The sequence below is a fragment of the Beta vulgaris genome, chromosome 9 (genome assembly GCF_026745355.1).
Source record: "Beta vulgaris subsp. vulgaris cultivar EL10 chromosome 9, EL10.2, whole genome shotgun sequence".
In the NCBI taxonomy this organism is placed as follows: Eukaryota; Viridiplantae; Streptophyta; class Magnoliopsida; order Caryophyllales; family Amaranthaceae; genus Beta; species Beta vulgaris.
The window spans coordinates 32,978,031-33,047,515 of record NC_079210.1 but is presented as its reverse complement, the minus strand read 5'-3'; the positions used below and the strand labels follow the sequence as shown (position 1 = coordinate 33,047,515).

General features: G+C 37.1%; 1 protein-coding gene, 1 long non-coding RNA gene and 1 other non-coding gene across 3 annotated transcripts; all 3 read right to left on the bottom strand.

Annotated features, from left to right (window-relative positions):
• Positions 1 to 14,905: 14,905 nt before the first annotated feature.
• On the bottom strand, positions 14,906 to 19,726 carry LOC125493421 (uncharacterized). The gene is made up of 4 exons (XR_007269979.2): positions 18,249 to 19,726; positions 17,223 to 17,386; positions 15,758 to 15,923; positions 14,906 to 15,109 (listed from the first exon to the last, which is right to left on the bottom strand). It is a non-coding gene; the product is annotated as an uncharacterized LOC125493421 (long non-coding RNA).
• Positions 19,727 to 20,732: 1,006 nt separating this feature from the next.
• Positions 20,733 to 20,839, bottom strand: LOC125493887 (small nucleolar RNA R71). The gene has a single exon (XR_007270214.2). It is a non-coding gene; the product is annotated as a small nucleolar RNA R71 (small nucleolar RNA).
• Positions 20,840 to 30,705: 9,866 nt separating this feature from the next.
• Positions 30,706 to 33,000, bottom strand: LOC104903391 (peroxidase P7). The gene is made up of 3 exons (XM_010691415.3): positions 32,618 to 33,000; positions 32,117 to 32,308; positions 30,706 to 31,483 (listed from the first exon to the last, which is right to left on the bottom strand). The coding sequence occupies exons 1-3, from the start codon at positions 32,825 to 32,827 to the stop codon at positions 30,923 to 30,925; spliced, it is 963 nt and encodes a 320-aa protein (XP_010689717.2). The 5' UTR covers positions 32,828 to 33,000; the 3' UTR covers positions 30,706 to 30,922.
• Between the last annotated feature and the right edge of the window lie 36,485 nt (positions 33,001 to 69,485).

The window sequence follows — 69,485 nt, the reverse complement described above, 5'->3', positions numbered from 1 at the left end:
GTGGTTAAGAAAGGTCAAAGAGGATAAGAACCTCATTCTTATTGGCTAATAAGGCTTTGGAAACCAATAGATAAGTGAGAAAGTCCTTGAGAGCCTTAAACATTAAGATTATGAAAATCGTTTGGAGATTGTTTTATTGGGTAGCGATGAACTTCCAGTTAAAGAGCCATTTGGGATTGAATCCGAGCTCGAAACCCAACCAAACTTGATATATGACATTCTTGGGATGTTAAGGTTAAAATGGTCATTTATGCCCAAGAATTACGTGGCTTAATAAGGTAAATTGCTTACATAGTAAAACCTGGCCAGCTGAAATTACAGCTCAACCTATCCTCAAAGAAAGCTCTTAGCAGCTACTTAAGTGTCGATCTCTCAAAGAACTTTTTATGCATGAAAGCCAACACCTTAGGCAACACCTCAAGCAAGAATCACCAAAAACTCCAAGAAACCGACCTTGCCCAGAAGAGGTTTCCCTCCCTGGGGTACCGCCAGAACAGACTATAAAAGCCTGTTCTGGATTTTCGTCTCTTTTCTCTTATTTCTTCCTCTTGGACACCCACTTTTCTTACATAGAACTCTTCTAGACATCCATACAAAGTAGTTCAAGCTTTGGTTCCAATCTTTAGACCTTAAACTCATATAGAAAACCTTGCTGAAAGATCACATAAGTTGCTGTAAGTTCAACAGTTTACACCTCTTGTATTTAAGCTTAGTTTTTCATATCTATAAGCTTGTTGAAACTAATCTTTAGCATTTTATACATTCAGGGGAAGCTGTAGGAGTAGTTAACCAAGTGGATTAAGGAATTTCGTGGCTTTAAGCATCCTTAGTTAAGGTACACACTTAGTTTGGTTTTACCCTAGAGATTTCCATACCTATGTTAGGTGATTGTTTCTTTCTAGTGTAAAGCATGTCTATGAAATGAATTTACTTATGATGTGTATTTTATTATGTGTATATTGAGTATATTACATGAGTATAACATGCTAAGGTTCATTAGAGATGTTTCATTTGACCTAAACAACACTTATACACTAAGTCATTACGATTATGATTCTTAATGGAATGTGTTTAGTACATGGACTTGTGGAGTAATTATGATGATTAAGGTGGAGTTGTTATGTTATTGTTGTTGTTGACTTGGTGGTTGTGGTGAATTGTTGTGGAGTTGCTATTGTTGTTTGCTCTGTTGTAGTAGTGTTGTTGGGTTATTGTTGTTCTGTCATTGTGGTTGTGGTGGAGTTGCTGTGAAGCTGTTGCCTATTGTTGTTGTATCGTTCTTATTGGATAGTCGTTGTTGATGATGCGAGGGAAGTCCTAATCTTAGAATTGGGAAACTTATAATTTTGTAGTTGGAGTTGATATGTATGAAGTCGAGTTATGAGTTATGGGAATGACTTCATTAATTTCTATTTCGGGATTCAGTTTTATTAGCATAATGGTTGCGTTAAAGAAGATAATTAGAATAGTTAAGATTGTGTTGTTGATTATTGTTATTGTTATGAGGTGATTATTGGAGGATGATTTTGGAATGGAGTATCATTCGGAATTATGAAGGAGATTATAATGTTGGAATTGATATATTGGTTAAGGATTTGAGTGCAACATAGAAATCAGTTTATTGAGGTTTATTTACGAGTCGAGCTAGCTTTATATTCTCAATATAATTGTTGGTAGCACAATTAGGTGCTTGATTTAGGTACAGTTGTGAGTTATGTTTAGTTTGTTTAGTTATATAATTTGGAATTATGATTATGAATTGGGATGCAAGTCGATGTAGCTAATATCATCGAAGTTATAGATATTAATTAAGGATTAAGGAAATTAGAATGTTAAAGGTTGATAATTTGTGAATTGGGAATTAGTTTAAGTTTGGTTATTGATTATTGATGTTATCGTGAGATGGTTGTTGGAGAATGGCTATGTAGACGTATATAATTCAAGATGATATGGGAAATCAAGTTATGATGCTTGGAGGTTTCGTATAATTGTTATAGAGTTGAGGTAACCTTTGGGTTCAGCAAAATATATTTAAATGCTCCGTGGGCTTATATTGAATTTTGGATATCATATATCGTTTGTGGTAATGGCCATGATTATAGATACATCTCTGTGAGTTAGTTGTGAATTGCTATTGGATTGTTATAAAAGTATCATTTTGTTCAATTATCGAAATCGTTCGAAAATACTATATTTCTCAAAATATGATTTGGTATGATAATGAGGAAATGATTCAATATGAGTTAAGACCAGATAAGGTCGAATATGGTGTTATGTTATGAGTATTGAGGATTCAAGTATAAATCATTAAATATCTTATTTTATAAATATGAAAGTGAGGCATGAATAGGCACCCCGAGTTAGGGCGGGTAGAGTCCCTAGCTGTTGCCTTCCAGGAGGGCGAATTCCTGGCGTTATAGGACATGTCGGGTAAGTCTTGCAAGCATAACAATAAAAGGCTGGGTGACGACCCTCAATAGTTTGGAGACAGCTGTACTGTGTGTACCCCTCTCCACTCGCGTTCATGCCAAACGATCTGATTTTGTGAAAATATATCAACTAAGTTGAGTGTGATTATCTGTATATAACTATGTGTTAGTTTTCAAAATACACCTAAACTTGTATTTTCTATTACACAGTGTGTACTCAGCTTTGCTGATGGTGTTGTCATTTTTGTGGCCTGGCACTTGGTGGGTGGCAGAGTCAAACATTGTTGCAGGTTTGGTGTTGTAAGCTCAGGATTATGAAGTGAAGCAAGATAAAGATGTCGTCGTAGCTTAGATTGAGTTTGTATTTTAGATAGTCAATTAGGAATAGCTCTGATATATTTCTTGATATAATATTTGGGAATATTAGTCGAGATATCGTGTAATTGAAGCTTATATAAAGGATTTTGTTTTGTGGGCCAATAACCCACATTCAGGATGTTTTGTAGGTTATGTTTCCGCTCGAGTAAATGTTTAATTCGAGGTTATTAAGCATTATTGTGATTAGTGAATCTTAAGTGTGTTTACCTAGCAGCTCGGGAAAACGGGCTGTTACAAATGGTATCAGAGCAACCCTGCGACCGTGCGCTTAGTTAGCCACATAGCGGGGTAAAAGATCGTTGGGAATGTGTGTCTGTTACTTTGGTAATTAGAGTTCAAGTTTTGAGCTATAGAATAAGAATAAGAGTCTAGATTTGTGTAAATCTTTGGGAATAAGATTATGGAATTCAAAGTTGTAATTTGAGGATATTTGAAATCTATTTGTGGGTATATTGAGAACTTTTTCATAGAAATTTAGTAAAGACTATCGGAGACTGTAGTGCTTGATATATGGTACTTAAGGTTGATCTATGAGTTTATGTTTTGAAGTTTCGAGACGAAACTTATTTTAAGGGTGGTAGTATGTAATAGCCCTGTTTTTAAGAACCTTTATTTAAAAGCTAAAAGTGGATAAGGTCATCATTCTTGATGGTTAAGAAAGCTTGTGGATAAGCATCATCATTCTTAATGGTTAAGAAAGCTTGTGGATAAGCATCATCATTCTAAGTGGTTAAGAAAGCTTGTGGATAAGCATCATCATTCTTAATGGTTAAGAAAGCTTAAAGAGGATAAGAACCATCATTCTTATTGGCTAATAAGGCTTTGGAAACCAATAGATAAGTGAGAAAGTCCTTGAGAGCCTTAAACATTAAGATTATGAAAATCGTTTGGAGATTGTTTTATCGGGTAGCGATGAACTTCCAGTTAAAGAGCCATTTGGGATTGAATCCGAGCTCAGAACCCAACCAAACTTGATATATGACATTCTTGGGATGGTTTAAGGTTAAAATGGTCATTTATGCCCAAGAATTACGTGGCTTAATAAGGTAAATTGCTTACATAGTAAAACCTGGCCAGCTGAAATTACAGCTCAGACCTATCCTCAAAGAAAGCTGCTTAGCAGCTACTTAAGTGTCGATCTCTCAAAGAACTTTTTATGCATGAAAGCCAACACCTTAGGCTAACACCTCAAGCAAAATCACCCAAAAACTCCAAGAAACCGACCTTGCCCAAAAGAGTTTCCCTCCCCTGGGGTACCGCCAGAACAGACTATAAAAGCCTGTTCTGGATTTTCGTCTCTTTTCTCTTATTTCTTCCTCTTGGACACCCACTTTTCTTTACATAGAACTCTTCTAACATCCATACAAAGTAGTTCAAGCTTTGGTTCCAATCTTTAGACCTTAAACTCATATAGAAAACCTTGCTGAAAGATCACATAAGTTGCTGTAAGTTCAACAGTTTACACCTCTTGTATTTAAGCTTAGTTTTTCATATCTATAAGCTTGTTGAAACTAATCTTTAGCATTTTATACATTCAGGGGAAGCTGTAGGAGTAGTTAACCAAGTGGATTAAGGAATTTCGTGGCTTTAAGCATCCTTATTAAGGTACACACTTAGTTTGGTTTTACCCTAGAGATTTCCATACCTATAGTTAGGTGATTGTTTCTTTCTAGTGTAAAGCATGTCTATGAAATGAATTTACTTATGATGTGTATTTTATTATGTGTATATTGAGTATATTACATGAGTATAACATGCTAAGGTTCATTAGAGATGTTTCATTTGACCTAAACAACACTTATACACTAAGTCATTACGATTATGATTCTTAAGGAATGTGTTTAGTACATGGACTTGTGGAGTAATTATGATGATTAAGGTGGAGTTGTTATGTTATTGTTGTTTTTGAGTTGTTGTGGTGGTTGTGGTGAAGTTGTTGTGGAGTTGCTATTGTTGTTGTTGCTCTGTTGTAGTAGTGTTGTTGGGTTATTGTTGTTCTGTCATTGTGGTTGTGGTGGAGTTGCTGTGAAGCTGTTGCCTATTGTTGTTGTTGTATCTTCTTATTGGATAGTCGTTGTTGATGATGCGAGGGAAGTCCTAATCTTAGTATTTGGAAACTGTTATAATTATTGTAGTTGGAGTTGATATATGAAGTCGAGTTATGAGTTATGGGAATGACTTCATTAATTTCTATTTGCGGGATTCAGTTTTATTAGCATAATGGTTGCGTTAGAAGAAGATAATTAGAATAGTTAAGATTGGTTGTTGATTATTGTTATTGTTATGAGGTGATTATTGGAGGATGATTTTGGAATGGAGTATCATTCGGAATTATGAAGGAGATTATAATGTTGGAATTGATATATTGGTTAAGGATTTGAGTGCAACATAGAAATCAGTTTATTGAGGTTTATTTACGAGTCGAGCTAGCTTTATATTCTCAATATAATTGTTGGTAGCACAATTAGGTGCTTGATTTAGGTACAGTTGTGAGTTATGTTTAGTTTGTTAGTTATATTAATTTGGAATTATGATTAGAATTGTGGAATGCAAGTCGATGTAGGCTAATATCATCGAAGTTATAGATATTAATTAAGGATTAAGGAAATTAGAATGTTAAAGGTTGATAATTTGTGAATTGGGAATCAGTTTAAGTTTGGTTATTGATTATTGATGTTATCGTGAGATGGTTGTTGGAGAATGGCTATGTAGACGTATATAATTCAAGATCATATGGGAAATCAAGTTATGATGCTTGGAGGGTTTCGATAATTGTTATAGAGTTGAGGTAACCTTTGGGTTCAGCAAAATATATTTAAATGCTCCCTGGGCATTATATTGAATTTTGGATATCATATATGGTTTGTGGTAATGACCATGATTAATAATACATCTCTATGAGTTAATTGTGAATTGCTATTGGATTGTTAAAAAAGTATCATTTTGTTCAATTATCGAAATCGTTCGAAAATACTATATTTCTCAAAATATGATTTGGTATGATAATGAGGAAATGATTCAAATATGAGTTAAGACCAGATAAGGTCGAATATGGTGTTATGTTATGAGTATTGAGGATTCAAGTATGAATCATTAAATATCTTATTTTATAAATATGAAAGTGAGGCATGAATAGGCACCCCGAGTTAGGGCGGGTAAAGTCCCTAGCTGTTGCCTTCCAGGAGGGGCGAATTCCTGGCGTTAGAGGACATGTCCGGGTAAGTCTTGCAAGCATAACAATAAAAGGCTGGGAAATCGTTTCCGCTCCGAGTAAATGTTTAATTCGAGGTTTAGGATGGTTTTGTAGGTTATGTTTCCGCTCCGAGTAAATGTTTTGTGGGCCAATAACCCACAGGTTCAGGATGATTTTGTAGGTTATGTTTCCGCTCCGAGTAAATGTTTAATTCGAGGTTTATTAAGCATTAATTGTGATTAGTGAATCTTAAGTGTGTTTACCTAGCAGCTTGGGAAAACGGGCTGTTACAGTTAACATCATAAAGTTGTGATTTTCCCAAGCTCTACAAACAATTTACTTTTCATGGCAAGTAATCATTTCAAGCGTGAAAAACAACAACTTTCAGATGTGGAAAAATCTAAAACTCATATCTTTCATCATCGATTGATTTATTGCAAATAAAAATTTAAACTTCTCTCTCTGAATAAAATTCATCCGTCAAGTGTTTATTCAATTCATTGATTATTAATGTTGCTCAATTATTTGTCTTTCAATCATCCTCAGGTGCGAAGCTCTCAAACCTCAATGAAATTTGATTTCTACATTAAAGTATAAACCTAATTCACAAAATTCTTCTTTTAATTTAAAAAAATCTATGTAATTCAGTTATTATTTGAGAAAATAATCCGACTTCAAAATCAGGTTATTCGGGTTATTTTCAGTTTCAAAAAGTCAACACAAACCTAACTCATTATATTTCCAGGTCGGGTTGGGTGGACCCATTATTTATTTCAGGTCAAAAATCTCAACCCAAACTCGAAATTTTCGCGTTAGTTTCAGGTCGGGTTATTGGATTGGATAAGCTTTTCCCTGCCCTAATTCAAGTGTTACTACCCATGTTACTTGATATATGAAATTTAATGTACTTTGTAGAGTACTAGTGATGTATGTATATGCAGTAAGCCCTAATTCCAGAAGCAGGTTCTGCTAGCAGTGCTGGGGGCTACAATCTACTTCATATGGCTTGCAAGAAATGATGCTGTTTGGAATTGTAAAGTTGATGTCATTAGTCATTATGGTCATAGAATTCAGAAAGTTTGTATAGATAGAATCTATAGTGTGATTCCTTACAAGCTTACATATAGAGATAGAAGTTGGTTAAGAGATAGAGCTAACTCTATGATGATTTGTAATTAGTTTTGTAGGCAAGCCTTGGGGGAGAGGGTCCAACCTAGTTGGTTTGTGATGGTTTGTAAAGTGGTTTTTGTGATCAATATACTTTACTTAATTAGCAAAAAAAAAAAGTAAACATCTGATGGACATGGCCAACCATATCCATTACCCTGCTAAAGAAAAATCCAGTAACATCCTACCACCATTATGTATAGTCTCTAAAGCACCTTATTTTCGATTAAAAGATGTGAATAGCTTATAATTGGGAAATTTATGAAAAAAAGAGTACAACACATGTACCTCAATTCGAAAATAACTGAATTACATGGATTGTTTTAAATTAAAAAAAGAATTTTGTGAATAAGGTTTATACTTTAACGGAGAAATCAAATTTCATTTAGGTTTAAGACCTTCGCACCTAATGATGATTGTAAAACAAACAATTGAGCAACATTAATAATCGATGAATTGAATAAACACTTCACGGTTGAATTTTAATCAGAGAGAAAAGCTTAAATTTTTATTTGCAATAAATCGATCGATGATGAGAGATATGGGCTTTAGATTTTTACTCATATGAAAGTTGTTGTTTTTCATGCTTGATATGATCAGTTGCCGTGAAAACTAAAATTTTTGGTTAGAGCTTGGGAAAATCACAGCTTTATGATCTTCACGGTCGTGATTTATTCTCATATTTTCTCACGTAACTCTTCATTCTCACCGGATCCCAACTATGTATATGTATATGTATACGTATACGTATACATATATGTATATGTATACGTATGCGTATACGTATACGTATATGTATATGTATACATATATGTATACGTATATGTATACATATATATACATACATAGATATATATACATACATATATATATACATACATACATAGATACATATACATACATACATATATATATATACATACATACATAGATACATATACATACATATATATATATATACATATATATATATATATAATATAGATAATACATATATATACATATATTTATATATACATATATATATACATATATATATATATATATCATACATACATACATACACATACATACATACATACATACACATACATACATACATACATACATACATACATACATACATACATACATACATACATACATACATACATACATACATACATACATACATACATACATACATACATACATACATACATACATACATACATACATACATACATACATACATATACATATATATACATACATACATACATACATACATACATACATACATACATATATATATATATGTATATACATATATATATACATACATAGATATATACACATACATACATATATACATACATACATATATATGTATACATACATATATATATATATATGTATACATACATATATAAATATATATATATATATATATCAAGAAATTTACTCAAAATAGAGCTCACTTACGATCATACAAAATAGAACTCGCTAACGATTCGCACAACTAACAATTCACTAATAACAATTTTCACACACAATATAGCTCTTGAGCAGTTAACTATTCACCAACTCTAAATTAATGAAATCTATAAATTCTATTCACGAATTTACCAATTATCAAGAAAATAAGTAATCTCATCTTTAATTCCAAGAAGAATAAATAAAGACTAACCACAATCGGAAAGACAAAACTTGGGCTGTTGGATGAGGTGGCTACGCAGCAATCTAGATTCCCGAAGTGGTAAAGACGACTTACCACTCCGATGTCTCGTCGATTTTCTTCATCGTAGCAGAAGAATATCTCGGACGCCACTGAGTCCGAGTTTGGCTGGCGTCGGTGTCGGCATATCGTTTCTTCCAACGCACTTATCTCATAGATTCGCCGGAGATTCTTACGACAGTTTCAGGAATCTCGCCGGAACTTTCGCTGCTCATCGCCGGAGAAGAGGAAGATGATGAGGAAGACGAACGAACTACGAACGAGGAGGACGAACGAACGACGAACGAGGAGGATGAAAGACGAACAAGGAGGACGAGCGAGGAAGACAGACGGGTATCTCGTCTGTAAAATGTTGCTGCGTGGTGTTGCTGCTGCCGGAGATTATTTTTGTCGTGCATTTGTGGACGTGAGAGAGAAGGAGGATAACGGAGGGGGGCGAGAGAGAAGGAGGAGAAGGGAGGAGGGTGATAGAGGAGGAGAAGAGACGTGAGAGATGAGAGAGAATGAGGGATAGAAAATTGCATTATGAGAACCCGAACTAGCTCGCTTAAATTTTGAAGCCCGCGAATTCATTTCATTTTTTTTCAAAAAAAAGCCTATAAAGGGCGGCGGTTTTTAAAAAACGCAGCCCATTATTACTTATAGAAAAACCGCAACCCTTTATTACTTATATGGATGCGGTTTTAAAAAAACCACATCCCTTTATTACTTATAGGGCTGCAGTTTTTAAAAAACCGCAGCCCTTCTTAGTGAAGGGCTGCGGTTTTCTTTCAAAACGCAGCCCTATAAGTAATTAAAGAAGGGCTGCGTTTTAAAGAAAACGCAACCCTTCCAGCGCATCCCTTCCTTTTTTAATCCCCTATTGATAAGTTCTTTAAATGTCTCTATTTTAATGTCAAATTTAGTTAATTGTATGCCGGAAAAGAACAAGGCTAAATTTACAAGAATTTTCTCTCTTCTGCTCAGAATATTTTCTCTTATAAAATTACTCATTTATTGCTAACCTTTCCCTCAAGAAGGAGGTCTAATCTGTGAGTATAAGGGTCCATTATAGTGGTATCAGAGTAATGGCACCCACATCAACCCAACGAGTTGATCAGTTGGAAGAACAAATGGTCGGAATTCGTAACACCATCGCAGAAGAAGTGTCTTCTGCGGTTGGCGTAGCGGCAGGGAGGATGCAAGACACGATAGCCACCTAACTCTCAACGAGTTTGGAGATTATCACAAAAAAATTCACAGAGGACCTTAATGCCATATCTGTAAGGCTTGAAGGAAAGATTAACCGGAATGATGGAGAGGTTGGAGTCGGGTCAACTCCAGTTTCATGAGGAAGTAAGGGCGTCGATCGAGGCGATTCGAGAAAGGCTACATATGGGTCCTCGAGTTTCAGAACCGGAGGATGGGATGAGTGGTCTGAATGGGTTGGGAGGCGGAGGTAACCTTGACAGAAACCCCAGATTCTAGGACCAAGGAGGAGGGTTCCGGGGAAGTAACAATCGCGACAGGGGTGGTTCGAACAGTGGAAACAGGAAGTATAGGAAACTTGACATGCCAATCTTTGAGGGAAATAACCCAGATGGGTGGGTCTTTCGAGCGGAGAGGTACTTCCCTTTCTATAATCTGATGGAGGAAAAAATGCTAGAGGCGGCGGTGGTGGGAATAGATGGAGATGCTCTCTTGTGGTATCAATGGGAGTATCGTCGCCAGCCGATTCAGAGATGGGAGGAACTGAAGGCCTTAATGTTAAGAAGATTTCGACCATCTAACGCAGGTAAGCTACATGAACAATGGTTGGGGGTCCGACAAACCGACATAGTGGCGGACTACAGGATATCCTTTATCGAGTTAGCGGCACCATTAAAAAATGTATCGGAGGACATGGCCTTAGGAATTTTTCTGAATGGGCTGAGAGGGGATATTAAAACTGAGTTAAGGGTCCAAAACCCTGGGGATGTGGACCAGGCCATGGCCCTGGCCATACGGGGGAAGACAGGATCAGGGCAGGATTCGCTTCTAGGCCCAAGCCCAACCACGCCACTAAGCCTTATTCTACTAACCCAAGCCCAAACACTTACCCCCACCTATCAATCACATCCCAAAACCAGAACTACCAATCCCCAAACTCACAACAACTATCCTACCCAAACCGAGCCACTCCATGCAACCCAGTTCCCAGAACCCAAAACCCCAACCATTCCACCAGAGCCATAAGTAGATTGACGGACCAAGAATTATGTACTGGTGTGACAACAAATGGTCGGCCAACTACCGATGTAGGCGGCGCGAACTCAGTGTCATGGTGACCATGGAAGGAGAAGATGAAGAGGAGGAAAACGAAGGAGTGGAGGAAGATAGTGGCGAGCCACCGGTGGACATAACACCACTAGAGATCTCTCTCAACTCGGTGGTGGGGATGTCGAACCCGAAAACAATGAAGATGTTGGGCACGATTAACGGGGAACAAGTAGTGGTGATGGTTGACCTAGGAGCGACCCATAATTTCCTATCCTTGGCAACCCTGGAACGACTAAGGATACCCTTACACTCCACTAAGGGATTCGGTGTTTCTCTCGGAAATGGGGAGGCGGTTCAAGGGGGTCGGAGAACGCAATGGAGTAACATTAGAGGTGCAAGGAGTCAAGATTTGTGAAGATTTTTTGCCCCTCAATCTAGGTAATTCGGATGTCATCCTAGGCATCCAATGGTTAGAACTATTAGGTGACATGATGACTAATTGGAAGCAACAGTGGATGAAGTTCAAATGGGGAGAGAAAATGGAATAGCTTAAAGGGGACCCCCCGTCCTTGGCCCGTTCGCAGATTTCATTGAACGCTATGTTTCGGGCCTTACAGAAGGAAAAGCTAGGGCTATGGGTTGAGCTGAATCACAGAGCAGAGAACCAGGTGAACACGGAGGAACGGATTGAGGTGGTTGCTCCCCCATATTTGCAGACCACTGTAAACTGCTACGAGAAGGTTTTTCACTTTCCGAAGGGACTGCCACCACGAAGGGCAGAGAGCACGCAATTTTGCTCAAACAAGGTCAGGACCTGGTGTTTGTCCGACCCTATCGCATCGACGCTATCATACACCCTTCCATAAGCCCATTTTATAGCCCAGTCTTACTCGTGAAGAAAAAAGATGGATCCTGGAGTTTTGGTGTGGACTGTCGGGCTCTTAACTGGGCAACGGTGCCCGATAAATACCCAATTCCCGTCATCGATGAACTACTGGATGAGTTACATGGCTCACGCATCATCAAATCCGGGTCAAGGAGACGGATATTTCAAAGACAGCTATTCGAAATCATGAAGGACACTATGAGTTTCTAGTAATCCCCTTCGGGCTTACCAACACTCCGGTCACCTTCCAATCTCTTATGAACGAGGTATTCAAACCTTATTTACGCAAATTGATACTTGTCTTTTTTAATGACATTCTTTTGTATAGTACGGATGAATCTTCCCACCGGGACCATCTTGCTACTGTTTTGGGGACTTTGGCACGCCATGAGCTGTATGCAAATGGTGATAAGTGTGAATTTGGGAAGGAAAAAGTGGCATATCTTGGTCACATCATTTCGGCGGGGGGCGTGGCCATGGACATGAAAAAAGTCTAAGCCATGTTGGATTAGCCAGCACCGCGTAATCTGAGGGAACTCCGTGGGTTTTTGGGTCGCACCGGTTACTACTGTAAATTCGTAGCAAATTACGCAAAGGTTGCCTTACCACTCACTGCTCAACTGAAGAAGGATAGTTTCAGTTGGCGGAATAGGCGAGCCTGGCATTCGAAGCGCTTAAGCAAGCCATGGTGACAGCTCCGGTACTGGCAATGCCAGATTTTCGCTGCGAGTTTATAATCGAAACTGACGCTTCAGGACATGGTTTGGGAGCGGTGTTACTCCAAAAACAGCACCCAATTGCATTTTACAGTCACACTTTGGGACCTTGGGCAAGGCTTAAATCGATCTACAAAAAAGAATTAATGGTGATTGTCTTGGCGGTCCAAAAGTGGCGCCATTATTTGTTGGGGAGAAAATTCGTGATTCAAACCGATCAAAGGAGCTTAAAGTTCATCATGGAACAACGGGTCGTGGGAACTGAATAGCAACATTGGGTGGGAAAGTTGATGTGATTTTAGTTTGATATCCAATACATCCCCAGGGCTTCAAATCGAGTGGCGGATGCTCTATCTAGGAAGAGGAATTTTGATATTGAGTTGGGATTGATTGATACGGTCTGTGGAATGCCTTAGGCACAAATCCAGCATCACATTTCCCAAGATGACTTCATGCAACAACTCATTAAGGGAATTCAGGAAGAGGAACAACAACCACATGGGTTTGAGCTTGTGGAGGGGCGCTTGTTGTATAAGGGGCGTATTATGGTACCATCTAAATCCCCTATCACTCATGTCTTGCTCAGAGAATATCATGACTCCCCCCTTGGAGGACATGCAGGAGAACTCAAAACATACCTTAGATTAGCCATCGAGTGGTACTGGGTGGGCATGCGTAAGGATATCTCTAAATACATACATGCTTGCGCCACTTGTCGGAAACAAAAGGCCTTGAATACCAGCCCAGCTGGACTCCTACAACCACTGTCCATACCCACCCAAGTGTAAGATGAGAGTACTATGGACTTCATTGAAGGCCTACCATGTTCACAAGGTATGGATATAGTCTTGATTATGGTAGATCATCTCACCAAGTATGCCTACTTTGTGGCCCTGCGCCACCCATTCACGGCCAGCACTATAGTTGCCACATTCGTCAAGGAAATAGTGAGGCTTCATAGGTTCCCAAGCTCCATTGTCTCAGACCGAGATAAAATCTTCCTAAGCACATTTTTGAAGGAATTGTTTCGCCTCCAAGGGACACAATTGAACCGCTCCACCGCATACCACCCTCAAAGTGATGGACAATCTGAGATTGTCAACAAGTGTCTTGAGACATATCTTCGATGTTTCATTAATGAACAGCCTCACCAGTGGACTAAATTTAGCTTGCACAGAGTTGTCCAACAATACATCCCCACAAATTTTAACATCCATGACTTCCTTCATGGCCTTGTATGGGAGGGAACCACCACCTCTAATTCGAGTAGGAAGAGGGCAAACCCTGGTGGACTCCTTAGATAAGCAGTTGCAGACCATAGATTCAATTAGGGATGAACTAAGGATGCATCTCTTACGAGCACAACAAAGGCAGAATCAATGGGCTGATTTAAGACGCTCGGAGGAGAGTTTTGAGGTGAGGGACTTGGTGCTGCTCAAGCTCCAACCATACTGCCAGAATTCACAAGCTAAAAGAAAATTCAAAAAACTTGCTCCTTATTTCTACGGGCCTTACAAGGTACTACAAAGGGTTGGGCTCGTGGCTTATAAACTGCAACTTCCTCCCTAGGCCAAACTCCACCTGGTTTTCCATGTATCTCAATTAAAACGCATCAAGGGACCTGTCACTTCCATATCCCATCTACCCTTGAAACTCACTGCTGACTTAAAACTACCCACTGCTCCTGACCAAGTCTTGGGGACCAGAGGGACTGCACCACTGGAGATACTCATTCAATGCAAAAATCAGCCCTAAGGAAGAAGCTACATGGGAGGACTTTGACACTTCACCACCAATTTCCTGAGTTTCACCTTGAGGACAAGGTGAATCTATGGGCGGCGGGTAATATAATAGATCCTACTAGTGGGCCAGCTGAATTAAGGCCACCAGTGAGATTCACCTATTCTAGGCTCCACGTCAACAGAAGGACACCTGGGCTGGTACATGATGTCATTACAAGGACAACCCGATGGCAAGAGCAGAGGGGAGTGCAATCATTGGCACGATCATTAAGGAAGGAGCAGGGAAACTTCCTAAAAGGGAGAGAAGTACTAGTACAGTAGTATAAACAGAAGAATAGGGAATTAAGGGAGGGTATCCAAAAAAATTTCTATTTTATATTAATCAAGGAAGGTGGGGTTACTCGAAAACCTCTTATGTGTAGCATTTCTTTTTGTTCATCAGTAATACAAGAATTCACTATCTTCTGCTCATAATATTTTCTCTTATAAAATTACTCATTTATTGCTAACCTTTCCCTTAAGAAGGAGGTTTAGTCTATGAGTGTAAGGGTCCATTACACAATGGCGTCATATAAGCACTTTGTTATGTCAAGTAAAGCAACAACCTCTCTATTTTCCACAACTAGTAGATGTCTAAATCTTCCTGCAAAATAATATACAAGATCATGTAAAAGTACTGATATATGTGGATGACGAAAAAAGATCGAAATATAGACAAAATCAAACAAAATTAAGGAACTTTAAGTCAAATGATTTGATATAAGAACCATGTAAAATATTAGCAGAAATATAAAATGGAATCTTGATAAATCATCCCTATCCAATATCATTAAGAAACTCATTCTCAATTCATATTAGTCGTTTGGATTCCTTATATTCTAACTCTAACATCACTAAATCTCTTTTATTTAACATAATCTATAGTTCAGTCTTTTTATGTATGCTCCTTTACTTTAGTATACTGTCTTTTGATGACGCAAAGTTCTAAGAAGACGGGATATATTCGAAAATAGAATGTAGTATGAGGAGTATCATCACCTTGAACCATTTTTTGCTTAGCTTCCATAACTAAAGTGTCACAAAGAACAAAACCATGATTTTTGGTCATCACTTTGAAACAGGTGTCTCTTCAAGATTTAATTCTCGAGCTATTACTCTTATAGCAATATCCTTAATCCAAAATAAGATTGTTTAAAGTAGAATCCTATAATTTACATGCAAAATGAAAAGAAAATAGAAGGACCCTCCTATTTTATTAGATAATTCCATGAAAAAGAAAATGATAGCTAACCTTGTCAGTAAGAATCCCAAAGTAAAGCATTGGAATAAGTTAGCAATAAGGCATCTACTCTGCGAGCAGCCATTATGTGACAAGCATCATAGATATTTGTGCTGTCCGAAACTGTAAGAGCCCTTGACAGTCGCAATCGCTTCACTGCTCCTTCTCCAGTTAATCCCTTTACATAAAATATCGACAATGAGGACCAATAATTTCCAAAATGTGCTCATGGTTAAGCACTTCCCGGAAAGTGCTTGTTGCATTCGGAAACTAAATTCATCATGTGTCAACCTAGAATCTTCTTAGCAAAATCTTAGAAATATAAAGCTTAAACAAATTCATAGTCAAAGAATAGTTATGAGCAACCATTGTTCATACAGACATAAAATGCACATATTTTGTAGCTACATATATGCTAACTGTAGAACATATTTATATATTTGACAATTGAATGCAACAAACCCTAGGAGGCAAAAGAACAGAAAAGTGGTTGATACAATCATTTCACTTTATGTTCTTTAGGGAGTCCATATCAAGGGATGAACAGTTTTGCAATGTAGATTGAGCAATGTTCTGCTTCAGCATTTTTCTTGCTAACATAAAATCCTCTTAAGCATAAACAAAACACACTATCCATATTCTACAAGCATAAACAAGATACAGTTTAGGATCTCACATGAAAGGAAAATCCCATATTAATCAAATAAAGGATGATATTGGAGTTCATTGTGACAACAAAGCAAAGCACAAACAGACACTTCAGATTTATTAACTTCTAGTTCATGTAATGCATACAAGTTTTGAAACAAGTAGTGATAGTGGGTGGCAATAATTATGGAGAAAAATGCTATAAACGCAAAGCAACAAACGGAATAGGAAAAAAAAACTCTTTGGACTCAGGTCCACGTCTGTGTCCAAATCCATGCACATATCTAAGTTCTCTTCTCTATCTAACTTTCACTCCAACTCTATCACAATTCACACCAAGTCAGCAACCATGTATCATTGTAGGAGGTAGGTTAAGGGTCAAGTATCCATCTTGCAATTAAATCAAAGGTTGGCTTCTATGAGGTTTCTTTGACCATTAATCGTGCATGGGAATTTAGAACTAGGCAGAAAAAATTAGGACCACTACTACATGTCGTGCTTCGAACATATCTACAACTATTGATCCTATCATGTCCTCATGACTATGGTCCATAATAATAGATCAATATCACTGTATACTAGCCCATATAAAATCTCTAAGACAAAGTACATTTGCTTGCCGACAATAATGTAAAGTTCACGCAACCTGAGACACAAGCTAACAAGTCTTCATGAACAACAACGTCCAACAACTATGCATCATTTATCCATATCAACAACAACGACTCCAGCAAGACTTCCCTCAGTGCAGTTTTAGTGCGACTAGTACCAATATATACAGTAATTACAAACAAAAGCATAGCTGGTACAAGGGTCTGTTATAATTTACCATATCATCTATCGAGAAGCCTTGCTTCTGCCCAAGTGATCAAAGTTCTAGAGTAAATGGATGTTTGTATTACAGGGAAGGAATAGGTAAAACCAAGTTCCCATTCTCTACCAGAATAATGTTGAAACTCTGGATCTTCTTGGGCGATAAACTTTGCGACCTCACTAGCAATACAACCCAAAAGATATTGTCATCGATAGTTATCGGTGAACATAAATCAGTCTAACAAATAAGAACTATCAAAGTGTGCCACACAACAAATCACATGTAGCACACAAATTTTCAAAGTTACGATCACAAAATCAATCGATTAGGAAATTGAAATTCAGAATGCTAGGCTCAACAAATTAGCATAATTCTTACCGATAAACTGATTCAGAGTAATCAAACACAAAGATCAAAATTGGCAAGAAATCAAAACCAATTGAATCATCATTTCTTCCTAGCTTTTCCTCCCATTTCTTTTAATGATTTTTGGATGCAGTTTTGTAGAAATCGAATATGTTACTAAGTGACAGATAAGATTTTTTCCACTAGTGATGGATTTAGAAAGTCATGGAGAGCTTGTCTTGACTCTATTATATTATAGTTGACTTTTACTTTGATAGTTGAATTTTGACTTTGTGTTAGTTTGACTTTGGTTTGACTTTTGGAGTTGGCTTTTAGTTAACTAAGGCTTTTTTTTCAAAGTTATTTATTATCATCATTTTCGCTACGAAATTTTGAATAAGCCGATATATTATTACACGAGCGATAATGCTTTGATGATTCTATATGTTTTATATATATTGAAAAGATATTTTGAAAAATAGAGAATTGTCGAGGTGGTACAATATATTACCAGAAAAAGATGGAAATTTTACCTTACAAAGATCTAAAGCCAAAACGAAACAAGTAAAACAAGAAGCAAAATGAGAATCACATTTTCCATTTCTTAATTTCATAGTAACAACATCAATATGACAATGAAACCCTAAAATTCAAGAAATAACTAAAACCTAGAAATTGGAAACTCCGAAAAATTACCTCTCTAAATGTACTTCGAGCTTCAAGGGAGAACTTTGAATCTCGTCCAAGCTTCAAATTGAGGACAAAATTGCTAGTTTGCTAAAGTAGGTCGAGCTTCTTGGAATCATGTTCGAGCTTTCAATGGAAGACAAAATTGTGAGCTTTTGCTACAGTTTATTGTATATATGTATGTCGAAGAAGCACAATAATTTTTTTGGATTAATTAACGAATTGCTAACTAAGATCTATATCAAACTCTTATTGTTTTAATATTGGTCTTTATTGTTGTGGTGCTCGATCCTTTATACAAATTGGATTATGTTGAATGGATGTTGTCTGAGGTGTATGGTCCTCATGGATTATTTTAAGAAAGTCGCATGGTACTTGATGTTATGATTTTATATAGAGTTTTTCTCCCCTATTTATATGCCAAAAGTTGTGGTTATGGTGCTCTTAGGAGCCATTTGGTACTAACTCTCTCCATCTAGTTGTGGTTTGCTGTTTTGTATTAGATTGTAGGTTTTGGGGAGCTATTACCTACTTTATATGATTGCACACTGGATTAGAGAGGTTGGACGCTGAGTTTCAAGATTCCGACGATGCTTTCCGGGACTTTGAGCAAAGAAAGAACAAGGAACGCGCATAACCTGACCGGCTCGAAAGGATCGGGCGGCCCAGCCTGATCGGGCGAAGAAGCAGGTTCCATGTTTCTGTTGCGGGTCCGATCGGGCGTCGGACGCCCAGTCGTGATTCGGTCTTCCGCCCGATGGGGCGACCTGGCCCGACGTCGGGCGCCCCTGCCAGCTGCTGCGTAATACTATGTTAACAGGCCGCCCGATGTCATCGGGCGCCCGTGGATTTTCGGCCCTTTCCTCTGCTTTGGAGCCCGATTCCATCGGACATCTCTGGCCCCATCGGGCGACTAACGACACGCATTTTTTAATGAATACGGGCCCATTTTTCGAGACTTTTGGTTATTGTTTTAGGGCTTGTATAAATAGGAAAATCAAAATTATTAGAATCATCTTGGTTTTTATTATTAGTTTTATCTAGATAGGATTTCAAGTACCTTAATTTTAGTGCTTTGTGATTTCAATTCAAGATCAAACCTTTTGCTTATTCATAGTTCAATATAATTCGGTAATCTTTCTTCATTATTTCTTTGTTATTTCTTCCATTGTTAATTAGATTATTTTCTTAGTTATTTGCCATGTTTCAAAGTATGAGTTTTTATATGATTTTGTTATTGTTTTCATGATTATGAGTGAGTAGTCCTATATCTAGAATTGTGGAGATCTGTGTATGCAACGAGGGATTGATAGATTAGTTTGATTATCTTGTATTTCAACTGTTTCCTTTGATTGATTTTTCATGCTAGAATTATAAGTTAGGTCTGATATATATTCCTATTGTTGCAATAATGAATCTACTTCGAGAGGGGAGATACTGTATAGGCTTTCAATTATTTGGCAAAGTGACCCTTGACTATGCGAGAGCGGCTGGGTGATCTTTGAGGGAGGAATGTTCGAGAGAAATTACATGTCCCTGACAGTTGACTTACTAGGTGGTTATTATTTATCCCTGATTTCCGAATTGTATGCATAGTGATCCATGATTCTAGTCTTTATTAATATATTTACACCTTCATATTAGTTCTGCTATTGTTTAGTTTAGTAACACACTCTTCATCTGATTTCGTTAGTGTAATATTAGAGTTCAGATACAATAATATAACTTCTCCCTGTGGATTCGATCCTGACTCCCTGACTACTAGTTAGTGGACCTTAGGTTATTTTTATTAGGTATACGACTTTAGCCTATCAAATTTTGGCGCCGTTGCCGGGGAGAGGTTTATTTTATTTTGTCGAATTTATAATTTAACTAACCTCTACTCTGAAGAACACCTGTTCTTTGGAGCATCTCACGTTTGTTTTAGTGTTTTTGGTGTATGAGCAGGAAATTGAAATCCCAAATCTCATCCCGTTCGATCCGGAGATTGAAAAGACCGCTCGTAGACTCAGAAAGAAAACTAAACAAGCTAAGCTGTCTGCAGGGACACCCTCCCAAAAGACACCTTCTCCACCATCTTCCCCACACAAAGAATCCCCCACCTCACCTATTACTCTCAACATGGGTGAGAATGTTACTCGAACCTTCAGAGACTACGCACAACCATCTCCTGATAACGTGCCTACTGGGGTACGGATGCCCACTATTGCTGCTACAAATTTTGAGATCAAGTCTCATGTTTGAATATGGTTCAGAATAATCAGTTTGCTGGGTTACACATCTGAAGACCCAAATCAGCACTGCAGAGATTTTTACAGTGTTGTGCTACTAGAAGCAAGCTGGTGTTACTCCTGATGAGATGAAACTCCTTCTATTTGGTTTCTCTGCGCGATAAATTTTTCTGGTTAATAACAAGCTGCCTTCCACCATCACCACCTGGCCAGAACTTTCCAAGATTTTCTTATCAAGTGGTACCCTTACCAGAAAACTGCAGATATGAGACATGCTATAGTTACTTTCACCCAAGATCCTGGTGAATCTCTATATGAAGCTTGGGAGCGGTTCAAGGATCTGCAGCGTCTATGTCCTCATCATGGGTTGGGCCAGTGGTACTTGTGTCAGATTTTCTACACTAGAGTTGATGCAGATACACGACGGGTAATTGATGGAGCATCTGGTGGGTTCTTCATGGATAAAGCAATTGAGGAAGGGTATGAACTTTTGGAGAAGCTAGCATCTAATCAAGCCTCTACCATTCGTTCCTCTTTGAAAAAGGGAGGTAAACATGATGTTGAAGCCATTTCCTACTGTCTGGGCAACTAGCTCTCTAACTCAAAAAGATTGATTCCCTGAAGTTAGGTAATGATTCCCCCCATATGAGTGTTAATGCGATGGCTAGTGCTTCTAACTATAATGTGCATATATGTGATGCTTGTGGAATATCTGGGCACAACTCTCAAGAGTGTCCTGCACTGGGAAATAATTGTGAGGTCATCAATGCTTTCCAGTCACAACCTAGGAACCAGTTCAACCCATATTCCAACACCTATAATCCTGGGTTAAGACACATCCAACCTCTCATATAGGAGTACTAATGTGTTGAACCCTCAACCTCAACAACCATATCGCCTCAACAACAGGGTCAACAATACCAACCTCCAAACAAGCTCCACCTGGTTTTCAGAGAAATCAAGCACCTCACAGCCTGCTCCTCTGCTGACCCAGCCATGACAGAGTTGAAGAATATGATGTTCCAGATGCAGAAAGGGTTCAATGCTTTTCAAGCTGACACAAAAGCTCAACTGGAAAATTTGGGCACGCATAACAAGATGTTGGAGACTCAACTAGCTCAGTTGGCTAGTTCTTCTGCTAGTAGGCCACCTGGGGCCTTACCTTCACAATCAATGCAACCAAGGGACACTGCCAATGCCATCACTCTTAGGAGTGGAACACATTATGATGGTCCCCAATGCCTAAGGATGGTTCGGTTGAGCCAGAAAAAAAGGCATACGTCACTGAAACTTCGGCAGCTCCTGAGGCTACCACCAACACAAATACAAAGAAGCAGATAGTACCTGAAAAAAATTCATCCACCACTCCTGCGATAAAGGTACCATTCCCACTCGTCTATCAAAGAATAAGCTGGATCACCAACTTGGTAAGTTTATGGAGGTAGTGAAAATCTTCAGGTAACTGTTCCATTTACTGAACTCATTACTCAAGTACCTGCATATGCTAAATTTTTGAAGGAAATTTTGACTAGGAAAAGAGCCTTTAATGCAGTAGAAACTGTTGCCTTTACTGAAGAATGTAGTGCTCTTTTGCAAAATCAATCCTCCTAAATTGAAAGATCCGGGGAGTTTCTCCATCCCTTGTAATATTGGCACCATATTTATTGACAAAGCCTTATGTGATTTAGGTGCTAGTGTTAGTGTCATGCCCTTGACTGTTTGCAAAAACTTGACATGGGAGATTTAAAATGTACCAACATTACTCTTCAAATGGCTGACCGTTCTGTTAAATACCCCCTAGGTATCTTAGAGGACGTTCCTGTGAGGGTAGCTAAATTTTTTATTCCTGTGGATTTTGTTGTGCTTGACATGGAAGAGGATACTCAAATCCCAATCATTTTAGGGAGACCATTCCTTCATACTGCTGGAGCTGTCATAGATGTTAAAAATGGGAAATTGACTTTGACTGTGGGGGATGATAAGGTACTTTTAGTTTGACCAATGCCTTGAAAAGTCCCATGCTAGAGGAAGCCTGTTACAGAATAAATGTCATTGATGTGCTGGTTAATGATGACATGCCTCAATCCCTTTTGCGGGATCCACTGGAGGCTTTGCTTTGTTTTACCTCTTCCACAGGTGATGATATTATCCGGACTACTGAAGTGGATGCTTGGGAAGCAGCTTTTACCTGTGTCGAGCTTGAGGTATACCACTCATGAGGATGAACGGTTAGTATGTGCTACTCACCGGTAGAGGTAAAGAAACCTGAACTGAAACCCCTTCCCCCTTCTCTGCGATATGCTTTTCTGGATGATTCTGAAAATTGCCCTGTGATTGTTAGTGCTGCATTAAATGATGGTCAAATGTCTCAACTTTTGTCTGTTTTGCGACAACATAAAAAGGCCATTGGATATAAATATTGATGATTTGAAAGGCATAAGCCCTGACTTTTGCATGCATAAAATTCATCTTGAGGATGATCATCGTCCTAGTATACAAGGTCAGCGTCGTTTGAACCCGAATATGCAGGAAGTTGTCAAAAAAGAGGTTATGAAACTTGATGCTGGGATTATCTATCCTATTTCTGATTCTAAGTGGGTGAGTCCAGTTCAAGTGGTTCCTAAAAAGGGCGGTACTACTGTAGTTAAAAATGAGAAAAATGAATTAATTGCTACAAGAGTAGTTACTGGGTGGCGTATGTGCATTGATTATAGGAAATTAAATGTTGCCACTAAGAAAGACCATTTTCCCCTTCCCTTCATTGATCAGATGTTGGAACGTCTAGCTTGTCATTCTCATTTTGTTATCTAGATGGCTATTCTGGTTTCTTCCAAATCCCTATCCACCCAGATGACCAGGAGAAGACCACCTTTACATGTCCTTATGGTACCTTTGCATATGAAGGATGCCCTTTGGCCTATGTAATGCCCCTGCTACTTCCAACGTTGTATGATGGCCATATTTTCTGAATTTATTGAGTCCATCATGGAAGTATTTATGGATGACTTTAGTGTGTATGGCATTGATTTTGATGCATGTTTGCTGAATTACTAAAGTACTGAAAAGATGTGAGGATGTCCACCTTGTTTGAACTGGGAAAGTGCCACTTCATGGTTACTGAAGGAGTGGTACTTGTCATATTATTTCTGAACGAGGCATCTAGGTGGACAAAGCAAAAATTCAAGTGATTGAGCAATTACCCCTCCTGTGAATGTTAAGGGTGTTAGAGGTTTTCTTGGTCATGCGGGATTTTATCGCCGCTTTATCAAGGACTTCTCTAAAATTGCTAAACCACTTACTCAGTTGCTCCTCAAGGATGCCCCGTTCCTGTTTACTGATGAGTGTCTAGTGTCTTTTAACAGGATCAAGCAAGCTCTGATTACTGCTCCATCATCGATCTCCAGATTGGACCCTCCCATTTGAGATTATGTGTGATGCCAGTATTATGCTGTGGGAGCTGTCCTTGGTCAGAGAAAGACAACATCCTCCATGCCACTACTATGCTAGCAAGACACTCGATGAAGCTCAAGTTAATTATGCCACCACGAGAAAGAGCTTCTAGCTGTGGTCTATGCATTGGACAAGTTCAGGACCTATCTGCTTGGGTCTAAAGTCATTGTCTACACGATCATGTGCTGTGAAGTACCTCCTCCAAAAAGGAGGCAAGCCTCGACTCATTCGGTGGATTTTGCTGCTCCAAGAATTCGACTTGGAGATCGAGATAAAAAGGGTGCAGAAAATGTAGTGGCTGACCATTTCCCGATTGCAGTATGAAGATATGGAAGAAGGCTACCCATTGATGACTCCTTTCCTGATGACAAGCTCCTGGCAGTCACTTCTGTTACCCCGTGGTATGCGGACTTCGCCAACTTTTGCGTGAGTGGACTCCAGAGCTGAGCTACCAGCAGAGAAAGAAATTTCTCCATGATGCCAAACAATCTTTTGGATGACCTCTTCTTTACAAGCTCTGTGCTGACACATCTTAAGGCGATGTATCCCAGAGTGGGAGGTGCATGAATTCTGAAGCACTCTCACTCCCTTCCATGTGGAGGCCATGCTGGGCCTCCAAAACATAGCAAAGGTACTTCAATCTGGTTTTTATTGGCCAACATTTTTCATGATGCTAGTACTTTTGTTAAGTCTTGTGATGCATGCCAACGAACAGGAAATATTTCCCGTAGACATGAGATGCCCCAAACCCCATCCTGAAGTTGAACTATTTGATGTGTGGGGTATTGATTTTATGGGTCCTTTTCCCTCTTCCTCAGGCAACAATTTCATACTTGTTGCTGTTGACTATGTTCTAAGTGGGTAAAGCTATTGCATCACCACCAATGACTCAAGGTTGTCATGAAAATGTTCAAAAAGATTATCTTTCCACGGTTTGGGTACCAAGAGTTGTCATTGTATGATGGGGGATCCCACTTTCACAAAAGAACCTTTGAAGCCCTACTCAAAAAGTATGGTGTCTACCATAGGACTGGCCTAGCATACCATCCTCAGACAAGTGGGCAAGTAGAAGTGTCTAACCGTGAAATAAAGTCTATTTTGGAGAAAGTGGTAGCTAAATCGAAGATTGGAGTGATAAGTTAGATGACACCTTATGGGTTATAGAACTGCTTTTAAGACCCCTATTGGTACCACCCCTTATCGACTAGTCTATGGAAAAGCATGCCACTACCTGTCGAACTAGAGTTATAAGGCTTTTTGGGCGGTTAAAGAGTTGAACCTTGATGCTAATTAGCAGTAGAAAACGCTATTGCAAATCAATGAGCTTGATGAACTTAGACTGAAATGCTTATGATAGTTCGCGTCTCTACAAAAGCGCACTAAGAGATGGCATGATAAGAAAATTTGAGCAGGGAGTTCTCTATTGGTGACAAGTTTTACTGACAACTCTAGACTAAAGTTTTTCCTGGTAAGCTGAATCTAGGTGGTCTGGTCCTTTTGTCACTAACACTAACAAGTTTGGTTCTATTGAGGTGATGAATGCAACGGTGAGAAGTTCAAAGTTAATGGACAACGTCTGAAGTTGTACTATACGGAATCCCTGTTGGATCTGTGAATGATTATACCTTCAACCCCCATCCCCTTCTGTTTGAGGGATGAAGCATTATGGTCGTGCGGGACCTTTATAAACCAGCGCTAATCGGGAGGCAACCCGATTTCTTTCCTTTTCTTTCGTAGTTTTTTCTAGATTTTGATTTTTTTTTACTTTGCTAATTTTTGTAGTTTGGTGAGAGAGTGAGAGGGTACTGATATTCCTTTTCAGGTTACATGTGTGCAGGATTGATGACCACCTGCAAAAGTGCATTCACAAATACGAGCCACTGCTTACTGGCATAGCCCGAGGCCATCGGGCGGCCCCGCCCGATCGGGCCCGCAACAAGAAATGGGAAAGCTAAAAAATCGCCCGATCGGGCAATGGACACCCGATTGGGCCCGCAAGGAATTCAATTTTTGCAGAACTTACGGACCGAAGCCCGGGTATCGGGCAACCTCGCCCGATCGGGCCCGCAACCGAACTGGCTGAATTTCCAGAAAAAAAAAACACGATCGATGACGTCGGGCAAGTCACGCCCGATCGGGCTCGGGACCCGGATGACGAGACTAAAGGGGTTTTTTCCCCTTGTTTCACTCACTTCCTCTCACACTTTCTCTCTCCTCCAAACCCTAACCCTCAATTCCTCTTCATCTTCTTCTCCAAATTCCCTTTTCACCATTGAAGACCCCCCCTCTCACCTTCAATCTCTCACCAATTTTTCTCTCTCATCACTTCCTACTCTTCTCTAACTCCACTTTAGTCACCTTTCTTCCACTCTATCTCTCCTCTCCATCTTCTTCTCCAACTATTCCACCATTAAAGTGAGGTTGAGTGATCCAAGCTTTTTGCTCTCTTCCACCATTAAAGAGTAAGTTGAAGCTTCACCCTTTTTCACATTCAAGCATCATGTTCACAAGGCGACGAAAAACTACAACGGGCTCACAACAACCACCACCGGAGATCCTCTGAGATGACACCTTCCCGAATGTCATCTTCTCCACAGAGGAATAAAGAGATCGATTTCAGCGCCTCAAGGGGCGCGAGGTAAGCCCAACAACTTTCCTTGACATCGAATTTTTAGATAAATTGGGAATTGCCACTGAATTTAAAGAATTTATGAAAATAATTGGCATGGAACCCCTTTTTACCGTTCATGTTAACACCTACCCCGTGCTTGTATATGAGTTTTACAGTAGTTTACATGTGACCCACCCTCACACGGTACCGATTTCTCATGTTTCCTATCGGCTCTTAAATCGGGACTTCACCCTCACCCTCCCGGAGTTTGCTCGCATACTCCGTGTCCTCAATCGGGGAGAGATTGGGCACCCCCTGACTATCATCACCGGGATATTTACTATACTATTACAGGGGATGAAACTGATTTCACCCTTCAACATTGTCATGCTAGGTACATCCACCAACCCATTTTTTTAAAATTTGGGTTCGTTTTATGTCCAAGACTTTGTTTGGGATGGTTGAAGGTCAGCTCATTCGGGGGGATGAGCTTTATCTGATTGGTAGTTACATGTACCCGGGCACTCCGCGCCGCTTTCACTACAATATGCCTCATCATGTTGCGCTCCAAATGGAGCGAATTGCCACCACTTACCCTAAGCGGCGCGCTGATGGCGAGTTGACCTCTTGCCCTATCGTGAATCGGGGGTTGGTTACTCTGTTTGCTCGGGCCATCTCTGATTTCGATGAGACTCGTTATCAGTCAGCCTTAGGTCCTACCTTACTGGACTATGCCTACCTCACCCGCCTTCACTGGTTGGAGCGGGGTGGGGCTACCTACCAGTGGCACGTCAACGGAAGGCCCTCCGTTGAACTGCCCAACCCTCTGGCCAAAATGAAACCTGGCCAACCTCATTACCTCTTTCCCATTGCCGGTTCTGGCTTTCCCGCCCCTCGTCCCCCGATACCTGAGCACACCTACCACCATCGTCCACCTCATATCGAGGATATCCCCTCCTCTTCTGATGCTCCCCCTCCCCCATATGCTATTATTCCTCCTTCTTTTAACTTTCAGGAGATGATGAGCATGCTCCAACGGATGGAGACTGGCATTACGGCCAACACAGCAGCCATCCAGGGCATCAGCCAGCAGGTTGATGCCAATGGTGTACTTCTTCAGAATCTTAGTCAGCGGGTCGATACATTGGCCAATGATCAGCACCTGGCTCTTTATTCGATGTACGACGAGAACTGCCGCCTTCATCACATTGTTGAGCATGATGCGCACCCCTCTTGGTACACTTGGAACCCGAGCTACAGTCAGCCGGGCTCCTGTAGCCGAGGCGGCGTGGTGAGTCTGATGGAGATGAGATGGTGAGGATACTCACATGGATGACTGATATCCATGTTCCTTTTTCCCCTTGTTGCAATGCGGTCATTGCCACGTTCAGCTTGGGGGAGGACTTCTGTAAGTACTACTCTCACTGTTATTGCTTTTTAGATAGATTAGTTTTATTGTGTTCTTAGGCTAGATAAGTTAGTTAATTAGTTAATTGTTTCTTTTTCATAAAAAAAAAAATTGAAATATTGCTGAAAAAAAATACAAAAAATACGATTTGACTAGATTGGTGTGGTTGCTTCCCTATGCCCCATGATGTTCTTTGAAAGTGTATTTGGGATCTTCATCTGGATAGCTAGACACTTAGATTGTGATGCTGAGATGTGAACTTTAAATGCCATGACCTTGAATGAGTTTTGACGATAACGCATTTATTTTGACTGCATACTTGAATTGGTTAGACTGTGAGGATTCATTCTTGCCAATGGATTCATTTCTATATCCATTCTGTTTCTTATGTGTTAGTTCCTCATTAGCTGACTGATCTTAACTTTGACGACGTACTCTTTGATATCTGATAACTTGTGGCAATTGCTGTGATAGAGGCGTTCTTTTGTCTGATTTTTGAGCCTCAAAGTGATTTTTGTGATATACCACTATCCTCCTTAGCCCTGCTTAGCCTAATGACAATTTCATGATACTAAACCTCATTACATGCCCATGACCTTTATTTTGATATTAGTCCCCAGCCTAGCTTGGGGGAGCATTTGTCTGAGTTAGTATGTGAATTGGTTTTTATGAGTTACCTTGGATGGAGATGGTTGGATTAAGGTTCAAAACGTTGATAAAAAGAAAAGAATAAGCAAGATGAAATTCATGTGATTGTTGGATCGAAAAGTGGCAATGAAAAAAAAAAAGAAAAAAAAAAGATTGAAAGATTGAACAAAAAGTTAAGAATTCCTTCCTTCACAGTTGCTTGCAAAGAAAAAAACCTTGTAATAAAACAAATATTCATCACATTGCTTCAAGGTCGGGTTTATTGAAAATTTGTTGGTTTATGGAATTGGGATATGGTTATTGACTATGTTTTGGTTGTTACTTCTAGTGACTTGTGCTCTCCCATTCTTGGTCTTTTCCACCACATTCCCTATACATATTTCCTACCCTTACCTAAGCCCCATTACAACCCTGAAAAAGTCCTCTTGAGCTTGTGTTTACATTGTTTATTGGATTGATATGGAGTCAGTTTGTCAAGGTTGAAAAATACGTTGCTACTTGAGTCGACACAATTAGGATGAGCGGCATTATGACCTTTCCAAACACATGAGAGTGTGAGTGGGACGGGTTATTATGGTTGGGATGGTGAGTGATCGGGCACACCTTTTGCCTGTCACAAAAATGTTGAGCGGAGTGACATCCTAGTGAGTGCCTTTTCGAGACTTGCATTTCATATAAGGCAGCCACATTTGATTGTTTATTTGGGCGATTGGCAATGAGAGTAATCTGAACAGTTGAACTTGAATTGTGCATGCTTGAATGATTTATGAGCCTTATAAGATTTTGATCTTCGTTTTCATATATAAAGGGGTGAAGCAATCATACATATATCCATATTCATGTTGTACTTTGCTTAGGGACAAGCAAAGTTTTAGCTTGGGGGAGTTTGATGTTATGATTTTATATAGAGTTTTTCTCCCCTATTTATATGCTAAAAGTTGTGGTTATGGTGCTCTTAGAAGCCATTTGGTACTAAATCTCTCCATCTAGTTGTGGTTTGCTGTTTTGTATTGGATTGTAGGTTTTGGGGAGCTATTACCTACTTTATATGATTGCACACTGGATTAGAGAGGTTGGACGCTGAGTTTCAAGATTCCGAGGATACTTTTCGGGACTTCGAGCAAAGGAAGAACAAGGAACGCGCATAACCTGACCGACCCGATAGGATCGGGCGGCCCAGCCTGATCGGGCGAAGAAGCAGGTTCCATGTTTCTGTTGCGGGCCCGATCGGGCGTCGGACGCCCAGTCGTGATTCGGTCTTCCGCCCGACGTCGGGCACCCCTGCCAGCTGCTATGTAACACTATGTTAACAAGCCGCACGATGTCATCGGGCGGGTCAGCCCGACCTCATCGAGCACCCGTTGATTTTTGGCCATTTCCTCTACTCTGGAGCTCGATTCCATCGGGCAACTGTGGCCCGATTGGGCGACTGACGACACACGTTTTTTTAATGAATACGGGCCCGTTTTTCGAGACTTTTGGCTATTGTTTTAGGGCTTGTATAAATAGGAAAATCAGAATTATTAGAATAATCTTGGTTTTTATTATTAATTTTCTCTAGAGAGGATTTCAAGTACGTTAATTTTAGTGCTTTGTGATTTCAATTCATGATCAAACCTTTTGCTTATTCATAGTTCAATATAATTCGGTAATCTTTCTTCATTATTTCTTTGTTATTTCTTCCATTGTTAATTAGATTATTTTCTTAGTTATTTGCCATGTTTCAAAGTATGAGTTTTTATATGACTTTTGTTATTGTTTTCATGATTGTTGTTGTGCTCGATCCTTTATACAAATTGGATTATGTTAAATGGATGTTGTCTGAGGTGTATGGTCCTCATGGATTATTTTAAGAAAGTCGCATGGTACTCTTTGTTTATTTTCTTTTTGTGTTTTGTTTTTTTAATTTTTAATTTTTAATTTTTAATTTTTGATTGAATGCAATGTTATTTTTTTTGAACAATTCTTTAATTATTTTGAACAAGTCGCATTGTACTTTTTGTTTACTTTCATGTATGTGTAGATATGGGATCTCAATTATTGAAATTTTTTATTCAACAATTCTTTAATTTTTATCTTTTTTGAAGGGGCTAGGTTGTATTATTTGGCAATGATTGATTATAGACAAAAAGAAGCTCGTCTTCAATATATTTCGTTTGGATGTGCGTTGCTCTCTGCAAAACTATATACTACCTATTAGTTACAAGTTTTCTAAAATAAACATATAATCAAGGCCACTATTTTTTTTTTTTTACCCGATCCTTCACTATAACCCTCAATAATACCACATAATTAACCATCTCAGCTCTCCAATAATTTCAGCCTACACAACTAATTAATTAACAACCCTACAGTTGTTTCTAATCTCCCCATTTGATCCAGTAAGTGGATTAATATTACCCATCTTTACCATTGCATTAGCAAAATCATTAGCAAACGCCACATAGTTGATACTGTAAAGCCTAACCAACGCATCTTGAGATCCACCATTGAACAACTCCTGATCCGAGTGAAGCAGCCCCCTTCTAGTAACCAATCCAAGGAAGTAACCCCTATCGAAACGGTTAGGTGTAACGATGTCCAGTGGAGCGATGTTCTCGTCCCCAGCACCGGAGGCCGGACCGGGGCATTGAGCTTGGCGTAACGGAGCAAAGCTGGGGTTGATATTGGTCTCATTGTAGATGTGGGTGCGAAAGGTGGTGCATCGAGCCTGACCAATAGTGTGAGCACCAGAGAGGGCGGTCATGTCGCGGGCATTTAGGCCTTGTGCGGCGAACATGGAGATCAAGGTACTTAGATTGGCAGTGGGTGGTGGGAGATTAGTGTTGGCTGCACTTTGGCTTGCTGTTCTCGCATCCCTTCTTCCTAGAGGTACCGACCATGAGGGGCCTCCCAACTGTGAAATTCACATTAGAAACAAATAACTTAAATAACATAATGTGTCATAGCTTTGGTAGGTACCGCAACCAGCTGACCGTTTTATTCAATTTTTTATTTTACTTTTGTCTAGGCTTAAATCTATATAGGCTATCACTTTTGAACAAAAATAGTAGCCTTTTTAAAAAAATATGTTACTACTTTGTTTTTGTTTTCACAAAAATTGGAAGAGGTTATACTTATGAAAAAATATGAAAATGAAACTATTATTTTTTGTATCATTCCGAAATATAAGACCAATTTACTGACCCGGGGTGCATGAGGATGATGCCCAAAGGTTGGTATAATTATTCTTTTGCTCCATTATTGAAGTGCTTGGAATGAGAAAATAATCGAAGTGGGAGAATGCCTTTAAATAAGCAAATGAACCAAATAATAGCATTACGTGTATTTTCAGCATTAGTTGAAGAAAGAAGTGAGCGTTTTTGTCTCGATCAAATAGTGAAATTGAAACATTGCATGTGAAGTAGGAACATTCAAGTGTAACGAAGATATTATATAATTTCCTAAAAATAGGATCATGTTTTTAAAATGTGATACTAGTAATTATTTGAAAAGCCTTTCTGTGTATATTAGTTCTATTTCTACTTACCAAGAAAACAGCAGCACGTGCTGCAAGTGCGAGTATGTCAGCACATGAAGCAGTTCCATTGCACACTACTTCTACATTGGACTTGATAGTATCAATAACCTCAAAGCCTCTAATGGAGTTACTATTAGGAAATGCATTCTTTTCGCCTGTAAATGTGCTTGTATCGTCCAGGAGGACGGATGCATCACAACCCTGAATCAGAAAATATGTAGCAAAAAATTAGTCGAATTTGTAGAAAAAGGATAAACTTTGAAACAAGTATTTCCTTTGTTTTTAGAGCTACAACAATATGACTTTTTATGTATTTTACACTATTTACATATTATTAAATCTTAATTTTATGTTAGTTTCACTAAGTAAATCATTAGAGTTATTAGTTGTTAACTATTGTATTGAGAAACATGAAAATTAAATTGTTGCAAGTAGAAAAAAAAAAGGAAGTATTTAAAACATAGGTGACATTCATGAAATTAAGTTTTCTCCTTGGCACAGAATTCTTACATTTACAAAACAATCATGGAAGAAGAGGCGAAGGATCGAAGCTCCCATTCTTGGCTCCTTTGATATTGCCTGCCTCATTGTATTAGTTACTATAAGTGGAAGATTAGGGCAAGTTCTAGAATAGAAAAACGGCGAGAGTTGTGCATTTGTAGAGCATGAGGAGAGTGTAATGCAAGAGATAACAATAAAAAGAGAAATTTCAGAAGCCATGTGTGGTTGTGTACTTGTGTATGTATATATAAGAAGCTGTTAAGTTAAGATTAAGAAACGCTCAAGGGAAAACTACTATAAATAGCATAACAAGTTAAGCAGTGTGCATATAAGGCCAAAAACAACTTGCATGGAAGTACTGCATTGTGGACTTGATGTTAGCTTTACAGCTGAACGCGTTTACTATATAGGAATGCTGCTGAGTTTACTCCAAATTCAGCTGACTTATTTTAGGAAAAACTTTTTCTGGCTAATCACTATTACGTAAGTCAGGATAGTTATGTTGTCCTCTTGTAAAAGACTTATATACCCTTTATGTTCTATCTTAGGGGTCGTTTGGTTCGAATTAGGGAATGGAAACGGAGTGGAATGGAGATAAGGGGTGGAATGACAATGAAATCTATAATTTTTAACATTTGTTTGTTTTAACTCAGGAATGGAATCATTTTTCTACTACTCCCTTTCTCATTGTTTGGTTCACATTTCAAATGGATTCACATTTAATACCCAAAAAATTATAACTTTCTAGAACACGATAATTTTCTACGAACATCAAAATAATTCAATCCCATTTCATGAGCCAAACAAAATCGATATACCCAAATTCAATTATACCATTTACATCCACAAATCAGAAGTCAGGAAAAAGAAAAAAAAAAAGGAAAACAGACAAAAAATTACAAAAAGAATTTTCGCCAATCTCTTCGATTATACCCAAGTTTTACCTTTCTTTTTCAAGCATGTAACATCAAACTTGAATTTTCGCCAATCTCTTCGATTATACCGCCGATTCGGACATCCACCATTGTTGATTTGAGTGAAAGTGTTGAAATTTTAACAGAGAAATTCGACGAATTTTTGTAAATTGGGAAACCCTAATTTTTCTGGATTTGTTTTGAAGACATGGAGGAGGTGCGAACAGAGGAGAGAGAGGAGGAGAGAGAGAGGTGCGAACAGAGGAGAGAGAGAGGTGTGAGGAGAGAGAGAGGTGCGAACAGGGGAGAGAGAGAGGTGCGAACAGATATGAGAGAGAGAGGTGTGAACAGAGAATAAAGACGAACAAGGAAGGAGATAGGTGTGAACGGAGGAGATGAAGTGAAGTGTTTGAGGAAGGTAATTAACAGATTGTTTCCTCTAGTGAGAGGAGGGTTTCAAATTAATGGAATCAGAATTGGGCTAGTAAGGGAGTGAAATAAATTAACAACCCAACCAAACATATTAAAAGGGAGTCCATTACCTCAATCCGTTTTCAAGCCCAAAAAACCTCTAACCAAACAGGGCCTTAATAGTTTTGTTGACGTCAGTGAAGTAACCAATGGCCTTGTTTGGGTTACAATGGTAGTCGCCATACTTTTTTTTGCTAATTAAGTAAATAGATTCATTGAAACAAGTAGCTACAACTTAAACCAACCTAAAGGAACGCAAACCAACTAGGTTGAACTCCCTAGACCTTAAGGCAGGTAACTAACTAGAACAAGCAATTATAGGCTCATACATTCCAGCAGCTACTGACAAGCTCATAAGCCAATTATAGTCATTCCTAGACATTTTCTTAGGCAGTACTGCTAACACTCTAGCTCTAACAATACTCGTAATTTGTTTGGCACTAACTTCTATACTAGGAACATACTGATTCCAGTATACTTAGTTTAATTTCTTCCTTGCCCTACAATATAAAAAGTACCATTAAGTCCAGAGGGCTCGAAAAAGCCCCTCTATGTACCATTCAACATGAAGAAAAACATTGATGTAGCTGCACAAGTCATCATTAGTTCTCTGAATGCCTCAGGGAAGGCAAAAATGCAGTTAACATTTCTCTATGAAAATCCCAGCTTATTGTGTCATATGCCTTTGCAAGTCAATCTTGAGCAAACAACTTGGTTTCACCTGCTTCCTTCCATAGAGCTTCACCGAGTCCTGAAGAACCATGATGTTATGCACAATGTACCTACCATGGACAAATCCACTTTGATTTTCCATGATCAGGTCCGACAACGCTTGCCTAAGTCTGCCACATAAGACTTTTGTAGCACATTTGTAAATAGTGTTACAACAAATTATGGACCTAAATTCAGTTACATTATGCGGACATTTGGTTTTGGGAACCCAAGTCAAAATCATATGATTTAACTCTCTCAAAATTCTACCTTCTTGAAGAGCATTTAGGAGTGCAACAATTTACTCCACTCCTACTATAGACCAGGCATCCCTATAGAAGTAACTGCTAAACCATCTACTCTTGGTGCTTTACACCCAAGAATCGAAAACAATGCTTTCTTGATGTCAGTTGCAGTATATGGAGCATTAAGTATATGCCTATGTTCATCATTGATAACTAGACCCTTCCGCAGTGGTTGTACATTAACTTCTCTCCCAAGAGCAGTACTTTTATTTAAAAAAATTTCATCATACCCTAGAACTTCTTATGATACCCCCTCAGGATTATCTAGCCATTTACCAACATCATCATATATATACAGTGAACCTGATTGTCGAGCCTTCTTGCCTATATTCTTTGTTGAACGAGAAAGGTATTCCCATTTCCATCTTTTATCCAAGCATTTTTTTTGCCTTTTGTGACAAAAAATCAATATGTGCTTGATGTTTAATGCGGTACTCTTTCACAACATTGATTTCTGCTTCAACAAGCTCTATGTTACCTGTGTTTTCAAGCATCGGCTTCTGAGCATCAATCAAAGCATGATATGGTTTGAGTTCAACAGCGTGTATATCATGGAACCCTTCTTTATTGAGGTCCTTCATAGCAGTCTTCACCACTTTGAACTTCTTGACTACCTGAAACATATTAGAGCTTTGAACAACACTACTCCAAGTATTCTTCACCTTATATTCAAATTATGGAGATAATATCCACATTGTGAATTATTTGAATGGTCTATGACCATCCTGTATATCAGTGTAGATAACTAAGACTACATGGGAGTGATCAAATTCACCCTCACACTGAAAGGAAGCTTGTGCAGATGGGAAAGCTTCCTGCCACTTATGCTTAGAAAGCCTTCTATCCTATTTAGAGAAGACACTTGCATTGCCTTGTTGTTTTTATTCCATGTGAAGACATTTCCAGAACTCTTAATATGCTGCATCCCACATTCCATCACACATTTCTTCATATATCTGATTTCATGTTTTCTAACCTGAGAGCCAAGTTTTTCATCTGTTTGCATGACATAGTTAAAGTCACCACACATCATCCATGGTTCATCAACTTTTAATTGCTTCAAATCATTCCACAACTGTTCTCTTTTAGATCTTTCATTAAAGCCATATATGAAAGTGCAATAAAAACCAATTTTACCAGTATGATGCTGCAAGTAACAAGGCAACAATTGACTTCACCCCTTTATGCTATTGACATGATAGCTACCAGAATTCCAAGCCAAAATAATCCTACCAGCTTGATGATAACTTGAGTTTGTAGTGAAGCACCATCCATTAAACACTAGCTGATGGGTACTTCCACGGTTATGAGGTTTAACCTTTGGTTTTTAAGAGGCTAACAATATCTATAAAAGTTTTGTGGATGTATTGATACACATCCTTCTATTTTTTTAGTATGGTTAAGACCTCTCCATTTTGAATAGGGGGACTGCCCCCTCCTGCCATTTGCACATTCAATTCAACATCTAACTCATGCTCATCCTCCTGCTATAATTCAGCCTCATTTAACACTTGAAATAGATTGTGTGTGTTTCACTTGTATAGTCCTGACCCTAATAGGCCTTAAAGCTCACTGAAAAACCTCCTGATCCACTTATGGTATTTTCATTTCTTCTTGTGGTGCTATAACAACTAGGCCCTTCTCTTATATACCTCTAATACTGGTTCAATAGGCTTTGACTTAGGAACCCATACCTGCTTATTTATCCTCATATTGTACATTCTTGAGTTGAGTGTCCAATGCCCTTGCAGTGATGATATTAGTTTGGTTTCCGCTCAAATGATTAATGAACTTTTGTCAGCTCCTCATTTTCATTTCAAAAATTGATTGAATCAGGGAACTTCTGATCTATTTTGACCTCAATTAGGATGCGAGCAGATTGAATTTTATCCCTATTCCTAGTTGCATCATCTTTTTTAATTGGATCACTGAGTTGTGACACAATTTTATGCAAATATTTCTCACCTCAATACTTCAAATTCAGTTTCAATTGCATCCTAAATCGGGAATGTCTTAATATCTTCCTTCTCAAAATCCATCTTAGACGTCCACGATTTCAATATCACATGTTTATGATCAAAGAAATAATGTCCTCCAAGCACTTAAATCTCACTAGAAACATCCCTTTTTTCAGCAACACCACCTTATCTATGTTATGATTCTTTCAAATTCTTCGCAAAAAACCATATACACTTGTATAGGTGGATTCTTCCCTACTGCATAACAGATAATGGATGAATTTTTGAATAGTTGATTTCATCTTGTATATCCTCCAATTCAATGTGTACAAGTTCCATATCAATTTCATCAACAATTTTAGGTTCATTAATCAAATTCTAAACAACATTATCATGTTCTATTGCATTCTCTTATGTGTGAACTATATCATCATTTTTCAAAATTTGCTCAAAATCTGGATGATTACCTTATTTTGAACCTCAAGATTTGCCAGCACTATTATGAATTGATTGCAATCATTCATTACAAGTGTGACGAATCTCCGATTATTGTTGTAATTGCTGAAATGATGATTTCGGTGTCAATATTTCACCAATCCCGATCCAAAATCCAATGCCATAATCCCCATAATCTCATCCAAGGAACGTGTTCTTAGTTCTTGAGACTCTGATGATGGACTTCTAGCTTTCTGTTTAGTTCCATTGTTACTGCTCTGAGTTTTCCCGCCAATTTTCCGCACCATGACAATGTCTAGGGGTGCTTATCGAGCAAGCGGAGCCCGAATAGTATTGGGCTCGGCTCGAGCTCGTTTAACTTTTCATGGGCTCGACTCGGCTCGTGAGCTCGTTTAGACTCGAGTAGTGAGCTCTTTTAGACTCGACTAATGAGCTCGTTTAGGCTCAACTAGTGAGCTCGTTTAGGCTCGAATAGTGAGCTCGGCTAGGCTCGAAGCCCAACCGTGCAGGCCCACATCAATACTAAAGCAATAATTAGGCGGTATGCCCAAATTAGGTGAGCTTGTTCACTCACCCATCATATGCTTTTATAACTTGATTTCCCTCTTAGCATTGCTAAGATTTCAATGTGGGACTCCATGGTCTGTTAAAGAAAAACAAACTCATTATCCCCATGCTTTATAACATACTTTCCCTCTTAGTATTGCTAAGATTTCAATGTGGGACTCCGTGTTTTGTTTTGTTTAAGACTAAAATTTTTTGCACGCGATGCGTGCTTGAATTTTTTGTCGAAACAGAAACTCGATTTTCTTCGGGATAAGAGTCGAAATTTGAACATTAGACATTCGAAGTATAATTGTTTTTAGTTGCAAAATTTGATTGGTTTAGTTTCTGTCACTTAAGTCTCTCACCATCCTTTTTTTTTTTTTTTTTTTTTTTTACTTTTGAAAGTTAAATTCCATGAACAAACTAGAAATTTTATTGAATTTATTTATATATGATTTCTAATATTATAATTTTTTAGTTGATTTTTGAATTAAGTACATTACTTCATAAACTGTAAAGAAAGTGGACACTTTGATTTCAAGTCAATTTTTTCATAGGTTGTAGTTTGTGAGTGATTGTTATAATTATATTTTTGGTATTTTCGATTGATGCCCCCTTTGCTTTGTAAGTAAATTTGTAATTTAGAATGGGAAGGGGGTAACATAATTTCTTCATTCGGGGACACCATAGCTTCCTCCTTCCCTTATATAATAGAGATCTGTTGTACTCTAATTCTTGAATGATATTTTACATAAACCTTTTTACCTTGATAAGTAATCGCTAGTATATATAATAGAAAAGGATAGGTCTAAATATGTGTAAAAGTTATATTATATATAGGAAACACTATAAAAAAAGTAAATATTTTCCTTGTGTAACTTCTAATAACTGATTTCACTACAAATACACCTCTATTTTTTTTTATCATGGCCCATCATTAATTGTGAATGATTCTTGAGAATAGTGATTTGTAAGTAAATTTTTGTAAATATTTTTGTATGTTAATTGTAAATGTTTTTTATCATGGCCCATCATTAATTGTGAATGACGTTCTAGGTTAGTAGTTTTTGTTTGTATGTTAATTTTAATTAGTTTTAATAAAGTTTCCTGATTATTTGAGTGATTTGCGTGATTTTCATAACGTGGTTTTCTCAATTGTATGTGTAATTTGTAAAGTTTCTTCTTTTAAGTGATTTGTGAGTGAGTGTTGTAAATTAATTTTCAGTAGTTTTCTTTGAGTGTCGATTTTGATTTTGACATTCCTTTTGTAATTTAGAAAGAGAAGGGGGGCAAAGTAGGCATTTCAAAAGAGGACACAATTGCTCCCCCTTCCCTTATATAATAGAGATAAACAAACTTATCCTACATATGCTTTTATAACTTGGAATCCCTCCTAGCATTGTTAAAATTTTAATGTGGGAATTCATGTTTTGTTAAAGAAAAAAATTCACCTTACATATGCTTTTATAAAAGTCGAGAGAGGGGCAATGGTGTCCCCTTTGAATTTACATATTTACCCCTCCACAACATAAAATCATTATACACATAAACTTACCAATATAAATCAACCAAATCTCTATTAAACCCAATCAACTCATAAAATTGTCAACTTGCAATCTTTTTTAAATTTAGATCCAATCAACTAAAAAATTTATAATCAAGAACTTACCAAAAATTAATACCACATACAATTTTAAAAAAAATATGGCATTCTCATTACAAAGACAACTCATATACAAAATTAATCACAAACACGAACTCCAAAAAAAATTCAGTTTTTTCATTACTTGGATATGCAATTTTATCACTTATAGTTACTTCAAGTCTTCAACAATGTTACTCGGCAAATGAAGGTGAAGAAAAAGCTAGTGCATAATAAGGAAAGTTGTAAAAAGAGAAAACTAACATAAGAAAGTTTAAAATTGCCATTAAAAGATTACTTACGATGAGAAAACGAACATAATAAATGAATTTTTTAACAATTGTATAACCAAAATACAAAGTTTTTTTTTTTACCTAAATATTATATAACAATAACAAAGAACATAAACTAACAACTCATAAAATTAACGAGAAAAAAGAGTGTAACTAATCTTTGTATTTTTCGATTTTATAATCGTTCTAGTCAAGATATTATTTGAGCGAAATAGTAATACCTAATTAGAAAAGGTAAGTATGGACCCACTTCTCTTGCCTTCATTTTTAATTCTATGTTTTGTCAAAATATATTATAAGTACAAACTACATGTTTATTTTTCGCATTAATATTAATGTTTTTTTTACAATTTCGAATATCTGTTTTAATACTAATATGTTGATACATACATCACATGCATACGAGACTAGTATAATTGGTTCTGGAGAAAACAAAACCTCTAAACCAGAAGATCGAACCACAACAGAGAGAAAATGACACCCGCCTCTCGTCGGACCCAACACTCGAACCTCTACCGAAGCATAATTGGTTCTGGAGAAAGAAAAACTAAGTCGAAACCAGATAACGAAAAGGAAACAAATTAAACAAACTACCACCTGAGTCATAACACCACAGCTGCAACAATTCCGTTAAAATCTGAAATTCGACACCGTAGCTTTCACGAACCCAACAAACACTTACTGGGCAAACTAACCAAACGAACTTCGGCTAACACTAGGGGGAACAGGGAAGGGGCACTTAAACTAAACTTGAACCTAAACAGGGGGCGGGAAAAGGGAAATTAAGAGTTAACCACCTTGAACCTAGACTAGGGGGGCGGGGAAGGGGAACCTAGACCTAAAACACCTTGAAAACCTAGAATCCGGGAACGGGGAGGGGAATCCTAGATCTAGAACCACTAAACCTGAACAGGGGAGGGGAAACACTTGGCCAAGTAAGCTGGGGAGTGGGTGTCGCGCTAGCCTAACAGGGGTGGGGAACTAGGACGCTAAACAAACCGACGGTAGGGGAGGAGGAAGACAACGAACGGGGTGAAGAACATGAGAAGGGGACGAAAAGCAAACGACGAGGGGGGAGGGGTAACAAACCCAATCGAGTTAGGTTTAGGGTTTGTAGAGAGGGTTTTTTTAGAGAGAAGGTTAGTGTTTAGAACGAACACAATCGAGTTAAAATACAAAAACTTTAATTCTATATAATTTCTTTTACATTTCAACTATAGTGATTTAAATTATTGTTGATTTGTGATTACATTATCTCTAAAATTCAGTCAATTATGGCAGTTGATCTGCTGCAAAAGTTTGCGACTGCATGTATGCCTCAAATCAGCCACAAGCAAACATCCATTTGAAAAATATCTGGGAAGATCAAAGTGTACCCCTAAATATATGGCAGTCAATAATATGCAAAAACTTAAATGGACAGAGTTCATGATAATTTATCGTACACCGAAAGTATAGGATATATTCAAGTTTCATTTTAATAAAGTCAATTTTCGTTTTATATAGTCGTTTTTGTATAATATAATCACATTTAATATAGTTAGTTTTTGTATGATATAGTTACTTTTATGATATATTTAGTTGTAATATGATATAGTCAGTTTCTTTTAATATAGTTAGTTTTTATGTTTTATAAAATCAATTTGAATGCACAATATATTATTGTAAACCAATCCACCGAAGATGTTTTGTCAATATATTCTTCCGTCAAAGATATTAACATCTCAGGATATACTGTTCTATATGACTATATGTCTATATATGCTTTGGAAGTTCAAGAAGAAACACAGGAAAACACAACGCCACGTTAAAGGCTTAACATATAAATCATAATCACGGACGATTTATTATGTCCTTTTCTACTTAACGCATAACTTATCTTCACAGACGATTTCCGTGCTTATGGTGGCAACTTGTACATAGAGCCATAAAATTGGTGGTGGTTGTAAAACGTATTATAAATTAACTTTTATGGGGCTGCCATCTTCTGCTAAAACGACTTCAATCCATATATAACAAAGCTGCACTTAACTATCGTAATGACACCGAGGCAATTGCGTAAGTACCTCAAGCTATGTCCGTGTATCGGATGACTTTATCTGCAAAAACACACTTATTTTTTATTATAATTTTTTTATTGGGCTCCTATTAGAAAACCCTTTAGTAAGGAGCAGCTCGTCTTGTAGGAGACCGTCTAATTTTAATATTATAATTAAGCAGGCCCAAACCTAATACCCACTACAAACAACAGTACAAATAACCCACTATCCGCAAACAACCCAAATAAAAAAAGGCAAAAAAAATTAAAAAAACAAAACATAGCAGTAACCCTCGTTTTTCTCTTCTCTCTCTTCATTCCAGTTAGTTCTTGAGCGAAAATCGCTCTCCATCATTTCTCCTGTTGTATAATATGAGCACTATAAGAGGGGGGGCGGGTGAGTTATAGTGAGAGAATAAGCTATACTTTTTGTGGAATTAAAATTAAAGTTGGGAACAAACAATGGGAACACGAGAGATTTAGCGAGGAAAAACTTCCTAGGCCTAGTAGGAAGAAACAACCTCGACCACAAGGGATTTTAAACAACTTTCCACTATAATAGGCCAAAAAAAACTCTGATTACAACCTATTACTTTTCTCTCGATTCTCAACTTAAGTCACTCAACTCAAGTTCCCAACGACAGTTCCCACAACTGACGTTCCTCTCAAACTTCACTCGAATTTCCTTCTCTTTCTCTTTCTCTTGCTTCACTCAAAGCTTTCACACTTACAAGAGTTCACTCAAACCCTTTTCTCAAAAATACACTTTGTAAACAATGGAAGAGTAATAAACTCGATTAATGTAAGTATGAATTCTCTTAAGGAAAAGGCACTGACTCTTTTAGATAACTAAGACAAATTAGCTAAGTCAGACACACTTTGTTCTAATGAATTAGGCGCCTATTTATAGACAATTAAGACAAGACATGTTCTCCACTAATTAAACCATTATCACATGATCTCCATGATTTTAATTAATTAATTAAATAAATTAAATATTCTATGTCAAATCCACTAATCCACTTTTTCACTCCATAAGCGAAGCAGTAACATATTACGTGGTTTTACAAAACTTGAAGAATAATTAAACTCATTTAATTTAATTAAATACTTGGAGGATAATTAACTAAGCCACTAAATCCACTAACTACAAAAACGTGTAGCAGTATCTTTAGGCGTGTAATCCAGTTTTTAGGAAATAAATAATTTATTTACTTTAGCTAGTTTTTAGGAAAATATCTTTTTAAAATATCTTTGAAAAATCGAAAAAAAATTTATATTTTAAAAACCGAAATCATTTAAAAACCGGAAAGTTATTATTTTTGAAAAAAAAAATCTTTTAAATAAAATATAAAAGATAAAAAGATAAGATTTGAAAATCGGTTAAATAAACAGAAAATCTTTTTAAAATCTTTTCCTAACAAACTAAAACTAAATTCCTAAAATAGTGGATCTTAGTTAAAACAACCCTAAAAACTCTAACAAATATATTGGGCGCATAATTGAGTTAGGCGCACAACTTTAGACACTCTTAGGTGTTCCCAAATCAGTTTTAAGTCTTGTTCCCTAACTTTGTTCCTATAGTGCCAGGTCTGTTCCTTCATGGGAACAGAACCAAGTTCCTTTGAGAATTCACCACGAACTTAATTAAGCTTTTACTCAACCTTAACATGAAGATAATAAATACACCCTAATGTATTCTAATCTTCATTCCATGCTTGATTCTTCACCACTCGAACATCTTTACTTCGATCTTGATTAATTCTCCGTTTTAATCTTCAATCAAGTATTCTCTTAGCTCGAGCATGAATTACCTTGCAACAACATAAATAAAATATACTATGTCTTTTGTGGTAGGTCATCTTCAAAACTCAAGGGTCAACAATTTCCCCCTTTTTGAAGATGACAACAAAAGGCATACAATATATAAAAATGTAATACACATAAGTCATATAAAACTATTTTAACAAAGTATGTAACCAAGTTAAATTAATTATTATAGACTCGTTTAGACTCATTATTTATACATAATCCATGACAAAAAAAATTTACTCTGATTGCCTTTCTCTTTCCCCTTTGGCATCTTCAAAAACATTAGTCCACGATTTCAAAAAGATGAATTTTATCTACTAAACACATCACACCACCAAACTTGTGAGAAACAATTTGGTTAGTATAAGCAAATAAAGCATTCAACTCTCAAAACCGCAATCCAAGAATATTAGCCATTCAATAGACGCACACATGCAAAAAAGATTAAACTAGAATTATCAAATTAACAAGTTCCATTGTAGCATGATTAAAGAGAGAAAGATAGAAAAGACAAATATTAAAAAGTTCATGTTCCCAAAAAAACTAAACTAGGAGAGGTTTATGGTTTAGGAGAGGGAGGTTGCTCGATTTCTTCCACCACATCATTAAGCTTAGCCATCACCTCCTTATGATTTTCGGCCAAGGTATGATCACTCTTGAGCACACCATCTCCAACTTCAATAGCCGAGAGTTCATCTTTTGGATGGAGGAGGAAAGTTCACTAAGTCGTTCCATGATCACTTGTTGTCCTTCCAAAGCTTTTTCAACTTTGTGCATTACCCCTTTCACTAACCCATTCAAATCCTTGGCTTCCGTAGCAAACTCCATCATAGCTTCCGAATGACCCATAACCAAAGAGAACAAATAGTCCAATCTTCTAGCATGAGCTAGAGTATATGTAGAACCAATGGTAGGATTTTGAGAAGAAGAGGGAGCATTTTGAGAAGGATTTGGTGCGGCTGTTTGTTCCTTAGGTTTGGGAACAACAGGTTGTTCCTCTGGAATGGGAACAACATTGTTTCCTTATCTTTGGAACAAACATGAAGGCTTTGAGGAGAGGGAGGGATAGGATCATTTTGTGAGCAATGGTAGAAGGTGAAACAGATTTTGGTAGAGATGGAGGAAAAGGGGATTGGTTTCCATAGGAACAGGAGTTCTTTCCCTAGAAGGAGGAAGGTTAGACTCATAATCTTCCTTATAATCACCCTAACTTCATCTTCCTCAAAACTTTCATCTGTGTCAAGCAAAGGAAAATTTAGCACTTTCATGTTTTGAACTCTTTGACTAGTTCTAGTGCTTTTTGTAACCGGTTTCACCACCTCTTCAACCACCTTCTTCCCTTTCTTCTTAGCTTCTTCTTTTTTTTTCGTTTTTCTTTTTCCAATTTTTCTGTTTTCTTCTCTTCAATTTCTTTTTCTTCTTCTTCTTCCACATCATCATATACTTCATCATCCTCATCATCATCAAGGTTAGCCCTTCCCTTGATTACTTCCCATTCACAACACAAACATTCAAATTATTCAAGGCACGCACATTCAACATATTTCCCTATATAACCAATGATTTGAGTCCCCGAAATTTTCACATTGAACTTAAGCAAGATTTCGGTTATTAGAGCCCCGTATCCAACAACAAAACCATTTTCAATACAATGACTCATGTGTTGAATCATTAAAGAGGGAAAGTTTATGTGTTTATGAGAGGCTAAACAATGATATAAATCAAGTCCAACATGCTAACTTGAGCACGTTTAGAAAGACGAGGAATAAGGCTTTCTTTAGATGTGAATAAAATTTTGTGGTAGGGAGAAAGAAGATTTGATCAAGAAATGTTTTTCCCTTTTGACCACCATATTTAACAATCAATTGATCAAAAGAAATATCCGAAAAGGGATAGAATCCTCGTTGCTTCTTAAAATAAACATCAGTTCCCCTCACAGGAACACCAAGTAATTTGCCCAATGTTTTAGCATTAAAATCAATTTGGGTTCCCTTTACCAGTAGAACAAGTCCCTTCTTCATCAATGGAAAAGTTTTCACAAAATTCATCCATTAGTTTAGGAATTAAACTATTTCTATAACAATTCACAAAAAATGCTCCCAACCTTGAAACTTGATCATATTGAGCAATTGACGAAAATTTACCTTTTACACCAAGAAACATCAATGAAAAGACCATGAACATACCTAGATGTCGTGGTATTTTTTCGAGCAATTCTTGTTGTTCCTCTCTCGGGAACATCCGATTCCTCCTCACTTGTTGCATGTTGATCTTCCACTTCCATTTCCACGATCTCCTAATTTTTTTCCTTTTTCTTAGGATTCTTGTTGATGAATTTGGGAGATATCCATGGGAGTAGGTGATTCAATGTTAATGGAGGAAGGAGAGGGTTTTTCGGATTTGTGGGAGGAGAGAGAGTGAGAAGTATTTTTGGGATTCATGTTTGTAGGGTTTTCGGGTTTTATGAAAAATAAAACAAAAGAGTTATTTTTTGGTTTTAGGAAAGCTAGGAAATAAAAGAAAATAAATTAAGAAACCGTGTATAGTACACGTTTTTGGAAAAAAAAATCTTCATAATTAAAAAATATCTTCAACTAACTTGAGAGATATGAGGGGAAAATCAGATTTTTAGGAGAAAAAATCTGAACAGAATATTTTTGGATTTTTGAATTTTGAAAGAAAAAAAATCTAAACTTAATACGCTGGGAACAATGTTTGGGAACAATGAATGGAAACAAGGAAATTTTGCTACTTTGGAACACCATTAATTCTTTTAATCCTTTGTCATCACTTAAGGCATAGAATTGTCTTATGAACAATAAGGGGAATATTATTGGACATTGGTGAGCATTTTCGACATTTTTACTTATACAATGAAATAATCATATAAGGATTGTGATGTATTTAAGCAAATAAAAACATCGAATATGCACATCCAAACATAATGCCAAAGAATCAACACAAAGGGGAATATTGTAGCAATCATTTCAACTTGATTAAGCCAAGTTCAAGTCTCAATTTCTCAAACCTATCTCTATTTAAGGGCTTTGTCAAAATGTCTGCAATTTGACGTTCAGTCTCACAGAATTCCATTTTAATAAGACCCTTTTCAACATTATCTTTCAGAAAGTGATGCCTAATATGGATGTGTTTGACTCTTGAATGATGCACGGATCTTTAGAAATACTAATAGCACTAGTATTATCACAATAGATGGGAACACATTCAAAGTAAATTCCATAGTCACGTAGTTGTTGTTTTATCCATAGCATTTGGGAACAACATGCTGCTGCGCAACATATTCAGCCTCAACTGTAGATAAAGCAACTGTGTTTTGCTTCTTGGTGCTCCAAGAAACTAAACTATGACTAAGGAACTGAACCATACCTGATGTACTCTTCCTATTGACCAGATCTCCTGCATAGTCAGCATCCGCAAATCCTTTTAATTCAAAGGTATCACTTCTCGAATAGAATAGGCTTAAATCATCTGTTCCCTTGAGGTATCTTAGGATTCTCTTCACAGCTGTGAGATGAGATTCCTTTGGATTGGCTTGAAACCTTGCACATAACCTACACTGAAAGCAATATCAGGACGACTTGCAGTTAGATATAGTAATGAGCCAATCATACCTCGATACTTGGTTTGGTCCACACTTGTTCCTATAGAATCTTCATCCAATCTGGTTGAAATTCCCATAGGTGTATGATTTACTTTGGATGCCTCCAAACCATACTTTTTCAAATTCCTTTATGTACTTTTGTTGATGGATGTAGATTCCTTCTTCTGTTTGCTTGATTTGCAACCCCAAGAAGAAGTTAACTCGCCCATCATACTCATTTCGAATTCTTTACTCATGAGATTAGCAAAGTCCTTGCACAAAGATTCATTAGTGGCACCAAATATAATATCATCAACATATATTTGAACAACTAATAAATGTTTTTCCTTTTGATTTTAAAAACAAGGTTCGATCCAATTTTCCTCTTTTAAACTCATTTTCAAGAAGGAACTTAGAAAGTCTTTCATACCATGCTCTTGGAGCTTGCTTTAACCCATAAAGAGCTTTTAAGCTTAAAGACATGATTAGGAAAGTCTTTACTTTCAAAACCTGGAGGTTGTTCTACAGAATACCTCCTCATTAAGATAACCATTCGAAAAGCACATTTTACATCCATTTGATACAATTTAAAACCCATGAAAGCAGCAAATGCTATGAAAATTCTAATTGCTTCCAATCTTGCAACAGGAGCAAAAGTTTCTTCATAATCTATACCTTCCTGTTGATTGTATCCTTTCACAACTAACCTGGCCTTGTTTCTTATTATGGTTCCGAACTCATCCAATTTGTTTCTAAACACCCATTTAAACCAATAACCTTGTTTGTTTAGGTTTAGGTTCAAGGTGCCAAACTTTGTTTCTTTCAAATTGATGAAGTTCATCTGCATAGCTACGATCCAATCAGCATCAGTGAGAGCTTCTTCATGGTTCCTGGTTCCAACATGAAAGAAAAGCATGAAAAGCACAAAATTTTTCAATTGAGATCTCGTTTGAGTTCCCTTGTTTATGTCACTGATTATGAGTTCCACAGGATGGGAACGCTGATGTTTCCAAGGCTTTGGTTGGAAATCCTGGATGGAAACTTGATTTATTTGATCATCTTCACTTCCTGTTCTTGGGAACCAGGTTCAACAATAGTGGATTCATTCACTTGTGTATCATCACCTAGTTCTTCTTCTTCCTCATTGGGAACAGGAACAGGATGTTGTTCCCTTGGCTTTGTTCCCATGACTTCGTCTTCCAAAGTCTCATCAATAAGACTTTGATCTTTTGCAATCCTATTCGAAGTCATCATAAACCTGTGTGCTTGCATCAAATTTATTTGTTTCATCAAAAATAACACGCACACTTTCTTCTACACACATTGACCTTTTATTATAAACTCTATAAGCTTTGCTACTAGAAGATATCCTAAAATACAGCTTCATCACTTCTAGCATCAAATTTTCCAAGATTTTGTTTCCCATTATTATGAACAAAACATTTACATCCAGATGTTCTGAAATATGTAATATTGGGCTTTTATTATAAACTCTATAGGCTTTGCTACTAGAAGAGTATCCTAAAAATACAGCTTCATCACTTCTAGCATCAAATTTTCCAAGATTTTGTTTCCCATTATTATGAACAAAAATTTACATCCAAATGTTCTGAAATATGTAATATTGGGCTTTTTACCAAAATACAGCTCATAAGGAGTGTTATTTAATAAAGGTCTTACCATGACACGATTTATAATATGACAAGCAGTATTCACAGCTTCGGCCCAAAAGTTCATAGGAAGACCACTAGCTATCAACATAGTCCTGGCCATTTCTTCTAATGTTCTATTCTTCCTTTCAACAACACCATTTTGTTGAGGTGTTCTAGAGGTGGAGAAATTGTGATCTAAGCCATTGTCTCTACTGAAGTCATCAAATTTAAAGTTTACAAATTCTTTGCCATGGTCGGATCTAAGGTGTAGCAATTTTTGACCACTCAAATTTTGAACTTTCTTTGCAAAGACAAGGAACTCATCATAAGTCTCGTCCTTGCTAGAAAGGAAAATAACCCATGTAAATCTAGAGAAGTCATCTACAATAACCAACACATATTTCTTTCTACTCCTATTTTGTATCCTCATAGGTCCACATAAATCCATATGAATTAACTCTAATGGTCTTGTGGTACTTACCACATTTTTGGACTTGAAAGAGGACCTAACATGCTTACCTTTAGCGCATGCATCACGATAATAAAAACTTAATTGAAGGTAAATCTAAAACTAGTTCTTTAGAACGAAGTTTGTCAAGCAAAGAAAAGCTAGCATGACCTAGACGCTTGTGCCATAAAAATGAATCATCATCAATAACACTAAGGCATGTAAACTTGTTTTTGGGAACAAGGTTGAGATCCACAACATATGTGTTCCCTTTTCTTGTTCCTTCCAAAATGACATCCTTTGTGCTATTGTTGACAATTGAACATTTTTCACTATTAAACTTCACACAGTTCCCTTTATCACAGAATTGGGAAATACTCAACAAGTTATGGTTTAATCCATCAACTAGAAAAACATTATCTATGGAATGTGACGATGACTTACCAACTTTGCCCATGGCAACTATGTTACCTTTCTTGTTGTCACCAAAAGTCACACTTCCACCATTATAGGCTGAGAGTGAGAGAAATCTTGATTTATCTCCAGTCATATGCTTAGAACAACCACTCTCTAGGTACCATGTGTTGTTCCCCCTCACTCCAACCTGCAAGAAACTAATTGTTAGAGTTAGGAACCCAATCTTTCTTGGGTTCCTTTCCTTCAGGAACAATAGATTTCTTTTTCCAAATTTCTCTACTTGTTTCCAAGTTCTCATTAATGCGACCAAGTCTTTAAGGACAAAAGTTCCTATAGTGACCAGTGTTTCCACAAAATATACAAACTTTATCACTTGGTAAATCAACTCTCTTTTTAGGTTTTTCAAATTTCTTTTTGTGATTAAAACCAAGACCTTTGGTTCGTTTTGTTTGAGGGTTCTTAATCCAGTTTGGTATAGGTAGCCTTTTCTTTTCATTCCTCATTAGGTGCAGTTCCCCTACAAGTTCATTGTTTTCTATTTCCAAAAATGAAACATGATTTTTCAATTCGTTTATTTCAGATTTGAAACTTTGCAAGGGAACTGACTTAATGTCAAAGGAACTCACTTCAGGAACAAACTCTTTGAATTGTGATAACTCAAGGCTTAACAAGTAGTTCTCATTTTTAAGATTTTCGAAATCCTCTTTCAATTTAAGATTTTTGTTAAACAACTCGAAAAATCTTTTCTCAATATCAATTCGAACACTTTTAAGCCAAGAAGTATGTTCCTTCGCAACAGTTAAAGCATGTTGACATTGTTTTAGTTTAATAGTCTCATCTTTGCAATCATTTACAGCGTCAACAATAAACTCAAATAACTTTTCTTTACTTAAAGAATTAAGACGAGTTTTGATAGTGTCTAGACTTGCCTCAAGAGATTCAATCTCTTCATCAGATTCGGAATTGTCAAGAGCCATAAGACAGAAGTTTGCAGTCTCCTTATTTGGTTGAGGATTATCTTCTTCTTCGGAGTCAGAGTCTCCCCATGCAGCAACCATAGCTTTCTTCATGTCAGATCGAGTATAGGAACTTTTGTATTCCTTGTTTCTATCTTTGCTCCGTTCCCTTCCTTTGCCTTTTTCTTGTTCCCATTGGGGACACTCCTTGATAAAGTGCTCAGAGCTGCCACACTTATGACAAACAAGTTTTTTAGAATATTTCTTATTCTTACCTTTGTAATCTCCATTCTTCATGTTCCTAAACATTCTTTTGAATTTTCGGACCATGAGAGCGGATTCTTTTTCATCGGTTTCTGAGTCTTCACTTTCATCAGCTTTTAAGGCTATTGATTTTTGCTTGGACATGTCTCCATTCTCATTGTCCAATTGCAACTCATGACTCATAAAGGAACCAACAAGTTGTTCCAGATTGAACTTCGTAAAGTCCTTAGTTTCCTGTAAGGGAGTTACCTTAGCCATCCAACGATCCCTAGGAAGACTCCTTAGGACCTTTCGTACCTGTTCCTCAGATGTAATCACTTTTCCAAGAGATGTTAGCTCATTTATAATATTAGTAAAGCGTGTAAACATGTCTTGGATAGACTCTTCTGATTTCATTTGAAAAAGTTCATATATGTTCATCAAAAGATCTATTTTTGATCTCTTAACTTCACTCGTACCTTCATGAGTGACTTCAAGAAGATGCCAAATTTATTTTGCGGTTTTGCATCCCATGACACGATTGTGTTCATGAGGTCCAAGACCACAATGAAGGAGTTTTATAGCAAGAGCATTAATTTCCATCTTTTCGAAATCTGCTTTATCAAAATCAGATATAGATTCAGGAATTACCTCATTCTTATCATTAGTGGTAGTGACTTCAAAATCACCTACCTCTATGACTCTCCATACCTGGTAATTGTCGTCTTTGATAAAGATCACCATTCTGTTCTTCCAGTAGGTGTAGAACTTACCATTGAACATTGGTGGCCTCTGCGTAGAGTACTCTTCTTCCAGTTTCTCTCTAGTATTCATATTTTTCAAGATCTTGAACTCGACAGGCACTAGTAGAATAAGGACGATTTGCGTCCCCTGATTTACGTTGCATGGAAACGGAAGCGACGCACAGTTGGGATTTGCGTCGCATGTGGGAAGCTGTGCGACGCAAATCAGAATCAATGTGCGTCGCACGTTATGAAGGTGTGTTGCAAAAGGATGATTTGCGTCGGACGAAGAGCTCCATGCGACGCAGATGTGTTGGGTGAATTAATGACCAAAATAAAAAAAATGATGGTGCGTCGCATGGGTTCAAAGTGCGACGCATATGGCCTCACAACATCAAAGACCCATTTCAACCGCACTCTCACTTGCCCTCTAAAACCCTAGATCTCTCCCCTCACTCTCAACCTTCACTCTCGGCCTTCACTCTCAACCTAGATCTCGCTCCTCACTTTCTCACTCCGCTCACTCTTAACCTTCACTCTCGGCCTCCACTCTCAACCCTAGATCCGTTCGTTTCTCAGGCCTCCCAAACTCGAGTTTCGTTCGTTTCTCAGGCCTCCCAAACTCGAGATCCATTCGCACAAACACCGACGACTCCGGCGACTTTGTTCTCGCCGTCTATTTTCTCAAATTCAAGAAAGAGAATTGAAGAACAACCGTCTCAACACCGAGATTGCTCAACAATTTCCGGTGACACAACGGTGAAGGAGGACATGCATCGAAATTGAGGAGGAATTTTGTCCTCTAACTCCGGTAATTCTCTTATTTTTTTGCCATTTTCCAAGATCTGATAAATTTTTGAACTCTAAGATGCAGTTTTGCTAAAGATAAATTTTTGGTTTTTTTTTTCTTTTTAATTTCTCATATATATTATAATGAAATTCATTGAATTTCCAGATCTGAAGGAGGAAGAGAAGAAATTGCAGACAAGATCTTACATTTCGGTTGTTTCAGTATTTTCAGATTTTTATATTTCTGTTGTTTAAGCATAGGATTTTCAGATTTTTTTATATTTCGATTGATTTAGGATTTCGCTGAACAATTCATATTATTCCAGATTTTTTCATTCTATACTGGATGTACAAGTGATTTAATTTTTTGGTTAATTTATTTTATTTTATTTTGATGATTTGTACTGTATAATTTTCATTTTGAGATTTTCGTCATGTTCTTTCAATTGCAATATTCATGTCCCACAACTTAAATTATGGTTCACGAAATTAATTTCTTTGTTCGTTTCATCGACGCTGAACAATTCATATTATTTCCCTCATATTATTCAGTATTATTGCACTCGAAAAGTTCACCTTCATTCCAAGTTTTTTTAATTTAAAAAAAAAATTTAAAAAAATTGCAATTTGCGTCGCTCGTAGCCCAAGGTGCGACGCAAATCACTCATCTGCGTCGCACCCTAGGCGATGTGCGACGCACATTACCCTTTGAACTTGGTGTTGGGCTGGGGTAGCCATCTGCGTCGCACCGTATACAACATGCGATGCAAATAGCTAACTAATCTGCGTCGCTTCCGCATACGACGCAGATCGTTTCTGAGTCATTTGCGTCGAGGGCTTTGGCGTCGCACCATAGTCCGACGCAAATAGGCGCCTCACATCCGACGTAAATTGCATTTTCTGTACTAGTGAAGGTTTCCTAATTTTTAGAGTTCCCGCTCTGATACCAATTGTTGTATAATATGAGCACTATAAGAGGGGGGTGAATTATAGTGATAGAATAAGCTATACTTTTTCCGGAATTAAAAGTAAACATGGGAACAAACAATGGGAACACGAGAGATTTAACGAGGAAAAACTTCCTAGGCCTAGTAGGAAGAAACAACCTCGACCACAAGGGATTTTAAACAACTTTCCACTATAATAGGCCAAAAAAAACTCTGATTACAACCTATTACTTTTCTTCGATTCTCAACTTAAGTCACTCAACTCAAGTTCCCAACGACAGTTCCCACAACTGACGTTCCTCTCAAACTTCACTCGAAGTTCCTTCTTTTCTCTTTCTCTTGCTTCACTCAAAGCTTCTCACACTTACAAGAGTTCACTCAAACCCTTTTCTCAAAAATACACTTTGTAAAACAATGGAAGAGTAATAAACTCGATTAATGTAAGTATGAATTCTCTTAAGAAAAGGCACTACTCTTTTAGATAACTAAGACAAATTAGCTAAGTCAGACACACTTTGTTCTAATGAATTAGGCGCCTATTTATAGACAATTAAGACAAGACATGTTCTCCACTAATTAAACCATTATCACATGATCTCCATGATTTTAATTAATTAATTAAATAAATTAAATATTCTATGTCAAGATAAATAACCCACTAACCCACTACTTCACTTCATAAGGGAAGCAGTAACATATTACGTGGTTTTACAAAACTTGAAGAATAGTTAAACTCATTCAATTTAATTAAATACTTGGAGAATATTAACTAAGCCACTAAATCCACTAACTACAAAAACGTGTAGCAGTATCTTTGCAGGCGTGTAGTCCAGTTTTAAGAAATAAAATAATTTATTTACTTTAGCTAGTTTTTAGGAAAAATATCTTTTTAAAATATCTTTGATAAAATCGAAAAATAATTTTATATTTTAAAAACTGAAATCATTTAAAAACTAGAAATATATTATTTTTGAAAACAAAATGTTTTAAATAAAATATAAAAGAAAAAAAGACAAGATTTGAAAATCGGTTAAATAAAATCAGAAAATCTTTTTAAAATCTTTTCCTAACAAACTAAAACTAAATTCCTAAAATACTGGATCGTAGTTAAAACAACCCTAAAAACTCTAACAAATATATTGGGCGCATAATTGAGTTAGACGCACAACTTTAAAGACTCTTAGGTGTTCCTAAATCAGTTTTAAGTCTTGTTCCCTAACCTTGTTCCTATAGGGCCAGGTCTGTTCCTATCATGGGAACAGAACCAAGTTCCTTTGAGAATTCACCACGAACTTAATTAAGCTTTTACTCAACCTTAACATGAAGATAATAAATACACCCTAATATATTCTAATCTTCATTCCATGCTTGATTCTTCACCACTCGAACATGCATCTTTACTTCGATCTTGATTAATTCTCTATTTTAATCTTCAACCAAGTATTCTCTTAGCTCGAGCATGAATTACCTTGAAGTCTTTTGTGGTTAGGTCATCTTCAAAACTCAAAGGTCAACATCTCCATCTCCGGCAAATCCATCAAGTTTCTCTGTCCTCCTTTTTGTTCTTCGCTCTCCTCTTTTTCGACGATTTTTTGACAGATTTTTTTTGTTTTTTTGTTTCTGGTGAAGGATTACATTGCCAGATGGAAATTTTAAGGAAGGTAAAAAATGAATTGCAACTCTAATTGATATCACAACGCAAATTTTGAAGAAATTGGCGTCGAATGCAGTAATTTCTAGGGTTAATGATGATCTTTGGGGTATGTATAGACTTTTTGAAGGTGATTGTGATATGAAATTGTATACTTATGATGATGATGATGAAGGTAGAGATAATTTTTAAATTGCTCTCATGCTTTGATAAGGTGATGTGATTTCTTTAATTAATAGGTTTTTTTCTCTAATTTTTCTCATTTTTTTCCCTATACTGTTGATTCTAATGTGATTTGCTTGTTGTTTTTCACAAGCTTTTTCATTTGTTTTATAATATAATTTCTTTATTTAATAGACTTATAATGTCAGATTAAGGTTGTTATTGCTTTACTAGTTGTTTGAATAAATTAGTTATTTGGGAAGTGTGTTGTTGATTACTGTAATGTTGGTGTGGTTGGATATTGAGCAAAATATTTTAGGCAAACCAACTTTGAACCCAAATATGTTAATGGCGCTGGCAATTAAACGAATGTTTTGATGATTATTGCCCATAAACTTAGTAACTAGTAAATCTTTATTAGTAACTAGTATTAGTCAATAAGAGACCATTTTACAGAATACTAAATTGTGCTTAAGAAATATCTGTAGCCAGGATTAAACAAAAAGTAATGTATTTAGCACTAAAAGTAACCAATCATGTGTTGAATTTTGAAATTTTGATTGGCAAGCATGGAAGGGCCACTAATTATTATTTCTCACATGAAGAGTGGGAAGTCCAACAAATATCAGAGAGTTAGGTTTTTCTCTCATAGAAAATATCGTCTCTTAAATGCTTGTTTCATTTCCATTTTGCCTGTGATGTTTTGATTATGCATGTAAGTTGTTTGAGAAAATTAATTTAATCCAAATTTCATTAAATCGCCACATAATAGGAAAGCTATGCGATTTAGATAATTATCCAGTTACGTTTGTATTAAAATGTATGGTTTTTAGTTTTATTAGTGACCACTTTAAACTTATCAATTCTTTAAATATTCAATTTGTACTAATATCACCATTTTTTACATGAGAAGAAGACTTCAATTAAGAGGGTAACCAAACGATAAAGTATACTTCCAAACAATAACGCAGAAAAACCTTCTGAGCAAAACCGGCCAAGAGAAAGTCTGCATCAAAAAATACCAAACAACAGCAGATAAACCAGTCACGTTGAAGAAAAGGATGACAATGAAAGGGGAGCTACACCAAAAGCCAAAGTGAAAGCAAAAAGGCTTATTTTAATAATGTTAATGCAATTTTTTTAAACGTGTACAGTTTATGTTGACAAGTGACCTAAGTTTACATAAATAAGTGACCATTTTATGTTAGTTAGTTACCCTTTTGGACTCTTTGCTATAAAAAGCATTTCAACTCTTTGAAAACTTGACATGCTAGTGTGTTAATGTTATCTATAAATAAAGTTATAAAATGACCATTCTAAAATAGATAAGATTCAAATATTCAAATCATCTTTTGAGCTTTAATTCAAAACATCACTAATTTAAATATAAAAATGACTAATTTAATATAATAAGTTGTCACATTCAAGCTTGAAATTATAAGTTTATAAAATTTACCTTTTAAGTTCTAAATCCAAATGGGACAAATTTAATGTAATAAGTTACCAATGTAATAATATAAGATACCATCTGCAAATCAATATAATGTGAATAACTTATGTTGAGACAATATCTTGAAATGTGAATAACTTATGTTGACAAGTGACCAACTTATGTAAACAAGTGACTATTTTATGTTAGTTAGTGACCCTATTAGGCTCTTTGCTATTGAAACATTTCAACGCTTTGAAAACTTGCCATGATACTTTGTTTTTGTCATCTATAACTAAAGTTACAAAGACCATTTTATAATATACAAGATTCAAATATTTAAATCATTTTTTGAGTTTTAATTCAAAATGTCACCACTTAAAACTTAATATAACAAGTCACTACTTTCAAACTTGACATTATAAGATTATGAAATTTACCTTTTTAAGTTCTAAAGCTAGAACTTGACCAATTTAATGTAATAAGTTACCAATATAATAATATAAGATACCATGACTACAAAGTCTTTATAATAATTATATGAAAATTGACCATAACAAACTAATATCATTAAATAGAATGTAATTCTCATAATGAAATATTCATAGCAAAATTAAAGGATATTATTGAGATAATTAAAATATTAAAGAATACTATTAAGGTGTATGGAACACCATTTACATAAAATGAACACCAATATGAGTCAAAACCAAAATAATCCATTTGGTGACTAATTTAATCTATTTTACAACCACTATAAGTCATTTGGTGACCATTATAAACAATGAGAGAATCACTCGAGTTGTGAAGGATAGAAGTTAAGATAATCTTGCAGAGGGGTAAGAACCAGATTCCTTTGGTGCATTGGAAGTAGCACTAAGAGAATTCTCGTGTCCTTTGTCGACCTTCTTGGTCCTTATCTTGTTCTCTAATTGGTTGCTCAAGTGGCTTTTTTAGTGTTTCTCTGAGCAATTATTTTGGATGGTCTAGATGGTGACTTCCTTCTTTCTTGTATTTTTTTTTTTTTTTTTTGCTTTTGATACAAATTTCCTTCATTATCATCCTTATTATAAATTGATAGAATATACAAAGCACCACAAAAAAAATAAGATATCAAGCGACACATAAGATGATTATTAGATGACTATTATCCATCGATAGGGGGTCAAGGTGTTACATTAAGAATATCAATATTCAATAATAAAAATGAAATATGATAACATAATAAGGAACCTACTACAAACATACTCAAAAGAAAGGAGCAACAATCAAAAGACACCAGTATCAAGCAAATAGTGACCAACATAAAATAAAAGGTGACCAATATAACAAACACTACAAGAAAGTCTACGCACATACCAAATACAATCACATCAGTTGAAATAATAATGCATTATGAAGAAATTGAATCATCTGTCTGTATTTCATCATGCACAACATTGAATGAGCATTGTACAAAACCTTCATATATTGAATCTATCTACAAAACAACAAACAATAACACACAATTGCTCCATTTTCGCATTTTTGAAAGGATTTTAAAAAAGAAGCCGAAATTCAACATGAATTGCAGAGAATTTGGAGTGCAGGTCCAAATTTTTAGTAAAATGAACAAAAAAAAAATATAAGTCTCTACTTAATGGTTCCAAGAACTTAATGCAATACAAAATACATACACAATACAGGAAATTAAATGGAAAGAATGTTGACCTCAAAATTACACTACAGTTACAAGTTCACAGAAAATCGAAAAATTCAATCAAATCATCAGCTTTAAAAAGCACAAAGCTGAAATACGATTCACTTGAGAGGAAACATCGTCTGGAAAAGCAGGAAAACTAACGGACGGAGTAGCGGAAGAAACGAAAGAGCTGTCGGCGAGGAAACGAAAGGAATTTTCGACCCTATCGCCAAAGAAAATTGCGGCAATGAGAAAAAAAAATTGCGTACGGAATTTTCCGACGGCATATCGTTGACAGTTGAAGAATCGAGAGAGAAAATCGTCGGCGACGAAAAGTGGAGAAAATGACATATGAATGTTTTGGAGGAGAGAGAAAAAGAGTGAGAGTCATCAATGGCGATGGCAAGGCAAGAGAGATACTCAGTGATGTTCATTATTAGGTAGATATTAAAGTGCTGACATGGCAAAATGAGTATAAATGTGGGCTATAGGAGAGGGGTGGGTTGTGTCTAATTTAATGTGGGCTTGGGCTGCCTAATTTAAATGTTATAATCAGGCAGTCTTTGTGAATAATTTGTGTAGTAAGGAGAAGCATTCAACTGGAGCAGCACCTCTCGTAGGTTAGCTAACCCAAACTACACACGGCAACGCTTGAGAGTAGTGGGGATATAAAGGAATTCGTACTCACAAATACAGGTAGGTAGTGGAATTCGAGCTTAGTTTGTGACTTTTAAGTCACAAGATTAGTTCCCCATCACTTCCACTAAACAAACTTCGTTTGAAACAATACACTTATTGGTTGGTTTTGAAGTAAGAGATGACGCCTAGTGAGAGAAAGTCTGCCTTTTCTCTAGGTTTTTGCGATTTTCGAAGTTGATGTCCTATCCGTTTTGGTTCCTCAATTCGCTTAATGCTATGGCAAAAGGAGCTAGAAAGGCTCAAGGAGGTCAGAAGAAGAAGTAGATAATATGAAGAAGATAATTGTTAGAGGTCCACAAACAAGAGATGCGAGGAAATCCAAGGACATCAACGAGTTACTGGAGGTTGCTCCTCTTAGTTGGAAATTTGAGGAAGAGATTGTCCACGAAGAGCATGAGATTGATCAAGCAGTATCGAAGCAAGATGCAACATCATTTGAAGCAGCTAGAAGTTTAACATCCTCTTGGGTAGCATCGATTCGTACACCTCAGGTTGCACCAGTCCTTCCATCACCTCACCCCATGAGGCAATTGGAGAGTAATCCGGGTAACACTAATTGGCGCCAATCCTTATTTCAAAATATTATGGAAGAGGGATTTGACCTATCAGGAAGTAGAATGAGAAGGGAGGTTAATGAAGAACAGGGGAATGGTGGGGAGAGAAATGATGGAGGTGGGGTGTGTATTACATTACAGAATGTTCAACCTTAAATTGAATATTGGGGGTTTGTGGTGGTATGCTATATCTTAGGGATGAAACCTCCATTTTGCATAGTAGAGGGTTTTGATTTGTTCGAAGGGTGTGGAGGATGTATGGAGTCAATAAAGTAGTTACGCTTGAAAATGGAGTGTTTATGGTGAGATTCAGGTCTGTTGAGGATAGGGAGAAAGCACTGAATGCAGGACCTATCTTACATGATAGAAAACCGATTTTTATGAACACCTGAGCTGGACATTATTGCTAAAAATGTCAAAGTAGTGCCTACTTGGATTCAATTCCCAGGCCTGCCATTGAAGGATTAGGGGTAGAGTTCTTTACATAATTGGCCCCCCTTATTGGAGTTCCAAACAGGTCTGATAGAGCAACGACTCAGAAGGACATGCTTACTTATGCTAGGCTATTGGTGGAGGTTAATCTAGAGCAAGATTTCCCGGAGGTCATTTCATTTACAATTGAGAGGGGCCAGCTACAAAATCAGAAAGTGATATATTAGTGCAAGCCTGTCATATGTGCTGATTATCATGGTATAGGTCATAATGTGGAGCAATGCAGACAAAAGAGATATGAGGTTGCCCAAAGAAAGCTGCAGCCAAGGAAGATTTGGGTTGCAAAAAAGGATTCAAGGCCTAAAAGTGTAGCTAGGGTGTCTCCTACTACAACTGAAGTGGGTAGACTGCCTACAATAGATGAAAATAAGGGGGGAGAAGAGGAAGTATTACAGAGCACTAATGCAACTGACCCTGTGCCTACTGTTAGGGCTCATGGAGGTGTGGAGGGGAGTAAGAGTGGGGATCCAATGATGGTAATTAACGACGAGAGATCCAAGGAGCCTATGAATGTTGTTGCTGAGCAAGGTAAAGGATATGTGAGGGTTGAGATGAAGGGGGTAACGGGTTAATCCCAAATGGATAGTTTAGCTTTTTGGAATGTAAGAGGGCTTAATATCCCTAATGAACATGATGATGTGAGATGTTTAATTCATCAACACTTTGTGGGTATGTTGGCTATGCTTGAGACAAGAGTGAAACCTTGTAATTTCTCTAAGGTGTTTCCTAAGATAAGTGACAACTGGAGCATTAACACCAACTACCAGTGTCATCAAGGGGGGAGAATTTGGTTGATGTGGAATCCATTTAAGTTCAGAGTGACTATTTTAGGTGTCACAGATCAACTTATCGATTGTGAAGTTTATCATAAGGGATCTGATAAGAAGTTTTGGATCACAACAGTGTATGGTGTAAATCATGTTGCTGGTAGACAACAATTATGGAAAGATTTGGTGGATACCAAGGTGGGTGTTCAAGGTGCTTAATTAGCTGATTGGGGGAGATTTCAATAATGTTTTAAACTTTGATGAAAGGATAGGGTCAACTGTGTCATTGGAGGAAGTGGGAGCATTTAGACAATGTCTTAGGGAGTGTGAGCTACATGATTCTGTGTACTCAGGCCCATTTTTTACTTGGTTTAATAAGCAAGAAGGTGTTGATAGATTGTGCTCAAATATAGATAGAATATGTGTGAATGTGAATTGGGAGGATATGTTTCCTAGAGCAAAAAGTACTTTCTATCCTGAAAGTATATTTGATCATTGCCCCTGTGTGGTTAAGCTGGATAGTAGTGTGGTATCTAAACCTAGACCATTTAGATTTTTCAACATGTGGTGCCATGATGAAAGCTTTGATAATATTGTAGAGCAAGGGTGGCAGATTGTGGTGTATGGGGTGCCTATGTATAGGCTGGTGGTGAAGCTGAAAGCCTTGAAATAGGCACTTAAAAGGTTGAATAAAGCCATGTTCTCTAATGTTGAAAATGAAGCTGAGAGGGCAGCTAGTACACTGAAAACAATTCAAACTAGTATTCATGAGAAGCATCATGATGCTGATTTATACTCTCAAAAAAAGGTTGCTCGTGAAAATTATGACAGACTGAACAACGCTAGGCTTAGTTTTTTAAAACAAAAGGTGAAGCAAGAATGGCTGGGTGGAGGTGATTTCAATACATCATATTTTCATGCCTGCCTGAAGCAAAGAAGATCCTACAACCATGTTTATAGATTGCAAAACATGCTTAGTGTATGGATGGAATCCCAAGATGATGTAGAAGAGGCTTTCCTGCAACTCTATAAAGGATTACTTGGGTCCTGTGATGAAAATAGGACAAAGGTCAGCCAATCTATTGTGAATGAAGGGGTGATTTTGTCTACTGACCAACAAACTGAACTATGTAGAGAGTTGAGTGAGGAGGAGGTCAGAGTAGCCCTCTTTGATATTGAGGATAACAAAGCACCTAGTCCTGATGGTTACTCAAGCTGTTTCTATAAGAAATAATGACAGTATCTGGGTACTGAGGTTACTACTATAGTGCTGGATTTCTTTCAAACAGGGAGAATTTTGAAGCAGATAAATGCTACAACTCTTTGCTTAGTGCCTATATGTGATCAACCAGTGGATGTGACACAGTTTAGGCCTATAGCATGTTGTAATGTCATATACAAAATCATACCAAAAATGTTGTGTGCAAGACTAAAGAAGATTTTGCCTTCATTAATTAGCTATAATTAGAGTGCATTCATCGAGGGCAGGGTGATATTATATAATATTTTCTTATGTCAAGATATTATGAAACACTATAAAAGGAAGAATAAACCTGTTAGATGCACTATCAAGGTGGAATTGCATAAAGCCCATGACTCCATTCAATAGGAGTTCATTAGAGAATTACTACAGACCCTGCAGTTCCCTGAGCAGTTTATAAGATGGATAATGGCTTGCATATCTACTTCGACTTATTCTATCTCTTAGTGTTAATGGGGGATTGAGTGGGGTCTTTTATAGCAAGCAGGGTCTAATTAGGAAAGGAGACCTTATTTCTCCCAACTCTTTGTGATTGCAATGGACTATTTTTCCAGGTTGATGAAAAGAATCGAGAAGAGAAGGGAGTTCAAGTTTCACCCTAGGTGTGTTGCCTTAGCCATAAATCATCTCATCTTTGCAAATGATCTGATGTTGTTTAGTAAGGGTGATGTTCAGTCCACCATGTTGCTGAAGAGAACTTTGAAAGCATTTACAGCCACATCAAGGTTGGAAGCTAGTCATGCCAAGTCAGTTGTTTACTTTGGAAATGTAAAAGAAGAGATACAAAACAAAATTCTTCAGATAATTGGATTCTAGAAAGGAGAGTTCCCATTCAGGTATCTTGGTATACCTATTACATCTAAAAAATTAAATAAGAATGATTGTAATCTTCTGGTGGATAAAATGATGGGAAAAATTACAAGTTGGAGTTCCAGACACTTTTCCTATGCTGGCAGAGTAACTCTGGTGAATGTTGTATTACTAAGCTTGCATACTTATTGGGCGCAAATTTTCTTGATCCCCAAGAGTGTGTTACACAGGATTACTCAAATATGTAGAGCATACCTGTGGGATAGTACGATATACATAGCTAAAAGCCCACCTGTTGCATGGTCTTGGCTTTGTATGCATAAGAAGAATGGAGGACTACGCATTATAGATTGTATTGCTTGGAATATGGTTGCTGTGGGCAAAATAGTTTGGTAAGTAGCTCAAAAGGATGATGTTTTATGGATCAAGTGGATTCATAGCATCTATATAAGGGAGCAAAATTGGTAGGAGTATAATGCTCCCCTAAATGCGAGTTGGAGTTGGAAAGGTGTGTACAAGGCTAAGGATGTGTTTAAAATAGGCTACAACAACAACTTGTGGAGGAATGGCACTAAGAAGTACACTGCTAAGGAGGGGTACCAATGGCTAAAATGTCAATATGAGGCTGTTGGTGTCGAATGGGTTTAATGTTCCAAAACATGCATTTATTAGCTGGCTTGTAGCTTTGGGAAAAGTCAGGACAAGAGAAAGGCTCAAGGCTGCTGGAGTATGTAATGATATGTCATGTTTGTTGTGTGATAGTGGTATAGATAGTTGTATGCATCTCTTTTTTCGATGCCATTTCAGTAGGATTGTGTGTACCAATATTATGACCTGGCTACAAATAAGAGTAGGAAATGATGAGTATTTATATACTACCTGGAAAAAGTGGGGTAGAACACACAGAAGTAGAAAACAACAGCAGGTTTGTTACACTGCCATTGCAGCTACTGTTTATCACATTTGTAGAGCAAGAAACCACTCTCTGTGGGAGAATGTAGTTCTTCATCCTGATACAATGGTGAAATGTATAAAACAAGAGGCCAGCTTGTTGGTAGAGTCAGAATGAAGATGAAAGATTCTTGGCCTGATGATGTGAAGAATTGGGTAACTGATCTTACAGGAAAATTCCTTTGGTCTTAAGAGTTGAATATATCTGTTTAGGCTTGATTTGTGTTTATTTCTAGTTGTCATTGTTATGGCTAGCTAGTGTGTTGTACTAGGTTAGCTTAGGTTGTATTTAAGCCTGTTGGCTCTGATCTATTATTTTGGTAATATACTTTCGTACATTTTACCAAAAAAGAAAAGAACACACTTATTGGCTAGTTGACTTGCTCGTAAATTAAAGGATGATGTAAGACTATACAGGAATGACATAAACCACCACTTTTTTTTTTTTGAAAAAAAAATTGGTAAGAAAAAATAGACATGATTATTTATTAAATAACTACATCATGACAAGAAATTTTTGGTAACTTCAAGGCAACAAAAACTAAAGGAATTATTCAAGAGTCCTCAAGATTGTACCTAGGCGGCTCAGGTATAAGATCGTAATGACCTTCAGGAGGAGCAATCTTGGAAACGAAAGAACGATGTGATTAAGAACGTAAAAGGATTTGATGTGTTTGGAGGTGCGAATATAAAGTACGTAAGTATTCGTAAAGTAAAGGGCTCGAGAAATTAAATTTTAAAAAGTGTCGTCCCTAGATTCGAAAAATCAAGGAGTATTTGTAGAAAAAAGTAATTTGTGCTTCACGCGCCATCTGCATCAGGCACAGGATGACGTGTGATGCACAAATACACGTGTTAGGCAAATATCGGTGGGATGACACATCAGGTCATATAGAAAATGTAGACATGGTACACGACTTTAAAAAGATAAAAAATACGGTCTTTTCACCAAATACCCCTGACAAGTCACAAAATTCACCATATACCCCTAATGTTTCAGATATTCACCATATACCCTAATTTTTCAAAATTGTGCATCATATACCTTTTTCTGACAGACGTTAAGTCTTTATTATATTGCCACCATTAACCCCTAATTCGAAAATCATAATACTCCAAATCATAGTTCTAATCCTAATACCCCAAACCATAACCCTAACTCACCCCTCCCCCTCCACCTCCACCTCCACCCTAGCGTCACCTCTCTTCCCTCTCTCCTCTCTTCCTCCTAATCTAAACCAAACAACTAAATCCCCATTCTCTTCCCAGCCAACTTTCGTAAACCCTAATTTTCACATAACCCCCAAATATAGGAATGGCAATCGATTGGACTCAAGTTGATCCAAGTTCGGCTCGCTAAGTAATCATGCCTCCATTACAATTTCAAATATGTATTCGACTCCGTGTGCACAAACTTCGCCTATAACCCGACTAGTATTAAAGCAATCCTAAAGTGCGAGATAAGGTGAGGATCTCCAGAGGGAACGGTGGTATATTTCAGCGGACTCCAATTCAAATTTTTTTCTATCGAATTTGGCTCATAGTTCTTTCTGCTAATGGGATTCGGAGTTGCCATACCTGCCCCAATTCCTCAGCAATCATGTCGTTATTTCTCAACGATGACGAATTCGAGCGCATCAAACTCTCCAACGATGCTTTGGCGGTGGCGGAAAAGGCGGATTCTCCGGCTGCACTTTTCGATCTTTGTTCTTCTTTAAACCCTAACAAATTATAATTACTTTTTTTTTCTAATAGAAATTCTCGCCAAATTTCGTATATTTGATCGTTTAAGTTGTCAAAGATGGCATCATTCGAGATGGATGATCAAAAAAGTAAGTACTAATCTTTCTTTTGTTGTAATTTTATAATTCTTAAGCTTATTACATGTCATAAGTTGTTTTTTGCCATGTTGATTTGTAGTGACTGAGTTTTAAGAGTACCACCATAATTGCTGCTAATTGAGTCATTTTTTCACTATTGTATAGAAGTGAAATATATTCTTATGGTGCTGAGAATGTGGATCCAATAACGCTGTGTTGTTAATGCCTTGTGCATCGTTGAACTCAATTGTGTTTCCTTATGCGATATTATATTCAGTAGCATTATCAGTTATTATATAAAATATATTGTTCTTAGTGATTTTGGATTGAAGCTTAGTGCTTATGAATGCTTATCTTGTTAACATGGGTATAGTTGTGAGGGTGGATTATAACTGATGGACTATGAGGGACTAGCAAATGACAAAACTTGGTCTTGCAATTAAGTACTCTAGATTAATTGAGGCATACAACAATTGATGGTTTAAGTTGGATTTACTATATGACTAGAGGGGATGCAAGGGGATGTCAGAGGGTTGTGCAATGTGGGAGGGGGGGCTGGCAGGAGGCTGTGAATGTAGATATGTGAAGGGGGGAGGGGTGCATGTGGAGGTTTTTGAAGGGTGTAGGTGTATGTGTATGTGTGTGTGTGTGCAGGTCGACGTGAATGGTGTATGCCGGGGGTGGGTGTGCAGGTGGGTGGGGAACCCCATATATGATTCTCCCACACCAAAGAACTAGGGCAATCATTCATTTGTCAAATTGACATCACTGCGGTAAACATCTTACATTTCTTGCAATTCTTCGATCTACTTCATGTGATTATTCATGCAATTGTTATTGTTTGTTTCATGAATTCAACTTATTTTTTCCTATCTCATGTTATTTCATGTTTTTAGGGTAATTTACATGTTATGAACTTGTGATTCGAATTTTTGGTATAACTTCTTAGTTCATGCTTGTTTCATGGAATCAAATGATAATAATTTTTATGGTACAATTTGTACATGCGCATATGTTGACGTGATTGTTCATTTGTTCTTCTTTATTTCATCAAATCAATTTTTGGAGTTTTTTGAGTGGTGTTTACTTCTTAATATCAATTAATTTTTGCTTTGAATTTTTGAAATGATAATAGTTATATGTTGTTAAATTTGTTATTGATTTTTGTGATCTAATTATAGATTTCTTGCATTGCCAATATCATTGTCTTATTTTCCTTTAACCTATTTCAATCTTTTTCAATTGTTTTTGGGTTAGCGTTATTAATTTCATAACATTGTATTCCAGGTGGTTTGCGTAAATCGTCTCCCTTTCAATTGCTTTCTGCTATGGGAATTTGTGAGGTGTAAAGATGGTAAGTTAACTGTCTGTTCACTTTGCTATGCATCTTTAATGCCAATGTCGCACAACGTTCATATCTAAATTGCTCTATCTCTTTGGTATATTGAGAAAGCATATAAACTGGTCCTAGGTAATGATCTGTGGAGTTTATGATGAATTACTCCTGAATTTGAAATTTCTTGGTTGCTTGGCTTTGTGTAATTGAACAGCATATGACTTGTATTTTTGCGTCAAATTAAATGTGTCAAACATCCTATAATGTCTGATTGTTGATAAGGTCTTATGGGCCTAGTAATAGCCTATGTTACTCAAACTCTAGTACCCGTATCGGACGTTGGTACGTGTCCAACTGTCCCACTCAGCTATTTGATAAAAAAGTTGATGATTTTGTCCCAACATAAAGTGCCAAATTGTTCTTATCCATGACGGAATGTTGAGGATTCGACGCGGGTACTTGAGGCAAATTGAAGAGTTCGACTAATATAAGTAACAATGCTATACATATGTTATGTGGAGAAGAACTGGGACAATCATTCATCTGTCAAATTAACATCACTATGGTAAACATCTTACATTTTTTTCTTAATGGAAAGTTTATCTAACTCAACCCATGTGTGATGTGAACTTGTGAAGTACCCCCATCCCATCCATAGCTATCTCTCTGTCAGATTCTTTTAATCTTGCTTCTACACTATACCAAAAAAGCCTACTGTACGCTACTTAAACTCTAAAAGTCTGCATAAATGTCACGATAACGTTTTTACTGGACGAGGGGAATATTTTGCTTGTAATACTCTCTTTTTGACGGTTTCACCTATGTTATGAGAATCAAATACATCATAATCTCATTTTAAGACTATTCATCTTTAGGAGAAGTGCTGGTTGTAGTCTCACATGGCTGGAGATGAGAAAAAAAAATCCTAAATATATAAAGCACCATCACAACACCATTTGGTTCATATTCTGCCACTATGGGCCTAGAAGTCAAATCCATTCACATGCTATAGCTTCTTGTTGCGATGAGTTTCAGAGTTTCTAAATTGACTAGGGCTATATGATTTGTAGCAGTTATTCAAACAGCTCTCAAAATCGGTGAAGATGGAATTGAGGCAGAAACCAATCTTGTGCCAATAAGATTCTCTTATCGAGCTGTCCATCATGATTGAAAAAACTTCTTATTGTAAGTCATTAAGTGGCCTATTGCGGCGGTTTTGGCCGCGCAACGATTAAGGAGGCAGCAATAGGTAATTAATATATTCCCGCGATTTTAAACCGCAACAATATTTGAACATATTGTTGCGGCTTCTAGGTAAAACTGCAGCAATATATATTTGATATCAGATTCATAAAGTATAATGCTGCGATTTCTAAGGAAAAACGCAGAATATGCTGTATTTAATAATGAAAAATAGGCATATTGTTGCGGTTTCTTGGGAAAACCGTTGTAATAGGTTCAGGTGTAAGCAAATTTTTTTTTTTTTTTTTTTTTGCATTTTGCCATTAAATTCGAACAATAAACAAAATTCAGAAAAATAGCAAAAAATCAGAGACTTCCACTAGAAATGAAATGAAACTAACAAAGAAAAAACAACAATAAGAAAACTAAACAAAGAAAAAACAACAAACAGAAAAATAAACAAACAAAAAAACCAAAATGAAAATAATGAAGAAAAAAAACATCTAAAATACAGAAGAAACTAAATAAACTTGCGCAATAAACGTAAATGGGTTACAAGAAACTAGAATTAAAGTATGATGAACAAAAAAAACTTGAACAATAAAAATAAAAAATAAAAAAAACGGGGAGAATCTTAATTCTGAAACTACACTCGGTGAAGGAGTGCGAAAACACATTTGATAAAAAATTTCCCGCTTAGTTTAAGTGAGAAATCAAGCTTTTCAACACAAGCCATTTGACAAAACTGAGGCCGGCGAGCGACAAAATAAATCAAGCTTCTCATCCATGGTGGCGACGCGATTCACGAGCGACGAAAGTTGGCTAGCACGACTCACGAGCGACGAAAAATGGCAAGTCACTGGCCATGAAGGACGGCCAGCCACGAGAGACGGTGAGCCACGATCGACGATTATGAAAGAGAAAGGGGAAAGGAGCACCGAAGAGAAGAGAGAGAGGGCATAAGTAGCGGCGAAGAGGAGAGAGAGGACGAAGGCAGCGTTGAAGAGGAGGGAGAGGAGAGAGAGGGCGAAAGTAGCGCTGAAGAGGAGAGACATCTAGAGAAAGGAAAGAGAGGGCTGCGAAAACCCAAGTGAGGAGGGAGAGAAAGGAGAGAGGATAGTGAGGAGAAATGGCTGAGCT

Coding starts and splice junctions, on each gene's coding strand:
- LOC104903391 (XM_010691415.3), bottom strand. CDS start 32,827: ATGGCTTCTGAAATTTCTCTTTTTATTGTTATCTCTTGCATTACACTC. Junction 32,309..32,617: donor TCCATGATTGTTTTGTAAAT/GTAAGAATTCTG, acceptor TTTCTGATTCAG/GGTTGTGATGCATCCGTCCT. Junction 31,484..32,116: donor CACGTGCTGCTGTTTTCTTG/GTAAGTAGAAAT, acceptor TGAATTTCACAG/TTGGGAGGCCCCTCATGGTC.